At 36.8% G+C, this 72,089-nt stretch overlaps 2 protein-coding genes across 5 annotated transcripts in view; both read left to right on the top strand.

Moving 5' to 3' along the window:
• The window catches only part of NUDT12 (nudix hydrolase 12), a 10,768-nt gene extending 4,768 nt beyond the window's left edge, over window positions 1-6,000 (top strand). For all 4 annotated transcript variants that reach the window (XM_058043953.1, XM_058043955.1, XM_058043956.1 and 1 more), the window contains 4 exons: window positions 224-391; window positions 1,396-1,509; window positions 2,890-3,089; window positions 4,674-6,000. In XM_058043953.1, the coding sequence (XP_057899936.1) occupies window positions 224-391; window positions 1,396-1,509; window positions 2,890-3,089; window positions 4,674-4,784 (593 nt within the window). In that variant the 3' untranslated portion in view covers window positions 4,785-6,000. The remainder of the gene's footprint in view (window positions 1-223; window positions 392-1,395; window positions 1,510-2,889; window positions 3,090-4,673) is intronic.
• A 10,948-nt stretch (window positions 6,001-16,948) lies between these two features.
• Window positions 16,949-47,450, top strand: LOC131095834 (uncharacterized). Its single transcript, XM_058043951.1, has 11 exons — window positions 16,949-18,990; window positions 21,369-21,551; window positions 24,776-24,943; window positions 26,626-26,727; window positions 29,458-29,568; window positions 31,145-31,323; window positions 39,391-39,548; window positions 40,523-40,565; window positions 44,041-44,227; window positions 46,352-46,487; window positions 47,236-47,450. The coding sequence occupies exons 1-11, from the start codon at window positions 17,109-17,111 to the stop codon at window positions 47,333-47,335; spliced, it is 3,249 nt and encodes a 1,082-aa protein (XP_057899934.1). The 5' UTR covers window positions 16,949-17,108; the 3' UTR covers window positions 47,336-47,450.
• Window positions 47,451-72,089: the final 24,639 nt, after the last annotated feature.

Consider the following 72,089-nt stretch of genomic DNA (forward strand, 5'->3'; position numbering starts at 1 on the left):
GCCCTGTAGCTCTTTAATACTGTGTTCTATTGCATTTGCTCTCTTACAAAGAAGAAGGTCTGCATAACTCATTTTGCTCAATTTCTCTTGTAGCCATAATTATGATTCAAACCACACTCTTGATTTTTTGTGTTAAAACTCAGTACTTGACTTTTTTGTGCTGTTAAAACCTTAACATGAATTAATATTTGATTTTGTGCACTCTCAATGTATTCTTTTAAAGGAGTAATAGCCCAGGCGAGATCTGTTCTAGCATGGCACCAGCGTTACCGATTCTGTCCAACATGTGGGAGTGCAACCAAGACTGAAGAAGGAGGTTACAAGAAAACTTGCTTAAAAGAGGGTTGTCCCAGTCTCCAAGGAGTTCACAACACATCATATCCAAGAGTTGGTAAGAATATTCACTCAAAAGTGGCTTGCTTTTAAATTAGTTGCTTGTAAATTGCTATGCATGTATGTCAATTTATTTCTAGTTATTTCAGCTGCTTACTTCTGTTCTAGGTCTTCCATACTTGTTTCTCCACAACTGTGGAGTGTTGTGTATGTTCTCCACAGCTGTGTGTGTCTCAGCTCTGTTTAGGATTAAGTAGGTCAGGCTTCTCTTTGTTTCACTAGTCTGTGTTTCACTAGTCTGTGATACAGAATTGCTGTGATAATGCAAACCTTATTTCAACAACTATCAGAAGTTCCAAGAGTGTAAATGAGAATTGGCAGTATAAAGGGTCACATTCTACTTTTTTACTTAAAACTAGATGACAATAAAAAGGGGAAAAGATCACAAGTTGATAGGGCTGCTTAGACCAATAGGAGAAAATATTACATTAGTAATATTTTAAAGTTTTACTAGTTAGAAAGAAAAAGATACAATGACCAGAAGTGAGAAAATTTGTCATATGCAACATCATATGAAAAACTGATAGCAAAGAGTAAGTGAAGTCAAAGGTGGAAAGTAGCCAGTGTTTAGTCAGTATTTACATTGTCAGCAAAGTGTCTAGTTATTTGGTGTTTAGTCAAAAAGACATTCTTCAGACCTCTGTGGTGAAAAGATGATGATAATAAACAAGTTTGTTGCAGAAACTGTTGGTATATGCTGATTAGTACTGACTCTTAGCAGATTGTGTCCTTTGGTTACGGGTAATTTCTATCCTGCATTTCAAGCCTTGGTTAGTAAGCTGCTTCTACTAAGCACGTATGTTGCGCAACAAAATAAAGATGTGTCTTGCATGGAGGGTAACCCCAAAGTGAAACGAAATAACAGCTTGCTCTGGGTACAGACGCAGTTATGATTTCAATATAATTTTTGCCCTTATATGCATTGGTATGGAATAGCCTAGAAGTTTTTACTGCATTAAGTCTCTCGAATGTTGAAATATATTCATTTCATGTCCTTTGCAGATCCTGTTGTGATAATGCAAGTCATCCATCCAGATGGCAACCATTGCCTTTTAGGTAGGCAGAGGAGATTTCCCCCAGGAATGTTTACCTGCCTTGCTGGATTTGTAGAACCTGGTGAGTAATTTTGTTTTCCTTTATCAAGTGTATTTTCTCAATGAAAGTATTATACCGTTACAATTACAGAGAAATACAATTTGTGTTATCTCAAATTGAAGTATTTTTGCTTCCTAATAGATGAGTTGTTACAATAAATATACCCATTCCGTACTTTGCAGCTGTTGATTTATTAAAAAAAAAGCGAAGAGCAACTTGAGTAAATAAAAATACTGAACAGTTTTCAAATCATGTAGTCTTAAATCGCTACCTAAAAGAAAAAAATATTATTTTAAAACACGTCACCTTGGCCAGTGATACTTTAGGCGAAGGATTTTAGCATAGAAAAAGTAAATGCTAAAGTCTGAGTTAAAGCTGTCATTAAGTTAAGCATATACTTAGGTGTTTAGGGCCTGATTGATTCTATGGAAATAGATAATAAGTAGATAAATAGAAATTCCATAATTCTGAAAGAAAGATAAAGAGATTTTTCAATAGCTATGTCAAGCAACAATTGTTGAAATTAGTTACAGTTATAAGTACCTGCTGATCAACTTGCAAAATATTCTATATTGTGAACAGATCTTTATCACCAGTGAAATTATAGTGAATAAATATATGCAGTAAACATGTGCAGGTTGACATACAGTGACAGTATGAACAAGTTTATTCAGGTATCATTTGAAAAAAGTCAAGATATTTATTTCTGACGGATGGACTCTGTCCTTTAATGAACCTGTAACCAGCAGTTACAGCACAGTGCATGTGCGCCTATGTAGGCTGGCGACCATCAGCATTCCGCAAACATGCACCTACAGTTTTTTATGGATATGGAAGCAGAGCTTTCCATTGCAGTCTAAATTTACAGTGTTGTCTCTATGTGTTAAGACAATGAAGAATGAGTCAGGCAAAGGGAATAATACAATGCAGAAATGCGAGCAAGTATTCTAAATCTCTGTTTTCTTACTATTGTAATTTTAAATACTGATTTTTTAAGTTGTAGTACATGCTGTTGCAATCATACTGAAAATCCAGAAATTAACACTGCTAGCTACAAATGAATGAATAATTAGAGGAATTATGTATTTTCTACTTAATTTTTGACATTTTAGATATAGTGATAATGGTTTGTGTGTATAAGGCATTACCAATTCAGAAAATAAATATTATAGTGGAGAAATGACTACACTTTATTTCAAAGTTCCATTTTGCTTTTGTGGCTGTTTTACCTTATTAGACTTTTGTGTCTTGTGCTGAGGTCTTTGCCCTGATCTGTGAACTAGATCTTTATAGATAATTGCCTTGGGCAGTTTCAAATTTTTGAGTCAGTTCAAAGCACAGCATGTGATCATTGCTTGGAGTATTTTCATGAGCTGCTTGTTCTTTGACCTTTTTGATTAGGTGAAACCATAGAAAATGCTGTTCGAAGAGAAGTAGAGGAGGAGGCTGGAGTGAAAGTTGCCCATGTTCAGTACATCTCTTGTCAGCCGTGGCCAATGCCCTCCTCCCTAATGATTGGCTGCTTAGCTGTTGCAGTGTCCACAGAAATTAAAGTTGACAGGAATGAAATAGAGGATGCACGCTGGTTCACTAGAGAACAGGTAAAGTTCAATTTCATTTTCTTCTTCTATTGATTAGTCTGTGACTGTATTGGTTCTGGCATACAACAGACACTTGCTTTTTCAGCAAGCCAAATAAGCATGTGTACTCTTCATTTTATCATACAGCAGAGCTGGGATCAGTGGAGTAGGGGTGCCTTAGGGCTGGGATTAGTGGAGTAGGGATGCCTTCTGGCAGGAGGTGGCCTAGTGAGGCAGAGAGTTGGTTTTGCAGTCCTGTTAGGAGGGTGGCTAGTCATATGAGGAAAGCTAGGGCTAAATTTATAGATAATTGGGTGGTTGGGGTAAATGTGTAAGGTAGTAGGCCTAGAAGATTAATGAGTAGGAGGAAGATTATGAGGGATGTTAAAATTAGGGCTCATTTGTGTCCTATTTTGTCTAGGGGTATTATTAGTTGTTTTGTGACTAGGTTGATAAATCATAGTTGGAGGTTTGAGAGGCAGTATATTGTCGGTGTAGGTTAGACACAACCAGAAAAAGATAGGTATTCACAGTAATGTCTGAGTTACTTGCATGCTCATTTTATGATGATTTTGCCAGTTTGCTCTTCACCTTTCCCTTCTGTGAGATAGTCAAGTTATTGTAACCCGTGTCCTCAGCAAGCCTGTGCTTTTCACAGTAGTAATATTTACTAGCATTATTCATTACAGTTTCTCCAAACAGGCATGCTACCAGATATGCTGTGAGGGTGGAAGTTAAAGTAAGGACTCTGGGAATTAGTTAGATTGAATATCTTTTTTTTCATGCAGTACTATTTTAATACTCTGTTATTAAATGCAGCTTACTGTGCATTAATAAGAAATCCTACACTTAACTTCCATCAGTAGTTAAAATACAGTCAAATAAAAGTGAGGCTGAAAAGACTTTCGCAAAGATACTTCAGTTCATGAGTAGAAGAAAAGGTTGCTTGCACAACTTAGTTTTCACAGGTTTTCCTATGGGCAACTTAGAAGCTAAGCTTTTAATAACACTGGACATCTGCCTAGCTGTTCAAAGCATTTTGACTGTAAGTCTCCTTGAAGGCAAAGTTAATCACCTACAATCTCAGTGTGTTTCTGTTAACACTGGGAGCATTGTTTTAAAGGAATATCAGTTCTGAATGCAACTAGTAGCATGCAGATTGGCATACAGCTGGAAATAAGCTTCAGAAATGTGCTGAAACTGAATTCAGGTTACTTGCAACTTCTTCAGAAGACCAAGAAAACACATCTCCGTGGCACTACTTGTAAACATTAAAAAAAATATTTTTGTCACAGCACCATCTGGTGGTCCTTGCCATAAAAAAGCTTCACAGAAACCTTAAATAATATACTAGCGGTCTCCACAGTTCTGTTAGGAAGAAGGTATCGTTTGGAGCACATTAGGCTCAAAAATGTCATAATTCACAGAATGTTGGACTTTCTCTGCATTTACCTTGGAGAATCTCTTAGTAGCTCTTTAATAGGTATAGCAGTAGCAGACTGATGGATCATTATAGGAAGATCATTTCTGAATCTGAACAATGTTAGATTCTACATAGTTTATAATGCTATCTTCTAAAGGTAAAAAAATCTGCTTTTATTGCAGGTCGTGGAAGTTCTCATTAAAGGAAACCAGCGTTCTTTCTTTGTACCACCAAGTCGAGCTATTGCACACCAGTTGATGAAACATTGGATTGGAATGAATGCTAATCTTTAGTTCAAATAATTGACTTCTTTAACTTACTTCTTCTATTGAATGCTTAATTAGGAACAAATTAGAACTTTTTGTCTAGTGAATGTGTAACCAAGTGATTTTCTGAGCCTTTACATTGGTTCCAGAGCTAAACCATGCAATCTTTGTAGGTATTTTCAGACCTGAATTAGACTGGGACAAAACCCAATAATTATCCCCAGCAAGCAAGCACCAAATAAGTAGAATTGGTACCATGTTGAGTACAGGCTTTCTTGTTCTAGAATGAAATTATTATACCTTTTTCTTTACACTTCTTATGTTGGATTTGGTCTTCTCCCACTGGAAGGATTCATAGCATTACAAAGAGGGCTATCTGACCTTGCCTAGTGTTTGAATTCTCTACTTACATCCTCCTCTTTGGCCTTAACTGTTTCTCTCTCATTTTTGCATATGTTCATTTTTTAAATTTGACCTGTCACAAAAACCTACATTCAGTGCTGAAAGCCTTACCAAGTATGGTTATTTTAAAGTCAGTAGCATATGTAAGTACTGAGTATGTGGTACTTCGTATCTTTTACATTAATAACCTAATTTATGTTAATGCTCAAAGCAGAGCATTTGCTCGTACATTCTGACTTGGCTTGCACTTACCCAATTGTATGTCAGCCTGAATTTAAAGGTATAACACAATACTTTGTTTTTGAAAAAGGTGTTGGAGAACCACCCCTGAATGCCTAAGTATTAGTGTTTTCATAAGATAATAATGTACTTAACTGATGCTAGGCAGTGAGTAATTTGATTCTCTGATAATTAGAAATGAAATTACAGAATAATGGAGAAGGAAGAACAAGATGTATCTCAAAATATGTACAAAGTTCTTTATGGAAATAGAGATGCCAAGATTGTTTCTGCTATTAAGAATCTTATATTTGAAAGAATTATATTTACTGCAGCTATAAGACTGCAGGGATATGTTAATTAAAATATGTATTTATGTGTTTTTAATGCTACAGTTCAGATTTGTGCCTTAATTTATCAAGTTATTTAGGATAGTGTTGATATTCTAAAAAGAGAAGTATACTGGTTTAATATAAATTTCATTATGTAATAGTTCATAGTCTGTCATTCTGCAGTCATTGCAGTGATGTCAAAAGGAATGCAAATGACCTGAGGAAGTTGTAGTGACAAATGTAAACTTATTATTTTGTGATTTGTTTATTTGGAGTAATTTGTTTTTAACAGTGAATGGTATCACATTTTTTCCAAAATTGTCAGCAATCTGGAATCAGTAAAACTGTTTTACAAATCCTGATTGTACTTTGTTTTCCCCATCCATGTTGCACTATGCTCAGCAGTTTTCATGGTTTTTTTGTAAGGCAGTACCTAAGAAACTTTGAAGCAAAAAGCCTTCCTGACAGATTTGGAGTATTTGACATATTATGTTGCTTCATTCTCTTCCTTGTTTTAGCCATACATAAAAATGAATACAGGTTATTTCTTGTCTGGCAAGGAGAAGGAAACAATACAGTGCTTCCCTTAAAAATTGCTTTTACAGAGAAAGTGAGTTATGGAAAGCTGTCGTAGGGCGCACGTACCAGCAAGACTGCATGGTAACAATGACAATTATCAGTTGCAGGTTGCTCATAGAGTAAAGGAGAATATTGGAAAGTATACAAAAAGTGGTGAAAGCTAAGCAGTAAAAGGAAGTTTCAGCTAGTGCTGTGGTGATTACATTCAGAGAGATGAACAAAGGAATGAGGAGCCAGATGGAAGAAGGAGGATAAAGTGTAGAGCAAATATAGGTAGCATAAACATAAGTAGTTTGTGGCTTTGAGGTAGCTAAATGTATATGACTGAGACCCATAGGAATACTTCTAGAACTATGGGAACAGTTCTTGTGTAGAAAATTATGGTGAGTGGCTACAGAGATGTGCTTCTAGAAAGGAAACTCCAAACACAGTATCCATAATTTAAACTGATGTTAATAATCTGCTTAATTTTTTTTTTGAGAATCTGTGTACCAGTATATATGTGCAGTTACAATGCTAATAAATAAATTAAAAATGTACACTTTTATATATGAAGAAAACCAGAAAAATATGACAAAAGCAACAACACTTAATCTCTGATTTTGAGAGTAATCTTTTAATGATCTTTCAAGTTTAATAATTTAAGTGTCAACGATTTTTAGTCTTTATAGATATTCAAAATCTAAGCCAAGCTTCTGAAAATGGTTTTGAAGGTTTCTTTTCCTTTTTCCCTTACCAAGAGAAGAATTCCATTTGCAGGGAAGAAGACAAACCTAAGAAAGCTAGTTATATAAATTTAATCCATTTAAGAAAAGACTTTTCCTGGCTTTTTATTGCTTAATTTTCCCTATTTGTATGTCAGGGTTTGAATTTATTTCAAAATTACCTATACATTGTAAGGACAGTTACTGTTTGCGGTTTACACAGGAAATGTCAAATTGAAGAGCCAAATTCTGTGGTTTTCTGGCAACTATGGCAGTTCAGGAAAGTTTAATTTAGAAACAGTTGAACAGAGTGTAGTGGTTCTGACTGGAGTATTGTATGGGCAACGCCTCCAGAAGATCTGAGTAGTTCACCTTACACAAAAGACAGCAGCAGCTTTGAAAGCAGGCTTATTCTTGCCATGAAGTTAAAGCAGTAGATTAAGAGAATAGTGTTACTTACTAAAAAGAGTGTTTTTTTCTATGCTGTGAGTAATGATCTGTCACTTGTCTCCCCTCCTTGTACAATGGTATCAGACCAAAAATAGTACTCATGATATCAAATGTACAAGGCAGAAAATTCTGGAGATGCCTTTTATCCCAGTTTGCCTGAGTACTAAAGAGAACTACCTTCTATTCAATGTATAATTTGAAAATAATATGTATTTTATCTGTTTTTATAATAATTTACAGATAATAGAAGTAGTGGCTTAATAAAGCAGGAAAAGATAATTAGGTCTTTGAACACAAACCAAAATTGATACTTCAAATGAAACTGTAATCTCATGCAATGTAATGACATTCTATGTAAGTATAATACTGGTTATGATATTTTTACAAACTTTGCATTTGTCCTAATAAACATACTACTTTTAACTCATTTTTCATTCTGGATATATGTAAACACATGAAAAGTAGAATCATTCCAGTGTTGATTCTATAATTTGAACATTATGTTTTCTATAGGAGCATTGGCAAGTCAGTACTTGCCAATTAACTGATTACTGATTGAAGTCTGATTACGTTGAAATCTGCAAGATGTGAGGGAAAAATGGGTGGATGTTAACAGGCTGATTATAGGTAGACCAGTCATGATGCTTCATGGAATTAAATATACTAATCAGATTCTAAGCTTAGCAGACAGAAATAGAAAAAGAAGTGGAACAAGGCTGTGAACATTGCTCCCTCTTTTATCTTTAATTTTAATTAGGTAATCTGATTGATTAAGGCTTTTCAGATGGAGCTGGCGTTTTGTAGCTGCTGGATAATTTAGTTGTTATTTTATTATGTGCTTTATGTGTAAAGAGTTAAATAAGTGATAGTCCTTTATTGCTTCATTGATTTGAAGGATATACTGTATATACTGTATATCGTTGCTGCAGTATATATGTATATACTGTATATCGTTGCTGACTGGGTTTGATGGTACTTATGGGGGTAAGTCTAGAGAAAAAAAATTGAACTTGTTATCCTATTAAGCCTTAGTAAGACAGCCAGCCCATCCTTCATGAGCTTAGAAAAGCAGACTGTTCACAGTCCGTAACAGCAAGCATCTGAGGAAAATGAATATTGGATTATAGCAATGGTAAGTATAAGCCTTTTTCTGGTAAATTAGACTATTTTAATTAGCATTCTGTAGCTACTAATTGTTACAATTCATCATAAATTTTGTTAAATAGAAATTCTGCAGATTTTTTTCACAGTAAGGAAATGTGACTGTTTTCCTAAATGATAAGATTTTTAAGACAGATACTTGATTCCTAAATCTGTATTGGTTATCTTATTTTAGCATCTAAGTACTATAAGTTTAGTGGTATATAATTTTGGAAATTAAAGCCTACTTGTATGAACTTGCACTTACTAGAAGTATTGGCTTTCTGCAACCAACATTTCACACTGGAATATGATGAGTGCTATGATAAGACTACAGAATTAGTAGTCAGGAAGGAATATTGAGAGTTGAGTTGAGAGAAGAGGATGCTGTTGAGTAGAGAAGCTTACATTTTAATTTTTCAGCACTTAAGTAAGCCTGGATAGTAATTTTTTTCCTCCTACCATTTCATCATCCTGCAAACTAGTCTAGCTTTGGTAAAGTACATCCCTATTTCTTTCCCAGGAGAGAAGCATTCTAATGTTCAGCTCAGAAATGCTGGTATTTTCTCAAGACCTCTGCCAAAGCTAAAAAAGAGTGTATGAAATAAGTGCCTCAAATTCTTTTGTCACTCTAAGTCTAAATTGCTCCTTACTTACTTCGTATGAATTGCTCGTCTGGGGAAAGTGACCTTAGAAACTACATGGTCAGGAAATGTCAGGAAATATGGTTTCCATTTCAGACACCAGATATCAAATCCTAGAAGTTAGGATAGGATGACAGATTTTGCCCATATTGCGTTCTATGAACAATGGAATATTTTTCAAATATGACAGTAGTTTAAATTTTATACTCCCAAACATTTTGAAAATAAAAAAACTACCTCATTTTCAGATAAAATTTTTATAGTGTGCAATTACTCAGCAGGGTTTTTTTGGGGGGCTGAGTATAAGCAAATACTATGAATTTACCTGGTTTCAGTTAAGAGGGACAAGGAATTCTGAAGCTCAAATAAATTGGATTAATTTATTTGAGAAAGAATTGAGAAAGAAATTTATTTGAGAATGATTGAGAAAGAATTATAGTATTACATGACAGTAACTCCTTTCAGTATAGAAACTCCGTTTCATTTTTGGAAATGGTTGTTATAGATGTCATTGTTAATGTATGTTATAGTGAGATTTCTACTAGTTTCATTGTCAATTGTTGCATCACATCTGTAGGGTATTTCTGATACCTCATTTTTGGTACTGACAAAGCATGAATTCCATAGATAGCGCTCTGAATATCAGAATGACAAACTCACTGACATGAACAGGCTAATCCAGCTCTAAAACAGAAATAGCAGATATCCAACAATGCAAAAAGAAATGGAAGTTTATATGATTTTTAAAACACATTTTCAGCGCTTTTGATGAAGGAAAATTATTTTATGCAGTAGAAAAGAGAGGTCCTGCACAGCAAATTCTGTTCTCTGTTTATAAATATGTTTTTACTTATATGATAATAAATACATGAACATCCATTGTAGTGAAGTGTAGAATAATAATTATTTAGTAATTGTGTTAAAATCGTGATGGAATATTCTACAGACCATTTACAGCACAGAGGCTACCTACTAGTCTGTTGTAGTGTATGGCAGTGCACAATGCTGCTGCAGAAATTAAGTATCTCCAACATCTAAAATAAATGTTTATCTTTGTTAATACATTATTTTGTCTTCTGTTGCAAAAGCTCAAAATAATTAACCAAAAAGCAGAATTAATAAGTAGACAGGAGCTTTACAGGACATGAGTTTTACGTATGATTTAGCGGAATTAAAAAAAAACAAACAACTGACTTCACTTCTCTCTAAAAAGGCAGAAATAGCTGTGTATGTACAGCCCATGATTGCTAATCTATATTTCACTGCAACTTTGCTGGTACCTGCATTCTTAGTCCTGAGTTAAAATAATCTTGAAAACATTTGACTGACTGCAATTGTAGTAGCATTTTGTGAATCCAAAGTGAAGTGCCTGCAGGGAGGCAACTTCAACATATTGTAGAGAATAATATAACTATTATTTCTTTTCAAAAGATTGGTCAAAATCTATTCAACGATTCATATTGTGTCCATTTCTGCTTGTAGAAAAGTCAAAAATAATGCAAAATCTAATTACATGGGGTTTGGGTTTCCTAAATATGTGAATTTATGGCATATGTGATAGTTTAGTTGTTTAGACAGTATCCTTCCATCTGAATGAGAACCAAAGAGATACTGACTGGTATTTGCAATCTTTTTGTGGTCTGAAAAAAAAAAAGTGCCACTGTAGCAGTGAGGAACAAGTGACATGGACCCCCTTATGCATCAGAAGGAGATCCCTTTATTGTAAAAAAATCACACCCTTTTTATGCCTTTAATCTCTACCTGACATAACTGAAACCAAACTGAGACTTAACAGAAAGAAGGCACCCACTGTCTGCTTCAGCTGCAGTGCTGCTGTCCATGCATCCTATCATCTCATCAGCTTCCTGCTCATACACGGCCCGTGCATTCCTGCAGCCAATCACACTCTCACTTCCAGCGGACTCTCTCCTCACTCATAACTGCCTCTCACCTCTCAACCGACTTCCAGCTGTCCAGCCTGCAGCTGTGCCTTTCCCATTGGGCCTTCTGATGAGCATAAGCCTTAGCAGCTTTAATAATTATAACCCCATAATAATATATAACCCCATAAAATATTTTCTTTTTTATTAAGCAACGAAAACCTACTAGGTAAAACCTAAACAACTCCTAAGACATTAATAACAGGGACAACAATAATAACTATTACAACTTTTCAAAAACTGTAACATAGGCTTATAACATTAATTCAGGATGCTTTGACAGAAGGCCGTACACACCATGATGGAGTCCGCTGCACATGATGGCCTGTGGAGAGGCAGGCATATCCTTTTCCCCATGTCACCAAGGCCAGTGGTCCTTTCATTCTGCAGTCAGTAGATCCCTTTACCATCACAGGAGGTTTTAGATGGGCCTTCATGTCGAAAGGGTACTGCCTTTCACATACAGTTTGTCTCATAGAAATTTAAAAAATTGAGAACCTACAAGGCTTTAGCTCATGAGGGCACCCCAACTCCACGCCCCTTTGTTTTTCAAGCAAGGATTTTAAGATTTTTATGGGCACACTCAACGATAGTACAGTTCATGACATAAAATGGTTGATCAGTGGGTCCTAGCAGAGCACCTGTTGTAAATTGAGTTCACTAATCCACGTTTTATTGTGTGTTTCCTGTGGGTGCTCTATTCTCAGAACTAAGTGGATACTGTCATATATCCACTGAGTCCATTTGATTGGAATCTGATTATTTTCAGACATAGAGTTCATGATTTTAATAATTTTATAAAGGGCTATATGGTACTGTTACAGTCCCTGTAAATGGCTGCCTTCTTCCTTTTTTCTAGACATTTTGCAGACATTTTTGAGAAGGCCAGTTTTTTCAGGAAAATACATAGGTGAAACTAAGCAAGTGAAGACAGGATCCATTCCAGCTGAGGCAGAGATTGAGAAACACTGCTAAGACAGGCATTTTTGACACATTTTATGTATGTTTGACATGAACATTCTTTGACACTAAATGTATTCCACAATACTTCAGAAATGTGTGTTCGGAAATTATTCAAATAAAATTCTAGTGGAAGCTTGGTAAAGAGAAAAAGGCAAAACTAGAAGGTATTTCAATAAGGTGTATTTCAATGAGATAAGTAAAAGGTAAATCAGTGATGAACCCCTTTTGCCTACTCTCTGTGGAACTCAAGACTGTCCTATACTACTCATTCTAATGACATTGTAACTTATATGTGGGACATCTACCCCAGTGTATAAAATGTAAAGTAGGGAAAATGCCACAGACCACGATCAGTGCAGAAAATAAAAATAATAAATCAAGTAGTAAACTTTAGCATTTGCCTAGACATATTTGGGAGTCTCAGATGGCTTTGGATAATTCTGTTTAGAGTTTCTATGGTTTTAATTTTGTCAGTTACTTCATTGTGAGGCACTGAAACAGGTCACTCAGAGAGGCTGGGGATGCCCCATCTCTGGAGGTGTTCAAGGCCAAACTGGATGGAGCTTTGAGCAGCCTGATCTAGTGGAAGGTATCCCTGTCCATGGCAGCGGTGTTGGGATGAGATGATCTTTAAGTTTCCTTCCAGCATGAGCCATTCTATGATTGTCTAATTCACACTGGAAAATTCAAACTTTAGTAATTAGAGGAGAGGAACTAAGCAGTTAGAGACTGGACCACACATAGCTAGTAACTTGCGAAGCGAAGTCAAAGCAATGATTAGTATGGAACACTAGAATATTGTGAAATACAAAGAGACACAATTGAAGTAAATGAGAATTAAATTCAGTGTTACTAAATTCATCTAAGGAAACAGGGACAAAAATGATTCTGTATCAAAAGGGAGGAAATGTTGAAATGCAGAAGGAAAGAGCAGTAAAATATTCTTCTTTGAGAAAGGCCTGTTTTGGTAGGCTGTGACATTATTGTTCTAAAGTCTGTGAGCACTGTAGAATTCAGTAGGGAGGTATACAATGAGGTACCTCTGAATATAATCATAGCCAAAATCTTCATAGGTTTTGGCTATGAATAGAGTATAGGATTCTGAATTATAAGAGACTTACAGCCTCAAAGGATAGTTTATATTGTCCTGAAAAAACTTAAAATATTTTTCAAATTTATTGTGTCATTGCACCATTCTGATTCAGCATTAGCAAATATATTCTCTGTATTTTCCTTTCTGATTCAGCATTAGCAAATATATTCTCTGTATTTTCCTTTCTTTTTTTACCTTTGTCTTTTCTGACAGTCTCATCCTTATAGGTTCACTGAACATGGTTGTTTAGAAAACAAAAGAACACATGTAGTTTCACGTAAAATCTCCACTATATAAACATATAAACATAAATTAAAATAGCTCCTATGTTTTCAAATTTACTTCCAATCAGTGTTTTTAAGGCAATTTTTCCTGCATAACAAGATGAACTCAAAGCCATTTGTTACATTGGTTTTGGGGTTTTTTGTTTTAGCTTTCATTTTCTCAGAACTTTTCATCATCTGCATTAACCTGAAGGAAACAGCATTATAGATGTTATCAACAATGAAAATAAATACGTTCTAAACAGAGATTTACCTGTATTTATAGTGGGATATAAATATAAATACAAACATTTCTAGATTGATCTTTTACTCAAAATTAGGATGTTGTTATTCTGAGCTAACCCAAGCTGTAATCTATGTAGTAAGAGTTACCTATTATGTAAGAAACTATGTCAATGGACTTTGGCTTCCATCCAGGCAAATGCTGAATGCTTCTATTCCCAGTTAAGCTAATTTGTCTCTTGTACATCTAGTGTCCAGCAGTGAACAAAATAGTTCCTAAGGCAAAGTCTTACCCTGCAGTCCTCATGCATACAACTAATCCTTGCTCAAGTCAATAGGTCTACTCATGAGTAGGATTCAAGTTGATGAGATTCCTAATTCTCTTATCACATCTCAGCCCCAGGATCAACGAGACAAGAATAGACCAAGACAATGTGTGGGTAGAATAAATGAAAAGCAAAGAATGGGTGCCTCTTCTGATATGGTAGGCCTAAGAGTAGAAAGGATAAATTAACATTTGGAAATGTAGTATGGGCAGCAAAACTATTTGCATCATGAAGTTGTTTCCAATGTTTTTTTGAAATTTAAGGTATCAACAATTTAACATACTGCAGGTACAATAAAAATAATATGTAAATACTATAATTAATATCCAAGAGCTGATAGACTAAAAACTCCTGGAAAAAGTACAGATATATCTTCAAACTGAAATTGAGAGTGTTAACATTGCAAAGTGCCTGCTGTAAAATGAGTACACCATTTTCACAGTCTGCCAGTAGTGTCTTCCAAAAAGACAGAGGAGAATTGCCTTCATTTTGCAGCCAGCTAAAGAATGTATACTGCCATATTCAGTCATTCAAGCCTCACACTAACTTAAAATTTTTCAGAAGTAGAAATGACTGTGTCTTGGAAAAATTTAATTCCAGTTGTTTGGCTAGCTATGTATCATGGCATACAGTGACATCTAACATGAGTCTTAAAATTTCAGTGTAATTATTTTAAAAGCTTTATCCTTGTAACAAGATTCATATATCCTCATTATTCCAGTAAGTCTGTGGCCTTAAAAATTCACTCACGCTCTTCCACAATGATGTATTGCATATTCTGATAAACAAGCATCCAAAGACTATTATGACTAATAACACTTGTAATTAGTTGATTTTTCCCAACAATAACTCTATTGATTTCCAAGACCACACCTATGATGTATTAGGTGTTCAAATACTTCTCACTTCAAAGAATCCCTTCTCAAGAGAAAAAAACAATTATTATGAAGTATTTTGTTGCACATATAAATAAGATTGAATTTAAAATGAATGCTTAAAACAAAGTATTAATCTCTAAAAATCTGAATCAGATAAAATCGTAGACTGTAAAAGATCACCCACTGCTCAAAGCTTCCACAGACTTTAAAGGGTATTGGTTTAGGCCCTAAACTGAGACAATGAGATCTTGATTTTAAGATATTATTTTTTAAATCTTCAAAAGTTGTTCCTAAATAAATAAAAGAAGAAATAAATGCATTAGTACCTGCTCTAGAACTTTTCTATTTTTTATTATAACAAATTATAATAAAACAAGTTAGTAAACCTGAGAGTTAGAGGGCAAAACTATTCCAGAGAATCTTTCTCATTATCCATTGTTTTCCCTCCCACACAGAAAACTAGAACACAGATGCCCTTGGTTCTTAGAAATGAGTAGAAAGAAAAGAAAAAGCTGCAAGAGCAGAAAGAGCTCAGATTCCAGAGAATGTAAGTTTACAGAAATGTTTAATATAAAATAAAATCAACAGAAACGTATGTGGGTATTCTTAATTTACTCATCAAGACAGAAATTCTCTTTTGTGCCCAGTGTTTGTCACATTGGAAATATTTACACTTAAGTGTGGTGGATACATACAGGTAATGTGTTACATAATGGTGAAGCTAGTTCTTTTACTTTAGTTAAGCTGCTATCCTATTTATTTCTGGCAAAAGCTTTCCAAATATATTATTGTTCAATTGCCTCAAAATGTCACCATTCTTGGTGTAAATCTCAGTGTTGTCTTAGTTTAATAGCTTGTTCTAATCCTGTTTAAGTAGATGTTACTATTAAACTGTTACCTTGTAATGCACATGACCTTTTATTACAAAAACCAAAGCAAGACAGAATTTTATGTCATTGTGTGAATGCCATGAAATCTTGCCTAGTACAGCCAGGAAACACTATTTTATTCTACTTAAATCAGGTAGCTGTGACTCACATCTTCTATCAATGTGCCACTGACCTGCTGTGTGATTGTATTCATTAATCCCTTTGTTTGCTCATCTGTAAAAGGATTATAAAAGCCAACTTCCATAGAATTTACCCAGACTGCAAGCAGGCAGTGGGAACTCAGTGTGTTCACAGGAAAAAAGTAAATATTAGGAGGAGTAATAAAATTTCTAATGTAGCTCTTATTATAAGCAAATAGAATATCTTATACCCTAACAAAAGTAAAAATTTATTTTAAAAAATTGCAAATATATTGAATTTCTCAGATCAGAGTGAATTAATGTGGCCCATCCTGTTTATCTCATTTTGCATGACAAAACTAGTTAATACTGAAATTGAAAAGTAATGATGTGGAAAATACACTAGATCTTAAAGATCGTGTAGGCATTTTCTATGAAAACTGTCTCAAAGCTAATCATATATTTATAATACTGCTTACCAAATCATGGGAAAATGTTTTTTCTTTTTTTTTAACCTTGAATTAGATGCACAGTTGTCACCCATTTGTAAATGCCAGCAAAGTGTAGGAAGCCTTGAAAATAAAGCACATAAGGCTCTGTCTCACTTCACAGAGCCACTGGATGTACAGGGTGCTGAAGAAGATGGAAAAGACCATGAAAACAAGAATCAGAGTAGCTCAGATGCTTCTGAAGATAGAGACCTTGATAATGTATCAGACATTGAAAAAGAAGGGAAGAAGGAAAAGAACTGCACTCCTAAAATGATCTCACCTCAGCAAGATGAAATCCTAGCTACAGTAACTTTTCGTGAGTCAGAGGGGTCATCCAAAGGAAAAATTACACTGTGGGGCAAGCCAGATTCTTCGGACTCAGTTAGCTTGGCCACTGGAAAAATTTCTGCAGAAGTAAAATATGGCTCTTTTAATATTGAAATAGAAATTAAGAATATTTCTTTGTTTGATTCTGAAACAAAAGTTGGAGATCAACAAAGGAAGAGTTCAAAGAAAAAGAAACGTCATGAAAGACAATGCCAGAACAGTCAGTGTTCAAAATGTTCAAAGTATGAATGCCCTTTAACTAAACATTCAGCAGAACACAGGGCTAAATATAAGGGATCCTCTCTGCATAAAATTCAAAGTGCCATCAATGAAAGTCCCTCCCTGGAAATGAACATTGAAACTAAACACATTCAGGTGGAATATACCAGCAGAAATAAAAATCTGAAGGTTAACATCAAAGCTGGTGAGCAGGCGCAGAGCAAACCACTCAACAGGGAACATGAAGATACATACTGGAGTGAAACAGATTATTCTGTTACAGAGGCACTGGGTAACACAGACTGTGAGTCATTGCTTAGCTTTCATGAAAAAGCAGATTTTACATTTCCAGATGGATATACACTTCTTCCTCCACCTAAAGAATTTGCTGACTGTGACAAAATGCACCTGGATACAATTGCAGAAGGCATATCTTCATACCCTGTTAATAGCAGAAAGGAATCTGACAGTCTCACTACAGCCTTGAGTATTTGGGGGGAAGAAAATTATTTCTGTAAACTTAACACAGAGAACTATGAAGACCATACCAATGAACAGGAAGATTTTTCAAAGGATAAAATACTTTTCTCAAAAATAAATAATACTAATTGTCTCGTAGCTATTAATACCTTGCATAATCCAAACAATGGGAAAGAATGCGTTAATAAGAGCAATGTATTACGTCAAGAAAGAAATAACTGTGACAAACACAGAGATAGAGGACCCAAAACAGCAAGAAGAAAGTCTTTCCCAGATACTACCCTGGAGGCACCATCACCAGTTCACCGTAGAAGGGATTCTGGCTTTTACTCACTGCCGTCCTTAAATGTATTGCTTAAGGAGACCAAAGCAGATGTCCATAACAGGAACTCACATATTCCTATGAAATATAAGGAACTTTTTAAGTGTCCTGACTTGACCTCCTCTCTGACAGAGCTTTGCAAGTATCCTGACTTGACCTCCTCACTGAGAAATTTGAGAAGTCTTAAGTCTTCATATCAGTATGCTTTGACATCATTTGATCGTAATATTACCATTTATCCATCTGAGCCTGAAGAAGGTGTCTGTCTAGATGGCACTTGTTTACTGAAAGACTGTGCAGACTGTGTGGGGCAAGATGAAGAAACAGAAGAAACACTAATGGAGAGTCTTCATTCCAGAGGTACTACACCTGACAAAAGAGAAAATGACCATGAAGAGCCTCTGGGAAACCTATCCATGTGGGAAGAAGACTCAGAGTCTACTGAAGCTTTAGATAAAGAGAAATCAGAGTACAGCTCTGTAGAAAAGCATGTTGAATGGCAAAACAAATCTCACCTGATACAAGCCTCTACACTTTCTACAAGCCCTTCGGGTGAGTTCATTAATGATAAAGGAAGTACTAATTATGCATCTACAGAAAGCATCCCAATACAATGTTCAGTTTTACAGTTAAATGTTCACCCACCTTATGCACAGTCTGAGGTTACAAATAAAAGGAGAGACTCAGTACTGACTGACCCTCCAGTGATAACCGGAGAAGTAGAAGCAAGACTTGTCCAAGGCAACACTACATTGACACCTGAATGTTTTGGCTCTGCAGTGAGGAAAGAATCTAACCTTACCTGCAGTATACAAGAAAAATCCTTGCTGTCATCCTTGTTAGATCACAAAGAGAATGACATGAATAAAGCATTGGAAAGCCTTTCTGAGGTACAGTACGTATCTGGAGATGTCCTTGTTGAATCTGATTGCCGTAATAATTCAGCACAGATCTTCGTATTATCTACCTCTTCAGTATGCACAGAAAATAAAGAGAATTTTACAGAACATTTAAACATTAAGCAAAGATTGGAGGACTTTTGCAGTAAACAGTCAACTGACAATAGTTTAAGGAGAGAGCCTGGAGTAAATCAACTACCTCTGTTAGTCAAGTCTAACTTTGAAGAAATTGAATCAAATTTTGAAATGAAAGAAGATTATTATGAGACTGCAGATATGTCATCATCAGTAAGACATATTAGTCAGAAAGGTAGGTGTTGCAACACTTTTCAAGTTAATATCACTTACACACCTTTTGCATAGGAGCTTTTGTGACATCTGTTTACTTGGTAAATAAATATATATTAAAAGTTTTCAATGATATTGTTATGGTATATGTGTAGCCATGGGGTTATAATATGCAGTTATTCTGCTGAGGATTCTAGGATCCATCTTGCAGAGCCAAAAAATCGAAATTTAAAAAAAACCAAAAAAATTAATGCAGCTTTGCTCAAGAATCAGTTTTCCTACATTAAATGTCCCTCCTATCCTGCACATATAGTGAGAGAAGAAAGCACCATTGCTGGAAGCAATAGTAAAAGCATTTGCTGTGTGATATGAACTCAGAGCGCAAGTCTGTGTTTAAACCCACATAAATCTAGCTTTCACATCCATGTGATCAACATGAATACTGAATATATATACTGGCTGTACATTTTCATTGGATGACCATAGGGGATCCTTTAACCTGCTTTTCTCCTCTCTTTTACATGTTTGGAGAAACTGTGTATGAAAAAGGCTTATTTTTAATAGCTAATTTTACAAAATTTCTTGTCTTTCTTTTTCTTATCCATCTATCTATATCCATAACTTGTCTTTTAAAATGAGTGTTTTGAAGTATAAAAATCTTAAGCCATCCTGGGATATTGCACACTACAATGTGAGCCTTTTACATTATGAATATGTACACACATATGTGTGTATGTGTTGTTAAAATATCACTCCAAACGCTTTAATTTTATTTTTTATTATTAATCAGGTTATATGCAAATACATCTCAAATTCATCTTTCCAGAAGGCAATGTTTCCAGCAGATTTGGAGGTTAAGAGGTTTATATAATTGAAAAATATACATTTTTCTCATGGAAAATGTCTAATATAATCCTAGTTCAAAGAAGCTGAAGTTTTAAAAAATCTTTCAGTTCACCATACCTGCAGAAAGACTGGCATGACCTCCGTGGCTGTCTTGTTTGGCATTGGTAATGGAAATTAAAAAAAAACACCTAAAGTATTTTATACACTATTTAGATATATACTACATAGATTCATATTGCTATATAGACCGGTATCTCAACATAAGTATCTCAGTACCAATATCTTGGTATCAATATGTAAACTAGAGAATTGATGAAATAGAAATCTCTATAGAACAAGGTATAGAATTAAGATACTAAAGGAAACAGTATGCCAAAATCCTTGACTTCTCAGATGTTAGACCTAAATGGTTAAGGACACAGCACAGAAGTGAAATATAGCTATGTTTTTCTCTTTTTTTTCTTTTCTCTTCTTTTATTCTCTCTTTGCTTTTGCCCTTTGCTAAGAATTATCTACGTGTGTTCTTTCTCATACCTGTCATCTTGATTTGGCCCTCTTTTGGTCCAGGGTCATATTTGATTTATCTTCATTCCCAGCAATGCTGTGGAGGTCCTCCTTTAAATGAATAAATGTGTACATCCAGAATAAATTTTACAGACTACTTTACCAAGACATTGGGCAGTGTGGGACTTATGGAGTATAGTAATCCAGTGACACTGGAAAGCAAATGTGTCATTTTTCTGCAAAGAATGAGAACTTCTGCAACAGAGGAGAAGAGATGCTACTGTGGTAAACAGGATGGGGGAAAGGTAGTCTAGAAGCCTCTAGTGTTCTGGGTACTTCATGAGTGTATCAAAGAGGAAAAGACCCCTGCAAAGGGCACTAGAAGGGCATTGAAAGAGACAGGTTTCCTGAGTCTCAGCAATGGTCTGGAATAGTGCCCTGGAATGGCCTTGCTGAGTTACATGTGATGAACATCTGGCTGAAGCCAGAAAAAGGCTGTGCAGCCATGAGTGTATCTACAGAGTCCTCCAGGGAGTCTGTGGAGGTTGGACTTTCTATCTGTCCTTGCCAGTGGTTACAGTCACATTTTTAATACAGAATATAATACAAGATTTGTTTTATCATTGCTGTTTTATCTGAAATAATAATGCAACAATTAAGGTTATTCTGCCTTAACTAGAAAGAAGTCTAAACCAGAAAAATCTTCATGCATTTCTCACAAGATTATTAGTATTCAAGTAGGAGTTTATATATCTATCTACCTATTGACCGCTTCAGAAATGTATGATATTAAACAAGACCATGAGCAATTTACAAGTTCCTGCATTAAAATAGTGATGTACTATGCTGTGTAGATATTTAACTAGAGACACTTCTACTCAGTTAGTATCAAATGCATATTTTCAGAATATTTTCAGTATTATTTGGTATTTTCATTTATATATTGGTTAGATTATTCTTGGATTGAGAATGTGGAGTTATTACACAGTAAAATTACTTATACAAGTTGTGTCACATATTTCTCATGAACAACATCTGGTTATAACTTAGACTTGAAATCAGAAATGAATAAAACAAGAAAATTGCCTTTGAAGAAAGACGCCAGAGCAAGTGACAGTTCCCAGGAAGATGCAATAGATCAGTGGGCCAGAAGACGGAAACAGTTCAAAGACAGCAAAAAGTGCAGTTCAACTGGAGGAAGCTCCATAAACAGCACAATCACTGAGGGATCAAGTGAGTACTTTAGTATTACACTTGGTATCTTTCCTGTATGTGTAATTGGTAATATGACAGGCTTTTCAACTAAGGAAATTGATCTCCAGTTTACTATCCAAATGTCTGTGTTAGTCATTATCATGATGAGTAACACAAAACATCCTTTCTCCTTGGTTAAGCAAACAATCTGACTTAAAAAAAGTTGATTCTACCATGCATGTTCATGGTAGGACATGCTCAAATTATATGCTCAAATAATATTAAGACAAACTTTAGGCACAAACATGTAATTATGTGGCAGCAGGTTTGAGGTTATAACAAAAATCATAATCCTGATATCTACTTATAGCTGGGAGTCTTTCCTCCTCACAAAGGTAACCACCTGCTCCAACTTTAATCTACACTTGTTGCCTAGATTGTTATTCACTGTGACTCGTAACTGTCCCTTTAAGAGATCTGTCACCTTGCCACATGCAAATTCATCAGCTTAAACTTCATGGGAAGGAACTTTTAAGATTAACTGCTTAGTGAATTTAAATTGCATGCAGATGCAGCCACCAAACAGGAATTGCACAGTCTAGGGAGAATATATGTGGATATGTGGTACTTCTCACTTAACACTGCCTTACCTCCTGTTTTGCTATTTTAGTAATATAAAAAATACTTTGTGGGGATGAAGAAATGTGCACTTCCCTGTGGAAATATTTTGTGCTATGAGTTCTTTTGGTACAGGAAATTTTATTTGTAGGTGTATAGCCTCCTCTTTGAAGAAGGGAAAAAATGGACGTATAGAAGACTCTGAACTCTGAGTCCTCAGGGCAAGTCCAATAGATGATAAGGTATAAATATGTTCCATGCCTGTACCAAAGAGGTAGATCCTACATTAATTCCTTACTTATACATAGGTTTCAGTTGGCAGCTGGGTTGCCAAGAGGGACTTGAGATATGTGAACCAGCAGGGAACCCAAGCCTTTTTGAAGTAGTAATTGAAAAGCAAGCAGGATACCCTGAGGTATCTAAGATGGTACAGCCACCTCTGTTCAGGTAACTGAACCACTCCCTACGATTTTAATTCCTGTTAACAAAGATGATGTTCACATGGGAATAAAGAGGCTCTTTATTGGTGGCAATTTTCATTGCTTGCCCCTAAAACAGGTTCTATGCCATCATATTAAGACTAGAAAGTTACTATGTCAAACTATGTCAAACCACCTGTGCTCAAAAAAACTTGCCAGAAGCTATACACACCGGGCTAAACTATTCCTTGATTTCAACAGTGATGTCTCTTAAATATAAAGTTGGACCATAAATTTTACTTTTACTAAGTTAGGCATGTGTTGGTTTCATAGAGGAAGCATATATATATCCTTTTAACATATCAAACAAGTCAAAAAAGAGCAAGTTGAAAGAGCTAGAATTTCTTTCCTTGAGACAAAGTTTTGGGTAGCACATGGCATATACCCAGAGTGGTCTCCAGAACAGGTGACTGGGCAGACAATTTTGTCACAGGTTCTCACATCTAATCTTTTTGGATAGTATGCACAGGCCTGAGACTTCTGTCCCTTTTGGTTTGGTAGCTTGACTTACCCTCTGTTGGCAGACATCTCTGATTGACGTATGGAAGCATCAGCTCTTTACATTCTTACTTCCAGCATCTGGGAATAATTTAAATGTGCTTGTTTGTGACTCTCCAGTTTGACATCTGTTCCAAAAACTCAAGGAGAAGAGAAAGGAAATGTTTTGGCATAATTCCATGGCAGTGTCAGCATGGCAGTGTATATAGTTTTGCCTATTTGTCACATATTAATCTACTCTAACTCTACTCAAATTACAAAAATTCAGCATTAAACTGGCAAAATACTGTGCTGTACTGGGTTGTTTGGTGCTAGTCTAGGTTTTAACTTATGCATTCGAGGAAAAATGAGCTTTAAACATATCAGCATAGTAATATTTATTTATTTGTCTATTTGCTAGTAGCTTCTTAAACAGTTAAGCATGTAATCTCATACTTTCTGCATAAGGGAGGAGCCAGTGGACCTGGAGTATTTGTCTAGATAGACACAACTGAGCACATTTTCTAAGAGAAGAAAGGACTGCCACTTAGATGTATTCAGGGAGTGACTTCCTGAACAAATATAACTTTAAATAAAGGTATATTTTTATCTTCTCTGTTTTTATACTGGTAATCATTTTACATCAAACACAGGATAAGCAAAACAAACAGATCCTTCCTCCAGCTGCATTAAATCTAGCTGCATTATACCAGGCATTTCATGCTGAAATGTATGTGATGTTTTTTTCCTCTCAGAAAATTTATATTTTCAGTCTATCTGTTAGCACAGCATCTGATTATGTATACTTATATATGACTTTCACTATCCAGTCTTAACTTTGAAGTTCCAGCTCCTGGTCTGCTTGTGATGTTGTTGGACTATTTATTTACATTCAGCTTGCTGTTGATAACTTGTCACAGCCAGCTGCCTGACCTCCTGTTGCCTTGAGAGTCTCAACTTTAGCAGAGAATTAGAGCTCTCCTCCATTTCCATGTGAGCTCTCCTGCATTTCCATGTGAACTCATTGCAAGATATTGGGAATGTAAATTATTATAAAGTAGGAATCTGAAAATCCTCAGGATAACACATTATACACATATTCAACAGCCAATGAAGGAACTAGCCAGGAGTTCTATGGTAAAAGACAAAAGAAAAAAAAAAAAAACACCAAACTATTGTTTCCTCACCTCCTTTTTAAAAAAAATTCATTCCTGGAAGAGCTAAGATTAAGAAAACAGAAAATATGGTCATCAATGCCCCTGTCATAGAAGATACTTTTCAGCTTCTCTTTTGTCTTCTGATATGAATTGAACTCATGCTAAATTTCTAGAAGATTTTTTTGATTTCCAAATCAAATGGGTCACATTAAATAGCTTAAGAACTAGCTAAAGCCAGATTTGTCTTAAAGAGTTGCAGCTCCTGTTTTGACCACTTGCATTAAGACTTCACTTCTTACTCAAGTCCAACTGCATTAGCCTCCAGTATTGTGATCTTAGATTTGGAAATCCTTGCAGACTTCTCCTTTAACAGCAACAGAATTGCTGTTAAACAACAGAATTCAGTACAAACATTACAAACAGTAAATTAAGAAGTTTGTGGCACTTCTTGCGTGCTGAGTGGCTGAGGTCTCTTATTCTTCATACATTTTCCCTCCTGACATAACTTTTACTTTTTTTGTCACCATGACAGTAAATTCAGAGGATGCTCGATCAGTAGATCTGGGACTATATTCTGAAAATGAGGACAGAGGTTTTTATACAGAAAATTTTCATTCTGCTTCCTGGGTTTTCAGAGGAGATGACGTCTCTCCAGATAACAGTCCTAGATGTCTCAGCAAAAGACCTAGACCAGTGGCAAGTAAGTTGGCTAGAGCAACAGGTAATAAATGTCATAAAAATTTATTCATTTTGGGCACTCTGAGGATTTCAGGGGAATGACACTTTGGAGTAGGTGCTGGTCTTATGCTAAATAAAGGAAAGGGAGCAACCCAAGAATCTAAAAGCTTATTTAAAAAAGAAATAATTCTTGTTTAGCTATTATCTTGCAAAATATCATCATTACTTGATAAACTGGTTAAAGTGCATAACTAATCTTTATGAGGTAAGAGTAGAGGCAATGTAATTCCATGACTTCTTCAAGCTTGCCAAAATCTTAGAGATATTTATGGTCATAAAGTATTACAATGGACATAAAATCTGATTTACATCAAACTTTCAGGCATAGTTGATCTAGAAAATGATTATTTGCTAGGAGTATGGAGGATTTTTCTATTTGTAGTTTAAATCTGTGCAAACAGATATAGTGAACAACTATTTCTTTGGGAGGGGAGGTTTTCCTTCACTTCTCAGATGTTAAGTTACTCAAAAGTAACAACAGTTCAAAGAACTATCACAAGCTGAAACACCCCTATAGCTTTCCAGAAATTTGTCCTTTGTTGGAGCTCATAAATAATTCAGAATATGAGGGAAAACAAATGTCCACTATAAATCTTCTGATATGAAAAATTTCCCTTAACACAGATGAGAATATTCTGGAAAACCATTTTGGTTGCTTCTTCTCCCAGGAGAGAGCTCAGAACTTCAGCATGATTGTTAAAGTCAGTATTGAAGTATCTATTTTGGACAGATAACATTGATGTCATGCATATCAATTGGCCTGATATTAAAGTAATCTTGAAAACAATTTCTGTCTTCTGAATAGTACACAATTTGAAGACAAAACAGCTGTCATAAATTACTATTGAATTGGCCTCCATTAATAAAAAATACATAGTAAGGTAGTCAAATGATCAAAACCAGACACTCCAAGAAATCAAATTTACACTGAAATCATTCTTAAGTATATTTGCTAAAGAACCAGGCCATTTAAATCAGAATAATAATACTAATAGACCCTGAGAAAAATATGGAAGTAAGCAATTAGACCCTGATCTTCCTTTTTACGGAAGTCGATCCCTTTAAGTGTTAAATTCTGATGAGTTGAAAGATATTTCAGCTCCCCTTGGCAGCAGATGACACTGTGGCTGGGGAGGTTGAACTACAGGACTGGAAGGCATTCTGAGAGTGGGGAGTGGATGGATAAACAGAAGGAGAAGAAACAACTATCCAAAAGATAGAGGCCTTATGAAATATAAAAAGAATGAAACTACAAGCCACAAATTTAAATTCATTTGAGAAATTAGAGTGTATTTTGTGTTTGCAGCATAGAAGTTTGACATAGAGGGCATGAGTGTTTTTCTCTCCCAAAACACCATCAGTAGAGTGGAATACCTGAATACTTCAGCCTACATTACAAAGTCCAAGCATTTAATTTAAATTGCTGTCTGCCTGTGCCCTAACATGAATGATGCTTGATTTGTTGCAGTCTGAGGGTGTCACCAACCTGAGGACCAGCACTAAACAGCCAGGAGTGATAGTGAAAGCACCCCAACTATTTGTAAAATCAGTAATGCTCAGTACCTACAAAAACTTTTAAAAACAGACTGCTGCTTATTAAATTGAATGCTTAAAGAAAAAAGGTTTCTTTCTTCCTATTTCCAGTTCGAGAAAGAACAGTGAAGATTGCAAAAGGAACTGGCAATTACCCTTGGGGTTTCAGGATCCAATTCTCAAAGCCTATCCTTGTGACTGAAGTTGACACAAGTAAGTTGTGTTTGTACAGGTTAATTTTGCCTGTGGAAATATATAAAAAGTAAATACATAATATTATATTCACTGATATAATGATATTATATATATCTATATGATCTACATAGTATAGAACACCTGTGTTATATTAATTTATAATATTGATATACACAATAATTTCCTTAATTAGTGGGTGCAAGGTGTTTGAGAGCAAGAACTGCTTATGAGAAACTGTCTTAGAGCCCCTCTGTCCCTAGCAGTAAATCAGACTCCACTGCCCTGTCTTCTTCCATGTCAGTTCATACCTTGTGCAAGTGCCTGCATTTTGCTTCTCTCAAGATGCAAAGTCTAAAACTTTTTTGGACTGACATTAATGAATGACAATAGGCCATTAAAAATTAAAATGAGGATGCAGTGATCCTTTTAATATTTCCAAAAATCTTATTGGCTAGGGACACTTCTGCTTGGATCAATCAAGCCATCTGTCAGTCTTGACAGTTGGACTGTTAACTTCTTCTGGTAATTATGATGATTGTAAGAAACCCCAAAAGAAGCTCCAAAACCCAAGTGAGTGAGCAAAGAATGGCAGATGATTTTCAGCAAAGATGAAATGTAAGGATACTGCTACTAGAGAAGAATGAGCTAGCTGTACCATGCCTTAATAATGGTCTTGGCACTTTTGCTCAGGAATGAGATCTTGGGGGTCACCACTGAAAAGTGTCTGAAATCGTTGGCTCTGTGCATAATGTCAACTTAGAAATCTGGCTAAAAGCTGACTCAGTCAGTAACAGCAGAGAGAATGAGACACAGGCAGTCTGTCATTTTACTGCTGCCTAAGACCTTGGCTCATCCAAATCGAGAGTACTCCTTGCTCTACTGCTCTGCATCTCAGGACAGGCACAGTAGAATTAGGAAAAGAGCAGAAGGTACAGGAGACTATGATAGATTCTTACTAAAAATAGCAGATACTATGCAAAATGTCATCCTGTACAGAGAAAGCTAGTGCATGCCTTCAGGCATGGCATCTGAGAATAGCTCTGTCACTATTACCAGCCTTACGTATTAGATTGTCCATCATCCTGACAACACTGAGAAAGCCTGTGAATTCAGGAGCATGTGAATTCATACATCATGCATACAATAGCTCTGACACTTACCAATTTATCCCTACTAGTTAAAATTAAGTATAGCAACTCTCATTTTATATCACTCTTTGAGTTGTATGTTGTTTTCAAACACAGTTGCTTTAAAACAGTGACAACATTAAAAAATAAGGCTTTTCAGACAAGCTTGTAGTAAAATTATGTTTTCTCAAAATATAACTCATTTCATTAGGAAGAAATTCTTCCCTGTGAGAGTGGTGAGGCACTCGCACATCTTGTCCAGAGAGGCTGTGGATGTCCCATCCCTTCAAAAGTTCAAGGCAGGGTTAAATGGAACTATGAGCAACCTGGTCTAGTGGAAGGGGATTGGAACTAGATGGCCTCTTTCAGCTGAAATCATTCTATGATTCTATAATGAATATTTTAGTAATATTTTTATAACCCACTTATGGTCATAAATTCTGGTATGGCATGCTCAAGGCCAGCACAACCCAAAATGTTCTGACATTAACAAATTATTTTTAATACACATGAGGGTGGACTGGGGCTTTATTGTGCCTGTTTATCATTAAGCTTTTACTAATCTTATCCCTAAAATTTCTAAATATTCTCAGAAATAGACTGAATGATCACATTTACTGCATCATAGGGAGCAAAATCTTAAAAAGCATACAGTAAATGTTAAGGACATGAAATAATATTTTCCAAAACTATTATTTTACAGTACATTCAGAATAGTTATTTATAAATGAGAAGATAAATACTGTATTTGAGAAATTTTTAATTGGGATTTAAGTAACTGTGTTGGTGCCCATGAATAGAGTATATTTATCACCTCCCTAGTTTGTTTCCATTCCTGGCTAGCATGTTTCTGAGCAGTGTTTTATTAGGAATGCATGTGCTTTGCAATGGTTAACAAATAAACAAAAGGTGATGCATTAAAAATCTGATTCAGTTCTTCCTTCACTGGGACCTTTTTAACTTACCATGTAATTTGTTCCTAAAGCCAAAAATTCTCAAAATGCTATATCCAAATTCTATTAACCAGCAAAGATAAATATCAACACAGAAGGTACTCTTTTGGGGTTAAATTCAAAGTTTATCAGAATAATAGATAATTTTTTTCTAGTGACTCTACTGAGCTTTGCATCACATCTTTCTTTGCACTTTAGGCCAAAAAACTCTCAGATACTGAAATGTCTATTTGAATCCTAAAGCATTTAAATCCTAATGGCATTTTAAATGGAATTTCTCCATTGCCAGTGGTTATCTAGGGTTGCATCCACATCCAAATCCTGGAGCTTCATTAACAGATGAGTAACAGGTTGGTCATTAAAACTTGTTTCACCTCCCAGGTGACATCATGAAGGCCCTAAAACAGAATCCTTTATTGGCTGAACAGATACTCGTTTTGCTAAAAAAGTGTGATCATATAGTCACGCTTGGTATCTTAGCACTAAATAAATTTTTGTGGTTTTTTGTTTTGGTGGTTTTCTTTTGTTTGTTTTTGGTTTAGTTTCTTTCTCTTCCTCTCTCTTTTTCTCTCTCTTTTTTTTATTTTTCTCTTTCTTTTCTCTTTTTCTCTTTTTCTTATTCTCTTTTTCTTTTTTTCTTTTCTCTTTTGTTTTTCTTTTTCTTCCAGATAGTGCAGCTGAAGAAGCAGGGCTTCAAGTTGGGGATATTCTGATAGCAGTAAATGGAACTGATGTCACCAGCATGCCACATTCAGAAGCTGCAAATCTGGCAAGGAAAGGTAATTCTGAATCACTATAAATTAAATGAATGGATCAGGTTTTCTGTTGAATGCTTCAAGTGCATCCAGAGAAATGGGGTGATGTATGCAACAGACATCTCAATTAATAGTTTAATCCCTTACTATTTCATACAGTGGTATTGCTGAGGTAACTTTTTTATCTAGACCCTGTTTTTTAGACACTTTAGAAAATTAGTCCCCAAAGAGCATGTAACTGTAATGGTTTTGGCTCTTTTACAAAGAAAGTGACTCAGAGAGCCCTTAAAGTGACTAGAGAGACACAAATGCCTTATTTATGCCTTATACTTCCTCAGGGACAGACTTCACATCTTTCTTCTGTTTCTCTGTTGCCAAGATCTGAAGTCTAGTCAGGAGATAAGGGAGTTCGTTTCATGAGGCATTCTTTTGTACCACCACAGAGACAGTCGGGGATATTAGTCCAGTATATCCTTCCCAGAATTGTGATGACTAAAACCCAGAGATAGCCATGTTTACATGGGGAAAATTAGTTTACTGCTATTCCCGTATTTATCCCAGATAAATTTTTGACAAAGGATCATGGGAAATTCAATAAATTAAAATACTTTTACAAGGCAATGACAAATTTGACTTGACACATACTGTATAATTTAATTACAGAACTGCCATTCACACTATTTAAGAGAATGTTGAGTGTTTTAGCAGATAAATCTGTGATTACTGGTATTTTCAAGTCCTCAGAGGAATTGGATTGAATCTTGGCACACCAACAACGTTCCCAAAGTCAAGTGTCCCCCAAAAAGAAACCCAGCAAATGTTTTGCAGATGAAATTGTGTCCCAGTCACATTTTTCAGTCTTCCTTCAGGCATTACCACTTGCTCTTTAGTGTTGAAACAATCAGAATTTCTAGCCTTTAGGGTCAAAATCATAGATATATTGATACTGTCAGCAAATATTGTGATGTTGCATCTCATTGATGATGAAGCTAACATTTTTTCTTTAATCTTGCAACCCATAATCTCTTCTGAGTCCTTACATTTTGCAAATGATAACTAGATGCTTTAGCACAGGTTTGCTTCCAGCAGCCATCTTCCTCAGTGAGGGGCACAGAAAAAGTTACCATAGTCCAAGGCATGGAAAATGAAGAATTCTCAAGAGCATATGTAAAATGACAGAGACTGAAGGTGCCCCATTTTTAGCAATTTTTCGTTAAACCTCAATTTATGTACACCCATTTGAGCAATGAAATTACTCAAATTACTTCTCCTAACTGATAAAATAGACAAGTACCGAAGATGCTGCTGGCAAAAATAGGTCACAAAAAATTTTTTAGACGTGTCTTCAGATAGCTGCTCTATTACCAGTTCTCAACACAAAATTAGTTCCATTGCTGAATTTGTGTTAAAAGAAGGCCAAATATCACTTGATTTAATATGCTTCGTCAGCTGCTCTGCTTCTTTTTTCTTCTAGAAGCTCCACTGGAAAGACATGGGCGTGGTATAGAACACCGCCTTCTTTCTCCCTAACCTATATGGGTATTCAGAAATACTGACACATCTGTAGTTTTGACTTATGTTTTCACATGTAATATTTTAGGTCCTGATATCCTGACAATGATAGTGGGATCAGACATCAGCCGTTACCCCAACACCCCCAAACCTACTTGCCGAGGATATCTGCACAAGCGAACACAATCAGCAATACTGAAGGGCTGGAGAAAGAGGTGGTTTGTGCTGAAACATAATGGTTACCTACACTATTACAAACACAAGAAGGTAAGGAGAGTGGTTGGTGAGAAGTCAGAATTTAGGAGTGTGTCCTGAATTATGGAGTGTAGCAGTTCTGTACTCAAATTTGCAGATCATTATATTGACTTATGGTATTTGCAGCATAACATCAATGCTGCAGGGTTTTGTCATGAAGTGTGCAAAGGAGGCTTGTTGAATGTTCTTCTATAGTTCTCTATGCATCTTACATTTCCAGCAGAATAGCTGGTAGTCTTGTTTCTCTGCATCTGTCATGGTAGACATATGAGCCATAAAATCAGGAATATGCTGCAGAACCACTGGGTAAGCAACAAAACAGTCTGGCGAGTGCTTTATTTCAGCGCTAGCTATTCTGGTGTCAAAACAAAACCAAGTAAAAAACTTCACACTAAAAAGATGCAAACATGTAGGAAACATTATTTTGAAGAGATTTCATTTTATCATAACCAGATCCATTATCAAACTCTTGAAATGTAAAAATTGCATATCTAGTTATACTTTTAAACACTTTCCAGTTCTTGATCAATTAAATATCACAGAGTGTTAGATAAATTGGAGTGAGGATTGGAAGGTGCCTCATAATCTTACATTCTCTAAGATTTAATTACATTTTCACTTCTTCCTTTCAACTAGTAGGCTTCTTTTAATTAATTTGTTCCTCAACTACCTTATTTATTGCACTAAGAAAATAAATATTTCAATCATGCAAACTATGTGCATTTGCTTTTTCTTAAAAAGAGTAAATACAAGTAAATACTACTTATTTTCTTGCATTATCCAAGACTAGTGCCCTTCAATTACTTTTTAAATTATTTCATGCTGGTTTTTTGCTCTCTGTCCCTGTCTCTGTCCAAAGAATACATTTCAGAATACTGAAATATTGAGGTGTTATTTTAGCAGATGAAAACACAAGGATTTTCTTTACTGCCTCATGTGTTTACAGAGTACTCTGAAGAATCATTTAGTAAGAGAGAGAGGGAGCAAGATACTTAAAACAAATACAGTTCTTCACTACTGAGAGAACCTAATGCTCAAATGAAATAAGAGGGATCTCAAGTGTACTCATTGGCACTTTTTTCTTTCGGTATGATTTCTCTCAGGATGTTAAAAGAGGACTGCTCATCCCACTTTTTTTTCTACAGGAATTACAAATAATATTTTTCTTTTAACACAACTTTTTATTTTTTATGCCAGCTGCATGATTAAATTGGCAATATAATGTTCCTGATCTTGCCTCATTCTGGAGGAAAAAAATTTTCACTTACTGTATCTAGGAAGTTCTTTGAAATAGTTCATTAAAGGCAAGAATAATTCAGGAATTTTAAAAAAACTTCAGGAAAAGCTGTCACTATCCAGCAAAAAGGCCAGGATAATCAATTTACTCATCTTCATTCTGTTGTTAAGAACATCAGCTTACATTGGTGTATTTCCAGTGACTCCAGCAAGGCCATGCCTCGTTTCCAGTTGTGTAAGAAGACAACTTTTATTTAAGCCTGAAATGCAGCATATAATGTTTTGTAGTGGAGAAAGGAGAGGGCGATTCATCTCTGCTTCAGTCCATATCAAAAAACATGGGGAGCTAGATTTCCTCATCATTGTAATTTACAAGCAGATATTATCCATCTTGAATTTTTCTCTTCCCACCTACCTTAAAAAGAAGATTCCTAGAGTTTTTATATTTGACTCTCCCATGTAATTGCTGCTCTTTTTGAGTCATCTCTAGCCAATCACACAGTGATGAAGTGATAGCTGTTGGAAAATATTCAGTTATTTCCCATGCAAAGTTACTTTCTTTTCCCTCAAAAAGATGCTGCCAACAGAAATCCTTGACTCTACAATCCATATCAGTAGCTAAAACATTTTTTTCACTTCAGTGGTTGTAGCTGTGTTTGCCACCTCAGAGCAGAGATATTTTTGTGTTAGAACCTTGGTTTTCGTAAATTACTGAGATCAGCAGAAATAAATTATTTATAATACTTTTGCCTATACTTGGCAGCCATGGAGTTCCACTATATATTCTACAGGTCTGATCCCCTTTTGTCCAGAACACTGGATCTTCTCAAACAGGCTAAATCCTTATTTTTCAACATGCCCAGTTTTTCTCTAAAAGGAAAGATGTCTGGAAATTATGAGGAGACAGATATGAACGTACACTTAAATCCTTCCCTAAGGCAAGTATAAGCAGACAAGTTTCTTGTGCTTGAACTTAACACATTTTTTCAGGGAAAGCTGAAAACACATCAACATAGTCACACACTGATCCTTTCTTTACAGATAAATTAAAATGGTACTTTTAAAGGAGCAACGTTTACTCTAAAAGTACCATTTGCTGCTCATCACAGTAAAGGGGCTGCAAAGTAACCACAAAATGTTTGTAGTGAAGTATAGAACAAATAATTCTTAATCAGCTTTACATGAGACCAATAAGATAGAAAAAACAATCTACCTCACAGCAGCAGAGCATCACTTCAACCTGTTAAATCTCTAAACTGTCATCAGCAAGTCACTTTTAGAACATGACAGCTAACTTGAAAACCTTAAAATTGGTTGCAGTCTTCAGGATTGAAAAAATACTGGTCTTGTGACTTCATTAAAGGAAAGGAATATAATTTCCAGGACCCAGGAACAAAGGGGCCATTAAGGGGTTTAAAGACTGTGGAGCATGCATTCATTAATCATGGGGAAATACCTGCTAGAGTGCTAACAGTGTTTGAGGCTTAATAGGAAAACACAAGGATTAAGAAGGCATTATAGTCAAAAATTAGTTTCCTAAAATTCCTCCTTACAAATATCCACCATGTAAGGTGTTCAACAAATTTAATACTGGCTGTTACAAAACCACTAAGTGAGGGTGCCAGTGAAAGCCAGAATTTCCTAAAAAATATTTATAACAAGCTCCTATCTGGTTTTTATCTTGTAGTGTTTCTAGGAATTGTTTTCAGCCCTTTGGACATAAGTAGATCCTGGTAAAGAGGATAGCAAGACAGATAACTAATTTAGCTCCTGAAAGGTAATGAAGAAATAAGTATCATTGTGGTTATCATCTAGGAGAAACTCTAAAGAGGCCTGTCTCCAACAGGAAAGAGTTATTAATGTATCTCCTTTCCAGAGATACATTACAGATCCTGACTTCCTTTCCAGATGTCAGAGATTGATTCATTCTAGTCAAACCAGTTCTATCAGGTCCTTGTATTACTTTTGTAATTTATTCCATTTCACTGTCCTATTCCCTCAGCTAAGAATGATGTAGAACTATAGTAGTTAGAAATAAAGATCTAAAGAGTATGGGTTTGTTGCCAGCATTTTGTATGGACTCCAAGTAGGAAAGTCAAAAGAAGAAGCTGTGATAGCAAGGAAGTAGGAGCAGTTATGTTGGAAGGAATAGTCAAGTTGGAAACTATTGCCCTGACAATAGAAAATAGCATGCTTTAGAGATTCAGCTGTAGTGAGAGGCTGAACTGTGAATAAAGAGAAAATTGACTTTCCTGTGTAGCCCCAAGTCTCAGAGAAATGGCCTTCATGACAGTTCATGCTGATAATGCTCTGAAACATGTTATAAGAAAAGGACAACATACAGTCTTGAAAAGCATTCCTCCTGTGGCAGCATTGAAGGACAGGAATGTGCTTTTTTGTAATCATATATAATAATGTCAATTTTAAAAAGAGAATTATGATTTGCATTTGTTAAGCTCCCAAGTTTAATTCCTCTAGGAAGCCCTTAGTCATAGTGTGAGTGATTAAGACAAAGTATCTCAAAGCTGAGGGCAGATCAGTGAGAACAGACATGCATTTTTTATAATCCAAAGCAATTACACCCCAACCTGGTAAAAAGCTATTACATCACTTAAATCATTAGATGTTAGGTCATATCCCTGTTTCCATTAGAATAGAACAGAGAATGAAATAAATGCTTTTAAATTATTTTCGTTTCTGTGGTATATGGAGTCCAATTTTTACACCAAGAAAGAAATCCTCTGCATGCCTTATGCAGAGCCTTGAGAGCATTTCAATCTCTGGCAAATATTCAGCCCTTTGTTCTCTTGAACAAGCCTGTGTGTTCATTGCTAAGCCTAATCACTTTATATAAATGGCTTAGCTAGAAATAGATTTAGGTCTAAGCCATTGCTTGTAGAGATATCACTGCTATTTGTTTTTCATTTTTGCTTGGAGCTGTATCACCATAGTCTGGAAGCTGCCACTATATATAGAGCCTGTGCATAATCAGATTTCTTAATGTTTACCATGACTCCTATGGCTCTAGAATGTATTTTTCAGTTGACATTTAAGAACCTGCTGAATCCATTGTCTCCAATACATCCTCTGCATTATTTCTGTTGAGAAATGAGAAATAATGCTAGCTGATGATATATGTGTTAATTTTGGCTTAAAAGATTGCATACCCTAACCCAGAGAAAGTCATACACAGATACATTATTTGATCTGATTCAAGTTGTTCAAAATTTTAACTGAATATTTCTTTCTGTGAGACTTGGTCTTGCAGACTTTTATTACCTTTTGTGGAATTAATTGCAACAAATTAGAAAGAACCAATTGGACCAACTGGAATGTGAAGATTAACCATTCCATGAGACAGTTTGATTGTATTTCATCTGACAGCTAGTACTATTTGGTGTGTGATAATTAGGTTCTTCAAATCAAAGAAGCTTTTAAATGTTTTTCAATATTGTTTTGTTCTTCAGTGTATTTATATTCTCTCTAGTTTATATGTAAATTATTTAAAGCAAAACAAAATTAAAAACTAAGTAAATTCATCTCTACTGGCAAAAAATGCCATACAAACTGTTCTGGAGTTTAGAGCTCCCTGTTCACTGACATACGCAAGGCCTTTCCTCGAGGGCAAAGGAAATAGATGTAAGGAAGAAAGACATAAAAAGCATTCATTTTTTCTCTGCATTGATCTCTGCCCAGCTCAAAGAAGAAGTGAACAGACTTCAGCTGTAATTTCCTTAAAGAAACAAAAAATGAGCCTGCCACAAATACAGTGATTAGAAAAACAGACAGACACAGGGAGAAGAAATTTTCAGTGATATACTAAGCAAGAAGCAGCAGACCTCAAGGAGAAACTGGTCAGAGAAAACCAGAAATAATAGATGGTGAAAATTCCAGCGATAGTTGTGGACACATCTGCTATGATGGAGAAAGCTAGGCAAATAAGAAATAAGCAAAAAGGAAAAAAAAGTTCTGTTTCCTGTGTCAATTAAGAGATGTCTATTTTAAGAACACTGAGGGACATCCAGGAAGATATTTTTGAAAGACAGTCAAAATTTGGTCATGCCACTAGTGATCTGAAACCATTCTAAACCAGTGACTTCAGGGCAACTGCCTCACACTTCCTACTGCCAGTCTCCCAAGTTAGCCAAGACTTCCTTTTCTGCTTTCTAGCCCTGCTCAGTTTTCATTGTCTTTTAGATTCTTTCTGGGATTTGATATTGTTTTCTGTAAAGTTGCTTTCATTCCCTCTTATTAGTAGTTGTAGACTATTTTGTGTATTACTTTCAAGTTCATTTCATAGTTACTCGTGTCATTACTTTTTGTATTTTTTTTGCTACTAATAGCATGAAATGTGCATAGATTTTCTCAGCTGCTTCTTAATGATACATGAAGAAGCTTAATTTGTATAGCATATATAACTGCTTGAACAAAACTTGAGTGCAATGAATCACTCAGGAAATACTATGAATGGCATTAACTGGAATTCTGGAATTGTACCAAATTAAATAGGACTATATGCACTACCTTAATGAGCATTTGATACAATATAGAAAGGAGACATCTAATTTTCTATTTTTATTTTTTTCTGATTTCTGTTTCTTATCATTATACATTGTTTAATACTTTAAATTTCTTTTGCAGAAACATTTAACCTAAATCTCAGATCATCTTAGAAAAACCAGCAGTATAGGAATGGTTACTTCAGATGTTTCTCCTGTTCATGGAATAGCACGTACCAGAGAAGCACCTGCTTCCTGCCTTCTACCTAGAAAACTTCATCCATGTTTGATACTGAAGACTGCCTAGAATTCATAAACTAGATTATCACAACCTTGAGGAAAGAAAAACAAAATTTAGTTTAGTGCAGAATGGAACAGTAGTAGCTAAAATCTGAGTTAGTGCAGTTAAAATCTGTACAAAACATGATCATCTCAGGCAGCATCACATAGGTATATTAGGTTCCATAATGGCAGTATCATCAATGGATTGAACTTTAGTCTCAGGCATAAGAAAATACTTCTATAATTTTTTATTTTTTTTTAGCAATATACCTGTGGCAATTCTTGTAACAAAGGGATATTTTCCAAAGGAATTCATGAAAGCCACATGAGTGAAAAAACACCCCTTACAAATGTGTGGATGTGACACATAGGCCATGGTGTTAGCAGTGAACAAGGTGGTGCTGGGCTAATGGTTTGACATGATCATTATGAAGGTCTTTTCCAAGTTTAACAATTCTATGATTCTCCAGTCTAGATTATCAGAGGGAGCACGGCTCTCTATCATTCAGTGAAAGGCATTTGGTCTCCCTTTAAATGCGTCCAATCCATTTTATTCCATTCCTCAATGTATTTGAAAAACAGTGGGCAGAAATAATTCTTGGTGCCACAGAACTTCTAGTTATATTCATTCTAGACACCACAGAAAGTGTTTACAAAATAGGTTTATAGGGATATGCAGTAATAGTGATCAGTCATTTCAGTATCTAAAGTGACCATTGCCTTCAGGACCATGGACAGGATCCCACTGAAGAATGCCTCCTTGGCACAGCACAGGCTGTGCTTCACTGTAGGAACGGGATTTGGACCTGAATACACATTTTGGTTATGCTGTCTTTGCAATGTTATTTTGTGTCTGAAGGCATTATAAATAAAGTAGTCACACAGCACTGACAATTTGCAGGATTGCCTTCATCTTCTTCAGTTTTACATTAAAAAAATTAGTTTGGCATTAAAAAAATAGGAAGACAAGGAAGTGTAGAAATCGAAGAAATGTATTCATGAATATTTATTTATACTGTTGTCATTATTAGGGACTATTTTGTTTCTACAGAAGAATTATGTGTAACAAAGTGATATTTCTATGTGCCAGTGAGAATGCAATCAATTATTTAACTATTTAATTCCCACAAGAGCATTTTTTTTTTCATGGAAAGCTCTTTATGTTTATTTTTAGGTTAAGAAAAAATTACATCAGGCAGTTACAGTTCAGCTCCTTCTGACTAAATTTAATTAATTCCCAGGAATCAACCAGTTTTATTGTATGAGACTCCACCATCTGTGTATTTTGCAGATTGCACTCATGATCTTCAGAGCCCCCAGCATTAACTTTCTTCTTTAATTTTTTTCCCACCAAATTTGATGCAGTTGTTAGAACTCTGGTCACAGATCATCAAGGAAAAGGGGCTGAGAGTATTTTTTAAAACACAGCCAGAGTTCATTGTCCAGATGTGTGCACCTTTGTTTTGAGTTATGACACGTATTTAAGGAAAGCTGGGCTGGGAAATTGTGGGAATAAACTGCTTCACCTACCCATGTGCATAAAGGAGCTTAATGGCTCTTTATTGCGAACCACTTGGAAAGACATTTGCAGTGCCTTTCAGTCTCAAAGAGCTTTCATAAAATCAGAAGCAAGCAAAAAGGTTTTGAAGTGCTCTGCATTGAAGTTTGTCTGAATTGTGTGGGAACATAATGATATTTACAGCAGCTTCGCAAAGGAACTGAAATTATGCTCACTATTTTCAAGTATAAGTATTTTTTGCCTGTATCTATGAATATAAGGTGAGTGTTTCTCCATAAACCAAACTGCAACCACTGCATTGTTTATCAGAGAGACCTAGGATCCTAAATTCTTCAGTGCACTTTGAAAATCCTGGTATCACTCAGCTGCACCCTCAATGTTTGGAATATATACACATACCTAGAAAGTTTTTTTGCATGCAGATATGGCTTCTGATGAACCAAAAGCAGTTAAGAGAGCAAAAACAGACACATAAGTTTAGAGGGTGTTTGATTAGTTTCATATTAGCTCTGAACTTTGAGCATTCTCTCTTTCTAATTGCAGGATGAAGGGAAGTGCAGACCCCTGGAAGTAACAAAGCTGGAAGGAGCAGAAATTGGTGTCGACACAAGTCTGGGTAAACCATTTGTTTTTAAATGTATACCTCAAGCTGGAAACAGGATTTTCTACTTCTGTGCAACTTCCAATCAAGAAATGAAGAGGTAAGAAATCTTTCATTTTAATGGCTTCTGTTTTGTTACTCCAGTGTGGGAAGAAGGAGGTTGCATCCTTGGGGGATGTTCACAATACGTACCTTGATCCTTAGGGAAAAAAATTAAAAATCTATCAGCAATTTAAGGGAAGATAATGTTTCTATTTCTCAGTTGCAGAAGCTTCAAAAATTATTTTTCAGTTTCATAGCTTTTTTTCTTTAAATAAAATCTTTAACATTCCCATTGTGTTACCCCCCTGATTTCTTCATTTATCCTGAGAACAAAAACGTCACCCCTATTCTCATGCTTTCTCTCCTGCTTTTATATCAAATGGAAATGTAAGTTTTCCTGTGGATGTAAACTTGCTTATCAGTCTCTCTTCTGCCCAACAAGGATAGCGCTGTTAATAAATACAATCCCATCTTCATCTCCTTTTCTGTCACATTTTCATTTTAGTATTTTAAAATGCAAATGTGCCACAAAAACATGTTGGTTCTGATAAGAGGCCATGTCTTTAGGTTTGACACAGAGTTAGAATTTAAAAATAACATTTTTCATTACCCAAAGATAACAGATGACAAAACAAAGAGATTAAAATCACCCATAATATTTTAAAGGGTTTTCACATTTCCCACGAATTCATTGTCTACATTATAACAAAGACAAGGAGAGTAATAATTTAGCCTGACAAGTTGAACTATATTTGAACAATACATTTTGATATATAGATTCTCCTGTCTGCAATATTGCCTTTATTTATTACAATGTGTTACACAGCAAGCTTTGTGACTTAAATTTTGGAGAGCCAGTAATGTTTATTTAGATTTAATCCATTCGTTTTCTGAATGAAAGCCTTAAATATGTCCTGAAAATTGTGCATCCCTTTAGATGCTGCATATGTCAGCAAGAATTAGAAGAGACAGTGAAGCACATTTGTTCTGATCTACCAGATTAATCTATTCTCACTTTTTGTCATATTACAGGTGGCTGGAGGCTATGGATAAAGCAGTGCATCCCATCCATCAGGTAATGCTGTATTTAGGTGAGAAGTGTGTGTACAGCAGATTGTGCAGAAGACTGAGAGAGAGAGTAGCTGTCTTTGTACATGGTCAGATGCAGACAACATGGAAGCTGCACACTTTTGTTCTGTTGGGCTGTGAACTACTCCCAGTCTAAGAGCCATTTACAGAATTATGACTCAGCTTATATGCTTTGCTGCGATATGGTGGAATTAATCAAAATACTTCCTCTCCAGATATGAGCAGCTTTAGGCTGGTTTCGAAACATAACATGAAATTATTGTAGCAGGCAGAAAGCAAGGCCTTGTGTTAAGCCTTAGGTAATACTGTTCAGTGTAAAAGAAGAGAAGGCCCATATCTTCCTAAGTATTCCCCACATTTCTGCCTTGATTGCAGGCAACCCACTTTTTCCAACAGAATATTGGGTGACAATGAGACATGATTGCTGACTTCTTATCTTCTATGTTTTCAGAGATAAAGAAAGATAAGTATGTTGATAAAAATTGACTTAACCATCTCTTTACACTGTTATGTTCTTTGCTGGCCCCTGTGGCTGGGAAAAATACAGTCATAATTGATCTTGAGCTGCTACTTGGAGATGTTACTCAGCCCAGCATAATTCAGTATCAATGGTCTCTGGCTGACCCCTGAAATGGGACTTGAAAAGCTAACTTTAGTATTTCCAGACTTTGAACCATAGAGGTCAAAGACATTTTAGTCTGCCCTTTCCTGGCCCTGTGAGTCCTACTCTCTTGCTATAGACAAACCACCTTTATAAAAATATGAAACTTGCAAGGTACAAATTAAAAGCTGCATTAATGAGTGAAAAAAAATTATATGAGTGATTCCCTCAGCGGTATTTCATGATAGGTTTAAAAACAGTGAACGGTGTTTCTTGATGCTTTAGTACCTTTTGGTGTAAAATTGATTGAACATATATTTCTTGTGGCTTTAGCTTTCACATGAGGTTATAAGTGCGAAACCAAACTAGTTTCCAAGTATATTCTTCCTGAGCACTTCTCAAAATGAAGGAATCCACACACTTGAAAACAGCAAAAATAGATCAAATAATTGAAAGTGTGAATCCTAACCTAAAGAAATATTAAAACAGCCTGAGCCAAAAAGAATAATAAAGGCTTACACAGACAAAACACATCAAAAGAGTCAATCTTTAGTGTAGAATGCATAAAACAGTTACATAAAATTTCCAACATTGGACATACAGAAAGATCACTCATGCATTCATCCATTAACAACACAGTAAAAAAAAAGGGAAGGGAAGGTTCCGGGAAGGGAAGGTTCCGGGAAGGTTCCGGGAAGGTTCCGGGAAGGTTCTGGGAAGGGAAGGGAAGGTTCCGGGAAGGGAAGGTTCCGGGAAGGTTCCGGGAAGGTTCCGGGAAGGTTCCGGGAAGGGAAGGTTCCGGGAAGGTTCCGGGAAGGGAAGGTTCCGGGAAGGTTCCGGGAAGGTTCCGGGAAGGTTCCGGGAAGGTTCCGGGAAGGGAAGGGAAGGTTCCGGGAAGGGAAGGTTCCGGGAAGGGAAGGTTCCGGGAAGGGAAGGTTCCGGGAAGGGAAGGTTCCGGGAAGGGAAGGGAAGGGAAGGGAAGGGAAGGGAAGGGAAGGGAAGGGAAGGGAAGGGAAGGGAAGGGAAGGGAAGGGAAGGGAAGGGAAGGGAAGGGAAGGGAAGGGAAGGGAAGGGAAGGGAAGGGAAGGGAAGGGAAGGGAAGGGAAGGGAAGGGAAGGGAAGGGAAGGGAAGGGAAGGGAAGGGAAGGGAAGGGAAGGGAAGGGAAGGGAAGGGAAGGGAAAGGAAGGGAAGGGAAAGGAAGGGAAGGGAAGGGAAGGGAAGGGAAGGGAAGGGAAGGGAAACATTTAGTGTGTGGTAGTGCTTCCATCCAAGTGTGAATGCAGTATCCCACTGACAGACACCATGACATTTTCTTTGGAACCCAAAGAGCAGATGGTGAGTTTTCTCTTGCCAGATTTTATAGAGTAAAGACCACTGAGATCAAGCAATCAACAGGACAATTTTTTTAAAAAAACTTCATACAGTTGTGAAGTAGACCTGTTTGTATCTAAAAAACATGTAGCGAAAAATAAAATAGGTGCAGAAAAGGCAAATCATTATTTTAAGAAGAGACTAGACATTTGGATATTTTCTATCACATACACAGTAATTTCATTTTCAGCATTGAATTTTGTTGTTACTTAACCCCAGTAGCAGCTCAGCCCCACACAGCTGCCCACTCACTAGCTCCTAGCGTGAGGGGGGGAAAGAATCAGAAGACTAAAAGTGAGAAGACTAGTGGGTTGAGATAAGGATGTTTTAATAGGTGAAGCAAAACCCACACACAGAGGTAGAGCAAACCAAGGGATTCATTCACCCCTTCCCATGGCTGGACAGGTATTCAGCCATCCCCAGAAGAGTAGGGCCTCATCACATGTAATGGGTATTGCCGGCCGGGGGCTATTTACAGATCACGAACGGGATGGGGCTGCTGTGGAACGTGCCTTGAGCTGTTTTATTTTTCAGCATCAGTCTCATTACATGGTTATGACAATGGGAAGATGCCAGCAGCTCACATCTCAGGCAGCAGACCAAGAACTTAATGTTGCAACTTACTTTATAAGTTTCTTGACCAATCACACAAAGCAAAAGCATATTGACAGTAGTTGTATCCAATCACCATGAGCACATGTACTTCTGGTTAAAACAATGCTTGCTTATTTTGAATACAATACCTGCTTGTAAGCCTTAAAACACAATGCACAGAGCTCCATTATTAAGCTTTAACCTTCCTAATATCTTGCTAGATAAACATTTCTGTAGCATACAGAGTTATTCTAGACAAGCGTTAATACACAGATCATTGTTCTATTTGTCCTTGCTTTTCTACAGTTTAAATAACTTTTCTGCTGACCTATCTCATGGCTGCTGCTTAGCTCTAATCACAGTTCTGCTGTCTCTAAGGCTTGCCTTTTGCAACTTTCCAAAAACCCTCTAATTTTATGGATTCCCACAATGGGTACTCAGGAAGAGAAACACCACCACTCTAAACTTCCCCCGACTTCCATCTTCTTCCCCAAGTTTCATATGCTGAGCATGTTGTATGTTCTGGGATATCCTTGTGGTTGCTTAAGGTCACCTGTGCTGGCTGAGTTCCCTCTCGACTCCTTGTGCATCCCCAGCCTCCTTACTAGTGGGGTGAAGGGCAGAAAGCCCTTGGATCAGTTCAGCCCTCCTCAGCGATAAATAAAACATCCCTGTGTTGTCAACACTGTTTTCAGCACAAAACCCAAACACAGCCCCATACTAGCTACGGTGAAGAAAATTAACTCTATTCCAGCCAGAGCCAGCACAACTTTTCAAAAGATTTTCACAGCAAAAGGTAATTTCTTAGAAGAAGACCTGAGCTTGTGTCATTTCATACTGGCATGTCCTCCTTAATTTTTTACCAGAATATTTCATTACGTACTTACTTTACAGAACCATGTGTGGGTAGATGTCACACTGCATAACACTACACTCCCACCACTGGCTATCAAGAACCCCGAGTGCCTGGGACTTCTCCACCAGCTGGACAGGAGCAAAGATGTCTGGATTCAGCACTACTGCATTCTGAAGGATGGTTGTTTGTACTTTTATGCCACTCTCCGGTCTACACCTGCCCAAGGTAGGGATGGCTGCTAGATTTTAATTTATTATTGTAGTAGGAATGTTTCACTGCAGTTTCCAAGTAGAACTTTTACAATTAATGGGAGTTTCTTATCAGGAAATTCATGCTGTTCCATGAAGGTGAATGACTCAGTCTCTATTTATTCACTAGCCACCTAATTCCTGACCCTAGTATTTTTTCCTCCCACATTTTTATTTTTTTCTTTCTGAAATGGAATTATTCATTACCTTAGGAGCAGTTATCAGAAACAAGATTCACCCTTCTAAAGTACTTTATGATGGGTTGAGGCAGTGCCACTGATGGTAGTCTCCTGAAAGCTGTCAAATCCTGCATATTAGGAAGTATCCACAGATATCATGAACTCTGACTCTCTGACTGGTTGCCCTGAAACTACCAGGCTTTCACATGACCTTGTTAAAGCTATTCCATCCTTCAATTTGCAGAAGTTTCCCACTGCTGGAGAGCCTGTGGTCTGGGATGCAGCCACAGCCATTTGCAGCTAAAGCTGCCATCTCTTCTGCCACAGCAGGAGAGGGTGGCTGCCTGCTTTCAAAGCAGCAAATGATGCTATGGGGGTCAATTGCAAGCAGAGCTTACTTCACACACAGAGAAGGGATGGCTGAGGACCTGTAAGTGCTTCCTCCCTGTGCTAAGGGAGCTGGCAGTCAGAAGAACCAGAAAGAAAATACTTTTCTTTTTACTCACTAGCCAGTCTTCAGACCAAAAGGGAAAAAATTTCTTAGCACTTACGCTATTATGATCAGGCAGAAGGTACTCCACTTTCTGTCATTTGCATAACACTCTTCTGTGGAGACCCTGGGGGGCATTCTCTGGTCTAGAGAGACACAAGAACCTTCCATCAAAAAGCTCTGTTAGACCCCATTGGCTCCTTCCCCTATTCCTACCATCCTGAGCCACACTTACTCCCTATTCCCTGATTGGCCCTCATCTTTGTACTGCCCCAAGACCAGGCTCAGCCCCCAGGGCCCTGTAGTGTAGTTGCTGGAACCTGAACATCTCACCACGTGGCTGAATAAAACATCTGTGGATATTATGCAAATGCCCTTTCTCCTTCCTTACCCTGGACTATGCTAGCAGCAAATTCAGACTGCTACACTCTTCATCTGCCCAAGGCCATACTTACAAAATGACTAGGGATTTCCTCTTTACATTAAACCAAAGCTAAGGTTTTCACAGAGAAAAACAATGAATTATCAGGAATCCAGAAATTAGGTTTTATGCATTTATGACCCTGAAGCTTATGTTCCTACTGCCAAGTATTTTCTTTTGGTGCTTAAATATCCTGCCACATAAAAATTCTTCTATATGAGAGCATTTTTTTCTTGTTAGTGCATTTCTTTTCCATTTTCACCACATATTCTCTTTCTATTATATAATTCTCAATGCTAGAACATTAATTTGGTGCTGTTGTGCCTAAATATGAGACTCCCTAAAAATAAAGACCATTTTCTCCAGATGTTTCTGACTATTTACCATGTATGTATACAGTGAACTTACGCCTTAAGTTGCACTGCAGTAAAGTCTGAAGCAAAAAAATAAATAAAAAGAACAAAGCAAAAACAGTTAAAATGAAAATGCCCAGAAGATCAAGTTCTGTCTAATGCGTCTCCTTCACAGCCGGGTAATGTGGCCTGCCATGACACCTCAGTTACTAACGGCAGCAGCAGTAATCAAAACTGATTTTGGGCACGTTATTTTTCATGTTGAAAATCTTATCCCTTTAGTTTTTAAAGGAATAAAAAAGAAAGTATCAGTGATAAGAGCCCCTCTTCCAAAGAACTTTACAGTAGCTAGAGGCAGCTTCATTAATGGCAGTCAAAAACTAGGAAAAATATTTTGCCATGTCCTATTTAATGAAAAGCTAAGTAAATCTTTATTGTTCATTATTTGATAGATAAAAAGCCTGTTTAACATTGTTGAGATCAATTTTCATAAAAGAAACAGTACTTTCAGATTTTTAAATATAAAGTATATAAAACTCTGTGAAGACACCAATCTGAAAATCCAGTTTGCCAGATTTGTTGGTATGCTTGTAATTGGCAGTAATTCTATCAATGGTATCTGCAATATATATAATGTATACTATTTTATTCTATCCAGGTGGCCTTTACCTGCAGGGCTACATTGTGAGTGAGCAGTCCCTGGGCTCCAAGAGATCTGTCATTGAACTCAAACCTCCATCCGAAGAATTTAAAACTTTTTACTTATGTGCAGAGAATGTAAATGAAAACAAAAGGTAAACCAAATATTTTTAATTTGTCTTTTTTTTCCCAGTTTATTTACCAGACTTTAGGAGACCAGGAACTATGTAGCTTGGGAAGATCTAGTGACAACTTTGCAGTCTGTTTTTACTTTTCCCTCTAGATTTCCCTTTAGCAGTAGCCTTAGTCAAACTGCGGTAAAACATATCCTGTAACATGTGAGTCATCAGTTCTGTTCTTTTCAATGCTGGAACAACAGCAAGGCTGGCTTGCAGAGGTTTGGAAATAAACCTGGATAAGGTGTTTTTCACAATTATGTGTGGGTGATGGTACTGAACACAAAAGCTATGGCACTTCTCATTAGTGAAAGTAGAGTGTATATCCTTCTCATTCCAAAGAATTATTGACTTTGATCAATGACCATTGTAATTTAATTAAGCAAATTGGGCAATGGAAACACATTCTGAAGGCAAATTCCCTCACCATAATCTAGTCAAATTCCAACATCTATAGGAGTTTTTACCTAAAGCCTATTAATTACACTACTTAGGCTTTAATTTAATGAATAGAAGACAAAGCTTTTCAGTATGTTGGAAAATTGCTGTTAATCTATATTGTTTTTGTAGCCAACTCCTCCACCTTCTGCATCTCTCCAATCCACTTATTATGAGTAGACATAGTAATAGAATTGAATTCCACTTACTAAAGTTGTGTCTCAAAGGGCAGAGAAATGCATACATAACACTTGATCAGGGACAATTGTTGGTCTTTAATTTCTTCTAGGTGGATTACAGCTTTGAAAGCTTCAATTAATAAATGGTTACCCCTACACCAGGCAATCCAAGATTTCATGAACAGACCACTGGAGGAGACAAGGATGTGAGAAGAAAGCTCAGGTTTTCCCCTGTTTCTGTTCTGCATTTACGATTCCATACTGTATCTTTTGAGTCATCTCAAGAGATATTCTAGCAGCAGTTAATCTTTAGCATTGCTATACATTCAGAACTTTTGGAAGCATTAAAAAATACATGCAAAGAAATGTTGCCTCCTTTGTCACTGTATTTTGTGTTTCTACTTCAACTCAGACCACACATAGAGTCTACTTTACAACTGTGATGTGACACACATTCCACATACATTTTGTACTCCCTGATGGGGTTTTTTTTGTGGTTTGTTGGTTTTTTGGGGTTTTGGTGGATTTTTTGCAAATGTAATCTTGGCAAAGTGTTCTGGTTTTTCATCCAAATAATTCATATATAGGCTTGCCTATAAGTTTCTAGGTGTAGTGATGCTTGAGACCAGCTGGGTTTACTGAAGAGTTAGTAGCTACATACTATTACATGGAATAAATCTGTACATTTTTGTTGTACTATTATACATTCTTCTTAATTTTATGATGATTTTGATTTGGTCATCTGCCATCATATCACAGCACATTTGTGAACAGAAATCAATTCAAGAATCAAATTTTTTTTTCCTCCAAAGCTAGCAGTAAAAGACAGCAGCATAACTCTTCCTATGAATAAATCTGGATATTCAGTTTCCAAGCTCATCAAAACACTAATTCAAGTAAAATTACAAAGGTTAGTTCAAAAATGCACCCAATATAAACCAAAAAAAATTGCCCATCTGTAAAATTGTAATTATAAAAGCTGCGATACTTGCTTTTCATATGATCTTTAGACCTTAAGATTGTTTAACACACTAGAAACTCAGCTACTCACTTGCTGGTACCATTAGCCTGGAAGATATCAATTGCAATGCAGAAAAAAAGTTTAAAAAAGCAAGTGGTGCTCCCCCAGCCACTAGAAATGTATTTTTTAGGAGACAGATTCATTAGCTTTACATGCTTGAAGCAACAGTACTTCAAAGAATGCTGATAAACTGTTCCAGTTATTTGTTACAGTGGCTTGAGTGATTTATTTCAGAAATAAGAATGGTTAATTAAACAGTGTAAGAAATTTTTTGAAAACAGGCACCCAATCCTAGATATGTTACCATGTCTGCTTTGTATAAATCTGCATTCTGAGGTAAAATGCACAACTATATTTGAAAAAAAGCAGTCATCACAGCCATATTCTACATTCTACAGTATTTTTTTAAAATTGTGTTCAGAAATACAATTTGCATTTCTGCTACAACTCCAAGAATAAATAATGAAATCGCTATGAATTACTTCTTTTTCTTACTCATTTTCACAATAAGAAAATAACACTTAAGGGTCAAGTACAAATGCTGTTAACTTGAGACTAATTACTTTCCCTGGGGAATAGCTATCCAATTCAGAATTACAGTTCAGAGCTAGGAAGCAGAAAAGCAAACAAAAAAACCAATATATAAAACAAATGCAAACAAAATTAAACACAAGAAATGTATTTTCTGTTTTAAACAGTAGCGAGTCCTGAGAAGAGCAATGTTACTGTAGAAGGGTGTGGAGTACAAATCCTGTAAGAAGCAACTGAGGGAATTGGGGGTGTTTAGCCTGGAGAAAAGGATGGTTAGGGGGACCTTAATGAGCCTATGCCTTAAAAAATTCAGTGTAGTGAGTGAACTTAGGATTTCTCAAATGACCATAAAGTTTGAAAAAATATTGAAAGAGAAAACCAAAACTATCAAGCTTTAGAACATTTAGTTTTTAACCCAGGGAACTTGAGGAGGAGCCAATGCACGCTTTCTACATTTCTTTGAGTCAAAGCTTGTTCCTTTCTCTCTGCTTGACAAGAGATCAGATTAGCCCATGGCTGTTGTTTTTTTCCTGGGAAGTAGCTACAGACCCCAGGGACTTGGGCTGCCATCCACTCCTTCTTGTACCAGTTAATCTCCTTTTCTTACTAGAAGAACCAAAGACATTCTGAAAAGTATACTGAAGTTTTTCTCAACATGTATCAATAACATGAAAATTATCACCAGGGAAATTTGGAAATTCTCAAGCTTAGTGACCATACGCAATTTTATTGTGATTTTCACCAGGTATTCACACCACTTTTTGGGCAATATTTCTGGCATGAATTATAGCTCACTTAGCTTGGCTTACACATGAACTACAGGATAAATGTTAGTCTTGGTCATCAAGTCAGCCATACATTTAAAAAAAAAACTAAAGTGGGAGGTTATTTCTGCATCCTTTCCATAACACAACCAGTTTTGATTTATCCTAATGAGACAGTAATGCATGCATCTTATGTTGCTAGTGAATAGCCCTTCCCAAGAATATCTCTGTAAGGTAGGAGAGAGAATAGCAAAAGAGTATGCAGTGTGCTCACATTACCTTTCACTAGCCTAAACATTTAATCCAAATACATTTCATACCAGAAGATATGTTATTACCATGCTCCAAGTACAAATAGAAATAATGAAGAAGTTATGGGTAAGTTAAAGTAAAAAAAACACTAAAACCTGGATCTCTTAGGCGGGGAAAAGCTGAGGGATTGGATGAGGTGGTTTGATGGAGAAATTGCAGCAGTTCAATAGCAAAGAAGACCTTTCCACTTATTCAAGGGCAAACATGGTACCTATAGCCAGAACTAAAGTTACTGGATGGCATGTGTGATGGAATGCACAATTAATTTCTAATTCTAACAGCTTTGATGTTTATTACACAAGTAACTTCAACATTCATGATTTCAGTACTATGCAGTCTGTGTTTAGTTATTTGAGATCTTTATAATGGAAAGTTTTAAGACGAAATAAATAAACAATGTGCCTTGACAAAGTAGGGTAAATCTATAAGTAGAACTGTCACATCCATTCCCTTCCTAGGTAACTGCACCACAGCATAAAGCAACACTGCAAAGCATATTTTACCAGAAAAAATACTTTTCCTCTAGTTTTTACAACATAATGCATGCAGTCTGAGGCCTGAAATACGAAATCTGCAAAATACTCCAAATCCAATCCTGACCGTCAAATAGATGGTTTCATTCCTCTCTCTGTTAAAAATTAAACGTGATTACAAGTTAGGGGCATGTCTGTGGTGCTTAGCACTTAAAAGTCCCATATCTGCAGCCGCAGTTTACATCCTGTTGATTACATCTGTGACTTTAATCCACACTAGGCTAGAGCACAGTTAATTTTAAGTTAAAACAAATAATAAAAATGTTTGGGTTTAAAATGGGTTAGAAATTATCCTGGGTGCAAAAAAAATAAAATAGTCTCCTCATTATTTGATCTGTAGTTCATAAAAGATATTTTAAGAAATTCTTCATGTTTAGTAATTTTTCAGCATCAAAGCTCTCAATTTTCTTATATATATAGCAATTATCTTGTAATAAATATTTTATCACCTTAATAACACTAAAATCATAAACAAAAGTGCTTGGTTGTTTAAAAAAACCAAAAATTTGAAACACTTTCAGTAATACCTATAGCACAAACAGAACATGTGTGAACTTGTGAACTTAAAGAGCATCAGTGTTTTTTTAATAAAAAATGTCCATACACTGGTTTTGCTCTGCAAGTCACAGTTTATTATTTATGCATTCTATCTCCAGCTGCAGCAATAAATGGCAAAAACGGCTGAGCTGTTTTTACCCCCACATGTTTGTTACCATGCCCACCTGAGAGACAGATATACATTAAAATGATACATTATTTGAGCCATAAGAATTGTGCAATAATTCCTTATTTTCTCTAATGAAAATGGAAGAGTTTAAATTACTACTGGCAGCTTTACCTATATATGAAAAAATGTTGGAGAACAGTGAGAAAAATCTGATCACAGCAAAAACCCTGCCTCCATCCTGGGAAAATGAAGTCGTTTTAGGCCTTCCCACTGAACTGAGAAAGAAATACTTGTCTGAAAGAACATGAACACTAATTTTTCCAGTCTTCAAGTTATTTCAGTAATGTCAACGGATTTCTATTGTCTTAATACTTACAATACTTTAAATGGAAACTCAAGAAAGTAGATTGGAAATCTTTTTGAAGAACCAGGAAGAGAAAGCCCGTGAAAATTAGACACATCTTAGATAATACAATTGAAGAAACAAAACAAAAGACCAAAAAAAATCCAGACCAACCAACCAGAAAAAAAAGAATAAAAAACCATAATAAAACCCCACTAGTGGTATATATTTTTCTATGAGGCAGAACAGAATTCTGAGTTTGCCACCAAAGAAATAATAATCAATCCAAATCCATATTTCTCCAAAGGCCATGGAAGTTTGGATTTAAAACTTTAGTCAAAGTTCTCCTTTGGAATTTAAGTTCCCTTCTGAGCTTTTGTTGCAATTCTTTCAGAATATGTGAAACTGAGGTGAGTTACTTCACTGCTGTCTCAGGGGTCAGGAAAGATGTGCAGTCACTGTATGGTCAGTATCCTGCTTATGGCTCATTGGTTTGCAAAGAAGGCTTTATAATTATTATGAGGTGTATCTGCTTTTAAGGTTTTCTTTCCACTACCAGGAACAAGAATGAACACAACTGTGTTGAAACCAGAATGCTTCCACTAAGAGAGTATGATATTGTACTGAGAAGAAATGGGGTCATGCTCTTGAAGCAAGGTTTATTTAGATGGTTTTCTATCCTCCAAATTGAGCTATTTTTCTGCTCTGTTTAGCAGAAAATAAGTACAAAGTTCTGCAGTAGGAAAGCCACAGAGGGTCACCAAGGCATTCTTCAAAGGGATAAGTTATTTAGCTAGAAAAGGTTTGGATCCACAAAACTATTTTTGGGAAGTGCCTAACTCCCTTTTGTAGCAGGTTTTTGAAGGATAAAGGCAGTAGGGTTGGTTTTTTACCTTCTTTCTCCCAGACTCTGGAACCAGAACCACTAGCAGCTGAAAGTCATTTTAGTGGGAAATTATTTTTAATTTTTCACAGTTAATCCGCTTTTCAAACACAGCAATTATCAGATACGTATTCGCAAAAGCTGAAACACTGCAGCACTCTGGGACAGAAATCTGACTAATACCCAGACTTTGCTGATTTGTGAACACATGACCATTTCCTCTGTCAGCACCACAACCCCTCAGAAGACGATACACTAATTTTATCAAAATGAAGGGGAATGACTTCAGCAATATGTAGAATGTGACAAATCTTATTCAAGATGATCTTCTCAAGGGCAATTTATGCCAACCAAGCCAGATATTTACTAACAGAAAACATGCTGACAGAGTCAGGAAAGATGTTCATTTTTCTGGGGAAAAGGTACTGCTTTCATCTAAAGACTTCATCATTTTGGAGAAAGTGTCCTGTTGATGAAAATACACAAGCAAAAAGACCTAAAGTAATTTCTCAATACTGTAGGACAGCTAAAGGTTTTGAAGATTATATTTAATGGGGGGTTCATTTGCACGTTAGATTAGATTAGCTGTAGTAATATATAATATAATATCTATATTTATAATTTGTAACAGTATTTTCCTAATTTTACATTGCTGAGAACATCTGCTGTCTAGCACCATCTGAAAAGAATTGTTTTTATTACAGCAAGGTGCAGTTACTGTGATTAGGAAAAATATTTTAAAAAATTAAATAGGAGATTATATATTTCAATAAAAAATAAATGGTAAGAGGTTTTTACATTAAAAATAATAAAATATTCAAATATAAATTAACTTCTACATTTCTCAATGAAAATACTTGGAAGGAACAAAGACATCCTGCAAGAAATTGAAAATGTACTTTCACTTGTCCCAGTTAGGAATGAAAAACAAAATTCAAAATGTGATTACTGAGAAGTAAACTTATTAATATTGAGTCAATACTAAAAGATATACAACATGCAATAAATGGCAGCTTTTTTTTTTCCTTTAAATCTTCTGTTGGATTTTGGCCTAGATTTTTCTCTAAATAACACCATTGTTTCTCATTCTGAAATAAGACAACATGCAACATTATTTAGGAACACTATGAACGCTTTAGCTAAATATTCTTCTTTAAAATTATTTATTTGAATTTTTTCCTTAAGGAAATTTGCCATCATGCATGTGTTGGTCAAATCACTCAGAGTGAAAAGACCATTTGCTGGTGGCCCAGTACATTTTGCTTGAGTGCTGGAAGCAACATCCAGGGTGTCCTTGTGCAGCACCACAGAAATGAGCCAGCACGCCAGCCTGTCCTCTGTGTTCCTATGTGAGACAGAGAGACTTCAAGTTACGATTCACAAACAAGTGTGAAAATTTACCAATGAAATAGACTTCTCTCTACATAATTAGCAAAGTAATCTGATGAAGGATTGAAGTAGTGAGAACACCAGGAAGTAAATTTTCAACCTCAATCTGCAAGAATTCAAGATGCAGCCCTAGACAACAATACACTCATTATAATCCAATGTCAAGGAGACAACATGAAAGCTAAAATAATATTAGTAACAGCTATTGTACAAAGGTAGACGAAAAAAATTAACATAAACGGTCACCAGTAACTAAATGAAGAGCAGCAGTATACACAGTGACTGACAATTCCATGGGAAAAGGGGATTCTCAGAGTAAATCATGGTAGATATAGTAGGGGCAGGGAAATCTAATCCTAGCTTTGTATCTTAGACAAAATACAAGCTGGCACTGATTGGAAATAAGAAGAAATACACATAATCCCAATGAAATTGAGTTGGAGTCTGAAATTCCTTCATGATGGTAAATACCTGTGCTGGCAAGGTATCACAAAACAAAGTTTACCTATGTCTGCAACAGTCATTCTATGCCATGCATTCAGGGTATGTTCACTGCTGCAAAGCTTGTTCATCTGCAGTTACTCTGTTCCATCACTAGGTCATTGCCAATTTCATTATGATTGCAAAACAACTACAGCATAATCCCAACATTATCAGCAAGTTGTAACAACAGAGAAGAGAATATGGCCAGATGCTTTTAAAAATCATTCCAAGGACAATCTGTGGGAAGAAATGTAGGCTGCAAATAGGACAGGACTGTTGCTTTGAGCTGACTGCAAGTGTGGATTTGAAGGAGTTCCATCATGGCAGTGAAAACAAGGTAATCCCACAGGACATACTCAATGCTGAAAAAAGAGTAAGAACAGTCATTTCCCTCCATCAAGCAGGAAGATGGATCAAGGATCTCAATTTTAATCAAGAATTTTCAACAAGTGGACAGAGTGGGATCAGCGAGACCCCCTCATCCTCACAGACACACAAACAAATATGCAGGAATGACAGAAGAGGTAGTGCATGAAGAACTTTACAGAGAGCTCTAAGTGCTGATTTGCTGGAATAACAATTGGTTGCTTAAGTGAATGAGAAGAAAAGGCTACTCTTGAAGACTTTAAAAAGCATATTCCGTCATTCAGAATAGAGCAGTTCTAGATTAATAGCAGCTATATATCCTTTGTTCCAGGGTGCTATGCAGCTTTTATAGGGAATTTATTTGACATCAGGTTTGGAGATGAAATTTCAATATTTGTTATCAGCTACTGAGATATCTCAGGAGCACAGCTCCAGCTTCAGAGACTTCAGATCAGAGACAAAGGATAAAGAACAGAATTTAAAAAGTCATGTTTCCATGTCATTAGCTTTTCTCCTAATTTCTTGAGTTTTAGTTGTTAGAATGAAGCAGATATTGTATTATTAGACTTTTGTTACAGAACAATACTATTTTGAGGTCCGGGTAACAATGACATAAAATATTTTTCTATTTTCATCTGCCACAGTCTTGAGCTGTGAAATTTTTTTCTTATATATTGTTATGTGTATTGTACTAGTAATCACAAAATGTAAGTTCTTACCCAGCAGTATACTAGCCTGTAACTACTACTCAGAGCCACCTCCAAAGAGATAAACTGACTGTGATCCATTAAGAATAGCCAAGTAACACTCCAAAGAAGTAGTGATTTCTCAATGTTAGAGGTAAAAATAAATATACAAAAACTGCTAAATATGTAAATGAGCCTATGGGTCACACTGCCATGTGTGGACACAGAGCATGCTTCCTGACCCTCAGGCTGCTCTAGACAAGCTGGCTAAGCCCCAGGGCAGCTTCACTGGGGTGTGCAGTGCTGTGGTTGGGCTATGAGGTGACAAGCTCATTCAGGTATGTCTCAGTTGTGGTGTGTTGCACATGCAGGCTTTTCACCAAGTTGGCTGAGACTTAACAGTCTGGGACATCTAAGCCTCTATTGATATAAAATGAAAGTTTGTTAACTCCCCTGTGATTTATAGCCACTATGTGTGCAAAATATACTGCCAGTTAACAGAAAGAATGGTGGTTTCCTTTAAAAGTTTGAGTCTCTGCATCTAGAAATAATAAAAGAGAGTAAAAAAGAAAATTCTTTCATAAGAAAAATTGAGCACAGCACAGTTAGTAAACCTGCTACTGGAGAATTGCAGTGCCAACATGAAGTAAAAAGAAAACTTGTTAGCGAAAAAAATTTCTTCAGCAGTCAACATGCATTAGGGTATGTACAGGATGTGCATTACTGTCCTATTGTTTGGAACCTCAGGAAGAAGAAGAGATGAAGAGCAACACAATTATAAATACATTTAAAATTTATTTCTGGATAAACAAAGTTATCTCATCACTGTGACAACATATGGAGCACTAAAAGACAAAGAGAGAACAGGATAAAAGACTAAATTATTTAAAATCCTGGAAGGACTGATAAAGACATAGTCTGATGCATCTGTAGCCCAATTTATCCCATAAATTGTTTTGCTTGAGGTTGCACTAAGGTTAAATAAAGTATTCGTAGCCACCATTATACATGAACATGTACACAGATGCTCTGGAAGGATTGTCCTTCCTGTCATTGCTTTTATTTTAACTTTATCCTGATCACCCTAGACCCTGTGGGACTGAACTGTTGTTTACTGTCTAGAAGCTAGGCATGATTTTCTCTGGAGACTACTGACTAGCACGAGCCTTTTGGAAAGTCTCTACCAAGAAACCCTTAAGGGAACAGTTTTAAGATATCCATACTGCTGAGGATAAAAATTTCGATTACAAAGCCAGGCCTCTTCTAATTAAAAGTGTGACAATTTTTGGTTTCAAGTTTTTCTCCCCTCATTTATTTGCTTAGAGTGCCAAACTGGCATTCTTACAAAAGCATTGAACTCTAGAAATTTTGGTTCAGAGAGGAGAAAATCAGTAGATGGAAGTGCTTATGGGAAGTTTTTCTTCTCTTGTTCCTTTGCAGCTTCAGTCTAGTTTCTCGATCAGTGGAAGAACAACAACTCAGCAGAAATATCTATACATATGCACAGTGTGTAGCTGCTTGACTTTAACATCTGCAAGTGGCACTGTGATGAAAAGGAAAGTTCTTGCATGGTAGGAGGTAAAATAAGGGAGGCACTGGGGATGGTCACTGAAGGAGTATTCAATGGTGACAAGGGATGCACTGCAATTAATCAAGATCACACAAAGAGAAATACAGTTTCTGACCCCATGATATTCACTAAAATCACACATTTTTGCTGCTCTACCCTCTGAGATAGTTTGTTGTTATTGTTGTTGTTTTAACTGTGCAAAGAGACACACTACTTTTGCTTTCCCCTCCACATAACCTTTCTTCTTATCACTGTTTCTCCTGCGAGGGAAAACTAGAATGCATTAAGCACTAAGTCATACTGTAAAATCATTTATTCCTAAACAAATACAACACATCTATGGGACTTTTTTCCCCCCAGAAATTCTAACCAGCAGCCTCTAACATTCTTCTCTTAAGCATTCAGGAAAAGGATTACCTCAGAGATGAAAAACCCTTTAAATCAATTATGGTGCCTATACAATGTATGCCAGAGAGCAAGCATAGAAAAAGCTTATGTATTAAAGCAAACAACAGTCTGTCAGCTTCAAAGACAACAATGGATTTCCTAGGGGTTATGCAAAGAAGCAAAGGTATCTTTCAGATGCAGTAAGATGTCTTTCAGCAAGTCAGCTTCAACTTTTCAGTCTTCTGACCCCAGCAGCATCTCCACCAAATTTGCCTTCAGTGTCTCAGTAAGGGAACAGCAAACTGCTCTGGCCCTGTGAGCAGTAAGAGCAAGCAAGAAAGAGTGACGAGGAAACAATAATTTGTGGACTTCAGTATCAACTTCATTGGAGCCAGGCTTAAAACAGTACCTTCCTCCCTGATCTCTTTCTAAACAAACAGACACTGGTGACATTGAAAGGAGGGCTGCAAGTACATGTTGTGCAGCTGCTTTTCTGTCCAGCTGGTGGAACTGCCAGAACCAAAAGCATGAAATAAGAACTGGAGTTTTAACAGCTTTTTATCTTTGGTATACCAAGAGTAGAAAAGGCACTAGACACTGCTACAGCCTTCAGTAATGCACAACAGATTCACAAACCCAGATTAAAGTATTTTCTGTTCCTCCTGTTGCCCCTGCATGTACAATCCAATAGAAAAGGGAGAGGGAGGAAACCCAAACAGACTAAGAACAGAGACTACAGGGAAAGCAAAAAAACCAAAATAGTTCCTTGAAGAAAATTAATTTTAAGGGTTTCAGTGATGATTTGAATTTGACAGATACAGGCAGCTGTCCAGGTTAAAGGAACTGCAAAAGAAAAAGCACCAGCCAGAGACTGTAGAGAGACAAAGAAAGGGTATAAAAAGGAAGGAGCACGACAAGCAGAAACAAACCAGGGAAGAGAAGGAAAACAGTAGTAAATAATGGGGAATTTTTTTTAGTACAGCAAGACGGTGAAGTATGATGCCAATTGGTGGTGTAGCTAAACTACAGTCTCTAATGTCCCTCAACAAAGTCGCTACTTCATAGGAATGAGGGAGCAAGGCTGGCAGAAATGCGAAGTAAACAAATAACTTTACAACTTAGTATAAGTGTATGCACAGCACAGACATCTTTAAAAGTTTCAGCAGTGATAGGGCAGAGGAACATTGAGTTTTGACAGATTTTCCTTGCTTGAGCCAACTGTCATGTTTGTCTAATAGTGGGTATCATTAAAAACTGAAAAATTGGTAACATAGAAAGTCTCTTCAAACCTTCCTCTGTAAAGCAAGTCTGGAAAAATACCCATTAAAACTCTAACCTGTTTAACCTAAAGAGGTTAGCTTACTTAAATAGTACCTCAGCCAACAAATATTTCAGTTCTTCTTTCATCTTCCATATGCCCTTGGAGTGACATGGTGAATTTATGAAGATGACAGCAGGCTGCATGTTACAGAACAAGCCATTTGTTGCATAAAGCTGTTGTCAACAAGCCTGGTAAAAGCATCTGGCCTGCTCTGCAGAGAAGTATTATTCCCAGTCATTCTTATCTTTAAATCATGTCTGTGTGTATTCAATTTACCCACAGCAATCATCAACAAATTCTTAACTGTAATACCTCAGATGGACAGATTATCTGCAGTGCTACCTCAATGTTCTGAGGTCTCTCTCATAACAAACTGTATTGTGTTTTTTGTGGTCTGTCTTTTGTGGTTTTGTTTGTCTGACTCTCTCTTTAAAGGTTAAACACAAGAATAACCTCCTTTATAGAAGTAAACAGAAAGAGAATTGAAAATGGTTTCTACATCTGTCATGTGACCAGAAAGTTTTTCTTGCCCTCTCTAAAATTTTATACCAAATGCATTTCACCAAAGAGCAAATGCAGTTGCTGTACCTATTCAGCTATTTATATACCTTTATAGGTATTTTTGTAGATGGATACATTTTCTTAAAAGTGGCAGAAAACAGTAGATCTGAACTTCACCTTGAAGACAAAACCAAGTTAGTGAACCTCACAAAAGCCATCACTTTGGTGATAGGCAACATGTTACTTTCCATCTTGCAACCAGAAAAACTAGACTGCAATCAGGGAACACTCCCTAGTCGGCCTTCTGCAAAGTAAATCAGATCTAAAATCCCAAATGTCAAAGCACAGAGACTTAGTTGGTGTCATGTAGGAGAAACGTCAGTGTCACAAAAGGTGTAAGTGAAACCAGGCCAAAAGCACCTATCCTTTGCGTGTAGTTCAAAATGCACACAGCATTCTCTAGCTACTGAATATTTCTTGAGATTCATGATCCATGCCTCTGACCTCATACTATAGAGCTACAATATTCCTGTACACTTCCCAGAGTAAAGTTTGAGTGAAGATTTCACTTACCATTCTGGCAACTATATACATAATTATTGGAAACACAGATAAGAAAAAAATTTCTGTAATCATAACCCAACATGCAAAGCAGTGAGCCTCTTCCACAATACACTGAAATCAGGCCTCTGTTACATGTCCTTTACAAATGTCACCCTCTTTACCTGCAAATGTAATGAGTTCTGCCTAGCTTAGCTGGTGTTTCACTTTAGATTTGGTTTTGTAGCCATTTGTAGAGATACAAGACTCCAGAGGTTTCCCGATATCAATATTGTGACAGCAAATCTAAAAGTTCCTTTTCACTGAAGCAAGGGGTAAGATAAGGCAGTATATCTTGTATACATAGCCCAGAAATATATAACAGATTTTTTGGTTTTCAAATCAGACACAATATATACTTAACTGACATACTTTCAATACATCCTGATTAAAACTTTCAGGCAGTATTTCCTTTACAACCTTGCTTTACTACCCATTTACACATAATTTAAATAAGTTTGTCTTAACATTTTTTTTAATGTGTAAGGCAAACAGCATATACAAAAACAAAACTGAAACAGGAAATTACTAAACGCCTCCTGTTTCAAAAAAGATCTTCAATTCACATATCTCCTTATCACATCAGAACATATTTGAACAGCATCATCAGTGATAACAGTAGAGGTTTGGAAGGAGTAGTGTTTGTTTATTAACAGCTCTTGCAGAATCACAGGAGGACAACACCTAACAGATTGTTTGCTTCTGGAATATACTGAGGTGATGACCAGTACTTTTCTCATATTCATGTTCTTGCCAAATAAGCAATGACTATTTTAAAGATATCTGTGGCAAGCACTTAGAGACAGGTTTAGAGGAGTGCTGAATATCCACCCCAGCAGGAATCAACAGGACCTGCAGGCATTTGGCTCTCTAACAAGCAGATCTATAAACACCAATAATTTTCCCATAGTACTACTTCAACAAGCTAAAAGAGATCACAATTTCTATTACATTGTAAGCGATTTTCTATTATTGCATGTTTTTTTCTGTTTTGGCATTGAATATGTGGTTTCCAATAAGCTGAATTTGCTTCAGTTAATATAAAGAATATAAATGCATAGAGTATATATTTTTTTAATATATACAAAAAATAATGAAAAAGGACCATAAATATTAGCAATCCTGATGGAGTATAAATCTGCCTCATGAAAAGTTTAATAATCATATATCCAAAGCTTTGTTTATTCTCGGGAAATATAGGAAACTGAAATACATTAAACATAGATCCTCACCAAAGCTAAACTACCAGTATTCCAAATACAGTGCTTACCCTTGTAGGTATGAATTCTGAATAGTGACTTGAAATATGCCACTGTTAGTCAGTATAGCCTGTCTGACAGACCTTTCTCAATTTTGAAATGTTGTTTTTTGTGGAGAAACAGCAATAAAAATGCCATGCACAAATATATTCATACCTGAGGGAACAGATACTATAATGCAATGTTAATTTGTTATTACAGTGGATGGGTATCAGCTACTTGTGCAGACAATAAGGAGCAATATTGAAGCCAAATCTCTGAAGGAATAATGAGATGTTAAATCCATTGCTTAATATTTTTTTCTATTTTTGACCAAAAGAGAAAAGATTTCAGTTATGAAGACTATAATTACACATCTCACAGCCCTGACATTTACCTATGACTCAGGTACTATGAGAGTTATGTACTGCAGGTTTCATAAAGTCTTCCATTCCTCTCTGCTGAAATTATATTTCACCCTTCTTTTTCTCTTTATTGTTATGACTGAAGAATAGATACAAGACCATATGTTTGCATAAAATCTATCTTATTAATTGCTTGAATACTTGTAAGCAGAGTCAATTAGTACAAGCTGAATAGCTAGGAATTAAATCTGGGGGTAAAGGGATTATATTCTGAGGAAATCAATATTTCATATGGATATATCCTTGGGCTTTGTAGCTATTATTTTTGGAATGCATATGAAATAGATCCTTCACAATGTATTCACATTTAATTCTCGAATACTTCATGAAAAAATTCCACTGAGGAAGCTGGAGAGGTTGTAATTGTCCTTCCCAGCCGGGTTACATCATGCATTGCAGCCAGATAGAGAGTGATCTTTGCCAAATCCTTTTCCGCTGCCATCTCTTCTGAGATCCTAACAATGTCAGTTTGAAGCAATAAAAACATGATACAAATATCTGTGGGCTCTTCAAATCTCTTATAGACTTACTCCAGTCATTTCAAGCGTGTTTAAAGGGGTTTAAGTACATACTTCTATCAACAGGAGAAGAACAAATATGTAAGTCCAAAGGAAACATATTTATTTGACTATTTGTGCTTTTCATTATACTTATCTATTTTTAAGGTATATAACAGAAACAACACAGGAAACAGCAATAATGTGAGCACAGAAAGATATATGACCACAGATCAGTTTATTAACAGACTAGTGAAGAGAATCCTAGTGCATAGGGTTTTTTGCAGTTGACCTGCAGAAAGTTTTTTCAACCAAACTTCTAAATTCCAAAGTTCACTAATCTAACTTTAAAACAACAAGAAGGTATTTCAGTTGTTTTGATTCAAAAGTGAAATTGAAAAAAAGACCTTATATTTCAATTTTTCAGCTTGAAGTTCAGTATTTCATTCATAAAATATTTAAATGTTATTAAAAACATTTAAGCAAAAATTATCCAAGGTTAAGATTTGATTCAAGCCAGACTTTATTGTTGTCTGGGCTGTGAAACATAAATAAAAATCAGCCCTCTAACTGGATGCTACAGGAAGTGATTTATATCCAGAGCACACAGTACTCAATGTATCTCACACTCAGCTTTCTGTTTAAAATCTGAGAATATGCTCTTAAGATTATACTTCAACTCGTCATCTCATTAGCTGCTCCACTGGACTTTGATTTACATCAGATAGGAAAACCACTGTTCTTAGAATCCGAATGGAACAAGACAATCCCTATTTAAACATTTACAGGCATTAAGGAGTGCCTATTGAAAAGCTTTGTGCTGGTTTAATGCCTTACCTCAAATCATAGTAAATGTTCAAGATTTTTTGATACAAACACATAGAATTTCTGAAGATACTATTTTAAGCAGTTCCTGGCTTTCCACCTAAAGCCACTGCATATCTGAACCTAGCTATTTAGATGGCATTCATTATTACTTATTTTGCTGTGGTTCTGCCTGCAGCTCACACCCACGTCTCCCTTGTTCAGCAATGATGCAAACCAAGGACCTATGTGCTCTGTACTCATCTCAAACTCGGGTTCACCGAATATCTCCAGAAGAGATATTTTTATGTTTTATCCTTTTTTTCCTCTCCCATATTTTCTATAAATTTTTCAAACACTTTCTTCTTCATTTTTAGAAATATCCTCTGCTATTCCCAAATGGCAAGCCCCCTGCCAGGGCTGAAAGCAGGGACTCAGCTTGCTCTGTTTTCCTCCACTTAATACTCATTCACATGCCATGAACTCTGTATGCCTCCTCCTGTTAGGCATTGCCCACTTCTGCCCTCCTTCCCTTCCTAACAGTCCCTTATGTTGTTCACACAAATGTTTTAGATGCGTTTGCATTATATACTTTGTTCCATCACAAAAGTGCCATTTTCTCCGACACTTCCTTCCTCACTGTTGCCATTGTTTCGGCTCCTGCCTGAGTGAGGACTCCCTAGTCCAAGGAAAACACCCTTTCCTCTGGCAGATTTCCTGCTTCCTATTTAAGCTTCATTTTCCTACCTGGATGAGATCAAAAAACCCCATGGTGGTGCCAGCTTTCCAGGACAGTATCAACACTTCCCGGCCCCAGAGAGCAACTGGAATGGAGCACATGGGCTCATCAGGCACAGTGCAACACCTGCTCTGTTTTCTGATTCCTGACTAAATCTGCAGGCTCAACCAGTCTGCTGCCATGCGGCATACTCACAAACAGCCAGAAGACATCAAACTGACAGTGCTGTGGGCCCTCAGCCTTTGACCACAAACCAGAATGTGGCAGCTGATATTTTATGCATTAGCAGATAGTAGAGGGACTAATTTAAAGATTGTCATTGAATAATAATAAGGTGTTTTCTTTTTATGAAAGAGCTTGCAGCAAACCTTTCAATATGATCTTTTTCCTGGTTATCAGGAACATCTACATCCTGATCAAGAAACCCCCTCAACTTTCAGACTTAATCCTAAAGTATTTATCATTCAGGAAAGATGCAATTATTAGCTATTTAACAGGAAATGCAAGTTACACAGAGAAGTCTACTTTTGGAGACATAATTGGTCCAAATATAATGGTGATATTTGGGCTGGAATTAAGGCTAGATTGAAGCAGCCAAATGAGCAATGGTCTTGCAGTTGGTTGGTTGTGAAAGAAGGAGTAAGTTTGAATATCCCATTTTATGCAACGTATCCAAAAAGGCACTATAATACAGTGAGTAGATAATTACACAACAGTTGAATAATGATTTATCAGGGAAATAATCTAAAAAAGTGTGATATTGGAGAATGCCATGGGTTATAAGATGAAATAATTCCTTTTGGCAATTTTTATTTTAACTCAATTCTTACCATACGAGGATTTTAATTCTATTGTGCATATAAATTCTGCTTGTCTCAAAAAGAATTTTAAAAAGAGATGCTAAAACTGAGATGAGAAGCAATTCTTGTTTAAAGAAAATTCCCATTTCTCGTATGCAGGCCAAAATAATTTAGGCACCACTACAGAAACAACTTTTCTTCACATCTTATAAATCAAAATAAAATGTATCTTACTTTTATGTTTCTCAAATGCTCCTGCTTTCTAGTGTGAACAGATGAAAGAGGTTGAGTATTCATCTCTGATAGTAATATGTCATGATAGTTGACTTTCTACTGCCCAGCCAGGCCATGGCATTTGGTTCCCCATCCATCCCTCCATTGTTTAAGAAAAGAAAAACATTTGTATCAGGAACTGTTAAGCCTTGTCTACACTGTATTCAATTCCCACAAAAAACATTTCAGCTCAGGTCTGACAACTCCTTCAAATTTCATTTGTCCTAAGTGGTGACTGAATTTTCCCTGTATTTTAGATATTCTAGAGCAATGTGATTTTAAACTGCCTCATCTTACTTGAAACAACACTTAAAGAATGCTTTCTGTCATGAGATTCCTGCTGGTGTAACACAGGCAGAAACCCCTACCATAACAAATAGACAACTTATCTTCCTTGGGCTGAATTTCAATGAAGCTACAAATGCTAGGGGTGCAGAACTGTTCAGCTGTGCGCACACGCACAGAAACGATGCACCTAAAACAACACTAGCATGGTTTCACACTGTGCAACACCTCCAGAAGGTGTTTCGACTCTGAAAATGAAGATAGAAAGCATGAGACTGGAATGTTTGAACTTATTTCCAGAAAGGGCCTGAAAACTCTGTAATGTATTTCAGCTTCTCATCTCAAACATAGTCAAGAAAACCCCCAAACAATGGCAGATACACTGATTTTTTTACTGCCCTTGTTTATTCCAGTTTAAAAAATACTCATTAGAAATCTTGCTATTAATTAGCTGTACATGCAAAATTATAGGCCAGCCACAGAAAACTCATATTTGGTTATTAGAAATTAATACATATAATTAATATATATTACTGCATCATTTTGCTGCTTAATAGTTATTTCAGTTTTCTCCTCTTACTAATCAATCCACAGCACTTAGCACATGCTTCATGCTAACACACTGTCCTAGGTTACAATATAACGATGTATTCTATTCTCATCCTCAAGAGCTGCTGAGACCAGGAGAGGCATTGTTTTTCCTTACCTCATGTTAATGGGCCTTGCCTTGCCACATGACTCAGAGATAACTCCCTCTTGCCTTGCCACATGACTCAGAGATAACTCCCTCGGGGACCCATGTCTGTTTAATGGGTAATGAAGGACCCACTGCATGATCAGAACGATATCAGCCCATTGTGAGATGCTCTGCCCGGGGGGAGGAGCTAAGCATCCCCACCTGTCCCGTTCTCGGCTCTTTTTGATGGCCTGGAAAGGCTCGGGATGGCCTTGGGCAGCCCGCGCTCCAAAGGATGAAAAGAGTCTTCAGGTTTCTTCTCGATCTTCAGTGTTTATTAGTTTTTATCTACAAGATTTTCTCTCGGCCCAACAGAGGTCTGCACAGCAAGCCAGCCATGAGCACACTGAGAGCCCCCGGGGCAGTCACCTATCTTTATACTCAAAACTACGTATAAGATATTTACCTATTTTCCCCAATACCTTTCACCCTTATTGACAAGTGCACTTTTAGTAAGGACCAATCCCAAAGTGCCACCACCACCACAGAAGATGGAGGCCAAGAAGAAGAAGAAGAAGGACAGGACATGCCCCAATTCCTCCATCTTACTTTTCTAGACCCCCCTATACTGAAATTCTAAAACCTGTGTTTCACACTCTAATTAACCTATCCCTTCACCATTTATCCCAGTGAGATCCTCCCATCCTCATACAGGTGTCGTCTCCTGTGCAGGATCAAAGTCCAGCCACCAGACACTTCTGGCAACATTCCAGGACTTCCAAGCCCCCCAAGGGTGGTCTCAGTGACTCTGCACATCAGTCCTGAGGTGCTGAGATTCTACACCCACCTGGATATAATCTGGGCTTTGGGACAGAACAAGCTCCCTTTACCCACTGGCTTCCAGAGGACAAGAGCTACCAGACCTCTTCTATGGGATCACCACATCAAAAAGAGCATTTAATCTGGACTGCAACCACCACCCTAACTAGCAGGGTGTCAGGTTATATTCTGACTCTGTCAGTGGTTTTTGGTTTGTATTATTGCATGTATTTGGGTTTTTCCTAATAAATTCTATTTCTGACTTGGAGTGTCTCACTGGTTTTGCTTTCAAAACAGAACACACAGAGTTCATATTAAATCATTAATGTACCGTACAGACTCATTTCCAGTTAGCATCCTATAAAAAATATGGTGTTTATTTTGATGAGGTAAATGACAACCCATATAAGTTTATTTGATTCTATTTAAGCGATGAAAGAAAACAACCTCTGACCTCAGTATCAGGTAAGATTATGGAACAGTTTATATTGAGTGTCATTAGACAGAACTTACAGGAAGGCCAGGGTATTAAACTCAGCCAGTACGGGTTTAGAAGGGGTAGGTCATGTTTGACCAACCTGATCTCCTTTTATGACCAAGTGAACCACCTGGTGGATGCAGGAAGGGCTGTTGGTGTCGTTTACCTGGATTTCAGCAAGGCCTTTGACACTGTCTCCCACAGCACACTCCTGGAAAAGCTGGCAGCCCATGGCTTGGACAGGAGCACTCTTTGCTGGGTTAGGAACTGGCTGGATGGCCGGGCCCAGAGAGTGGTGGTGAATCCAGCTGGCAGCCAGTCACCAGTGGTGTCCCTCAGGGGTCTGTGCTGGGACCAGTTCTGTTTAATATTTTTACTGATGACATGGATCATCAGTAAAAGTGCCGAATCCTGTATTTTGGTCACAATAACCCCCTGCAGCACTATAGGCTGGGGACGGTGCGGCTGGAGAGCACCCAGGCACAAAGGGACCTGGGGGTGCTGGTCAACAGCTGACTGAATGTGAGCCAGCAGTGTGCCTTGGTGGGGCCAGCACTGTGCCCTGGTGGCCTAGAAGGCCAATGGCATCCTGGCCTGTATCAGGAAGAGTGTGGCCAGCAGGAGCAGGGAGGTCATCCTTCCCCTGTACTCAGCACTGGTGAGGCCTCACCTTGGGTATTGTGTCCAGTTCTGGGCCCCTCTGTTTGGGAAGGATGGTGAGACACTCGAGCACATCCAGAGGGGGCAGCAAGGCTGGAACACAAGCCCCATGAGGAACAGCTGAGGGAGCTGGGATTGTTTAGCCTGGAGAAAAGGAGACTCAGAGGTGACCTTATCACTCTTCACAACTTCCCGAAAGGTGGCTGTAGTCAGGTGGGGGTTGGTCTCTCTCACCAGGCAGCACTGACAGAACCAGAGAACACAGGGTCAAGCTGTATCAAGGGAAATATAGGTTGGATATTAGGAAGAAGTTTTTTACCAAAAAAGTGATAAAGTTCTGGAATGGTCTGCCTGGGGAGGTGGTGGAGTCACCATCTCTGGATGTGTTTAAGAAAGACTGGATGTGGCACTCAGTGCTATGGTTTAGTTGAGGTGTTAGGGACCAGGTGGGACTCAATGGTCTTGAAGGTCTCTTTCAACCTAGTCATTCTGTGAATTCTGTGAACTATACTGACATGGACTCTTAATAAAGCTAAATATTACTACAAGAGACATTTCTGACAGAAGATTTTGGGGTTTTTTAAACAAATTTCTATCCTTGTATTTTATTCTGCCATTTTGACATTGATTTTTTAGAGCACAAATTCAGACCCCAAAACTCCTTTTATTCAAGTACAGATGTAATTGATATACTTTACCATACTTAATGCCACCTCACTGCTTTCTTAAAGTCCACAATTTAAAAATCCTATTACTGAAAAAAAAGCAAGAATTTACTTTACAAAAATAAAGTTCACTTTCTACAGGAAAGGCCAGTTCTTACAAATTTCTCTAAATCCTAGCATCAAACCACTAAAATTTTAAAGTACTTTTTCCCACTTCCCTCAACTGATATAATTTATTTTAAGCTAATTTCACTATTGCACACCTCCTGTCTGTAGTTGTCATTTCATCTTCAGTAAATAACCTATTTTAGAATTCAAGAATTAAAAATAATCTTTCCATTTTAATACTAATAATTTAAAGAAAGAATTCCATCAAGGTGGAAGATAAGATGCACTGGAAAAATCTAGAACCAGCACAAGCTGAGAATGAATCCTATGAATGAATCCTAGTCTATGACCTAATTGTGGCCTTCCATTTGCTGAAGGGATCCACAAGAAAGTTGGAAAGGGACTATTTATAGGAGCATGTAATAACAGATCTAAGGGGAATGGCTTCAGACTGAGAGTGGAAGTTATATTAGGGAAAAAATCTCCAGAGAAGCTGTGGATGCCCCATTCCTGGAAGTGTTGGACAGGATTTGGAGCATCCTGGGATAGTGAAAGGTTGTATCAGGGGAGATTTAGGCTGAAAAAGATTCTTCTGCCAGAAGGTGGTTGAGCACTGGAACAGGCTCCCCAAGAAAGTACTCACAGCACCAAGCCTGAGTTCAAGGTGTTTGGACAATTCTCTTAGGCCCACGCTGTGGCTCTTGGGAGGGTCCTATGCAGGCCCAGGAGTTGTTCTCCATGATCCTGGTGGGTCCCTTCCAACTCAGCATATGTTTTTATTCTATGATTCATTAAAAACTCTTTAGAAAATTCAGAATGAGCTTGTAAATAGTCTGGAGAATGGCTAAAAAAATTACCACTTTTTTTTCAGACTGTTAAAATTTTTTTGTGTATTCTAACAAGCATCAACTACCATGCCTAAAAACAAGAGAAAGTATACCTCCAGTGAATGGGTTTGGGATCATCTTTTCTGCTTAAGTCAATTACCATTTACAGACATTAATTCCTAAAATCCCCTAATTTGCACCCACGTTTTGCATTCAGACTTGCTGATTTCAGTAAGAGCAGCAAATAACAATAAAAGAGCAGCATCTATAATAAAAGATCATTTACATTCAGAAATAATGGCTAAATTCAATAACATTTCAAGTGCTGGTACTTAGTTTCAAACAGCTTTATTTTTCCATAGCATATGAGGAAAATTACCAAAAGCAAAGCAATTATTTTTCAAATTATTTAAAGAAATCAATGTGATATTTAATTTTCATGTAAGTATTACAAATTGCACTATCTTCTGAAACCGAGTAGGTTTGATTGCTAAGGCTGCACTGAAAATAGTAAGCTTTTTCAGATTTCCTCCAAATTTATTTTCATCCAAAACACACACACACACACAAAGATGATTTGGCAATAAAATAATATCAAACTGCTTATTTCTATCAGTTTCAAGTAAAAAACATATCATTGTTGGTTTAAAAAAAAACTTTAGAGAGCACAATTTTTATGAAAAGGATTGGAAACAGATATTTCACTTTTAAGTAGAACACATTTGCAAATGTCTTTAAAATTAAAAATAACAAGATGTCAAATGGAGGAAAAAATTTTAAAACCAACTTATTGCATTGCCAGTAGTTCTCTCTTCTTTTTGCTATGAATAGGTAAAACACTGTATTTTGCCATGACTGCTAATGTTAAAAAAAAAGAAATCCATGAAATGTTTATGTCTTTGTCATGGTCTGACACAGGCTAAAAGCCAGGCACCCATGAAAAACACAAACAAACATTCATTAATTCTTCTCTGATATAGTTGAGTGAAGGAGGAAGTAAGGAAAAATTGAAGGGTTCACAAGTTAAGGATTAGGAGAAAATACTTAAGGCAAAACAGACTCAAGCTTAAAAGGTATAAAGAAAAGAAATTATTAACAGAATTAAAAGAGAATAATGAAAACTAAAATAAACCTTTAGGTCATCTTTTTCCCCTCCAGCCCCTCCCTCCCTTCCACCGACAATACAAGGAGACAGGGTGTATGAGTTTTGGTCAGTTTTTCACTCAAAATCTTCAGTTTGCTTAGGAAGGTTAATTTCTTCTGCTATGCCGTCGGGTTCCCACCATGGGAGATAGTCCTCTGTGAACTTCTCCAATGTGGTTCTAATTTTCATGAGTAGCAGTCCCACCCGACCTGCTGTAACAGGTCTCCCCCATGGGCAAAACAGTCTTCTCCAACAACATGGCATGGGACGTTTTAGTTCATGGGGTGTAGTCTTTTAAGGATAAACTGCTCTATTTTGGAAGAAATGCCTCTCTTTATTTCTGGAAACAAGGGTCTTCTATCTCTCTTTGAGTTTCCCACTAGAATACAGATTTTCATAATCCATGCGCTCCACAGTGGGAACACACTTTCTCACAGGCAGCAAGTGGACCTCTGCATCTGCACAAGCACGCCATGAGTTACAGGGAAACAGTTTGTTTCATTTTAGTCCTTATCATGGCTTGTAGATTTCAGCTCTGATGTTCAGAGCACCTCCTGTCCCTCTCTCCTTTCATTGACTCTAGTCATCATGTTGTTTTTCTCTGGTGTCCTCACCTTTTCCTTTTATCTGAATTTGAAAAGACAGGTGTATGCTCAGGAAGGCAGGAGCCTCCCCTGAAATGGAAAACATAAACCCCCCTACTCCAAATTATTATAATTTTGAAATTAAGGGACACTCAGGAAAAGATATGGGAGTAGGAATAACAGTTCTTTATTAAGAAAAAATAAAAATAAAAATGAAAATAAAATGCAGTAATACAAAATAACACCAACAGAGTCAGAATACAACTTGACACCCAGCTGGTCAGGATCTTGGTAGCAGTCTGATTAAATGATGGCTGCAGTTTTCCTGGAGTCACAGATGTAGTGTTACAGATGTAGTTCCATTGAAACAACAAAACTGTATAAAGGATGTAGTTTTCCTGTGAAGGTCCAGTGGTGTTGTTGATGGGCCTGTGTGGGATCTCAGCACCTCAGGATGGAGGTGCAGAGTGGCCAAGAACACCCTTGGGGGGCTCGGGAGTCCTGGAATGTTGCCAGAAGTGTCTGGTGGCTGGACTTTGATCCTACACAGGAGATGACACCTGTATGAGGACTGGGAGGATTTCACTGGGGTGAATGGTGAAGGGATAAGTTAATTAGAGTGTAGAACACAGGGTTTAGGATTTCTGTACAGGGGGGTCTAAAGAAGTAAGATGGAGGAATTGGGGTGTGTCCTGTCCTTCTTCTTCTTCTTCTTGGCCTCCATCTTCTGTGGTGATGGTGGCACTTTGGGATTGGTCTTTACTAGAAGTGCACCGGTTAATAAGGGTAGAAGGTATTGGGGAAAAATTATAAATATTGTATACGTAATTTCGGGTATAAAGATAGGTGACCGCCCCGGGGGCTCTCAGTGTGCTCATGGCTGACTTGCTGTGCAGACCTCTGTTGGGCTGAAAGAAAATCTTTTAGATAAACAATTAATAAACACCGAGACCGAGAAAAGATCAGAAGTCTCTCCTCGTCCTTTGAAGCGCCGGGCTGTCCAAGGCCACCCTGGGCCTTTCCAGGCGACCTAAACAGCCGGGAAACCGACTGGCCTGAAATTTCTCTGGAAGTCAAATGGGAAAAGGCTGCCTGTGATGTTCTAAATTTCAGATTATATCCAGTTAGGAATGCTTGGCTCCTCACCCTGGGCAAAGCATCTCACAAGGGGATGATGTAATTTTATCAGTCAAGCAGTGAGACTCAACGGCCCATTAACAGAAGATATCTCCCCAGAGGGAGGAAGGGTCATGGAAGAGATAAAGAAAACCAGTGCACCTGGTTTTAACAGATGGCAATAGAATACACACCCCCACTGACATCTTGCATTTGCAACCTAAGACACCTTTTCTCTAAGTTGGGAGAGAACTGGTGTCCATGGGTTCTTTTCTTCTCAAGTTCTATCAATTGAAAAATTCTTACAGGGTTTAGCAGTGCTGAAAGATTGATCCTGTCCAGGCTCCACATCGGGGAATCGCTCATGTTGGCCATGTGGTCCCCACTGGCACATCACAGGTGATGCCAGCTGCCACGGCACCTCTCTTCATGCAGAGTGCTGAAAAGGAGAAGCTGCTGCCACTGCCCC

Source organism: Melospiza georgiana, chromosome Z (genome assembly GCF_028018845.1).
Source record: "Melospiza georgiana isolate bMelGeo1 chromosome Z, bMelGeo1.pri, whole genome shotgun sequence".
Lineage (NCBI taxonomy): Eukaryota > Metazoa > Chordata > Aves > Passeriformes > Passerellidae > Melospiza > Melospiza georgiana.

Bases quoted from the DNA above. Each gene is read 5' to 3' on its own strand.
- LOC131095834 (XM_058043951.1), top strand. From the start codon at position 17,109: ATGAACATTGAAACTAAACACATTCAGGTGGAATATACCAGCAGAAAT. The intron at 18,991-21,368 runs GTAGGTGTTGCA...GTTATAACTTAG, and splicing joins AAGACATATTAGTCAGAAAG to ACTTGAAATCAGAAATGAAT. The intron at 44,228-46,351 runs GTAGGGATGGCT...TATTCTATCCAG, and splicing joins CCGGTCTACACCTGCCCAAG to GTGGCCTTTACCTGCAGGGC.